The following is a 72,089-nucleotide window of genomic DNA, read 5'->3' on the forward strand; positions in this document are numbered from 1 at the left end:
AAAAGCATGAATTTAAAGGTACTCTCAGACGTACCAGTAGATCTCATAGAACATATTGTTGAGAGTACTGGATTAAAAAAATAATGAGCTTCATAGCAAGACCTCATTTCTGTAAATCAAAAATACATACAAAGACAAAGGAACATGATATATTTTAGAGGTGCGTATATCTAAGGACATACATCAAACACATTCAAAACCATATCTGTGTAAGGGAGGGATATATGACAGGGGAGTCTGGATAGAGGGGAAAGAAGAATAATTAAAACAAAGCAAATTATAATTGATGACTGATCATAGTGGGCAATAATCTGAAGAATCGGTCAATTTAAATGTACATATCTCAGCACAAGTAGATGAGGGAAAGACAGAAAGCAAGATATAAAAACTACTGTTACAGATTTTAAAATTGATAGCATATTTATATATTTAGTAATATGTGTTAAGGTTTTTTTAAATGCCTATCATTTACCCACCAATACATTTAGAGCTATTTATCATAAGAGAATAAGGCTCTGGACAAAGCTTGTGTTATGCGGCATTCATCAATGCACTATTCACAAAAGTGGAAGGATTAAGAAATCTAAAAATACATGAATATGGGATTAGTTAATTATTGGTGAAATAAAATATAGAATACTTGAAAGCAAAGGTTACAAATTACATTGTGGAAATACTGACACAGGGAAAAACATAGATTTTATTTTTATGTTAAAAATCAGATTACAAATTAGAATATGCAGAATATATATATATATGTATATAACATGCAAAGAGAATGACTGAATATATAGAAATAAAATTCTGATAGTTTTTTCCTCTGAGTTATGAAACGAAACAAACATGTATTAATGATTTAATAAAAAGAAAAAACAACTATTCTCTGAAAGAAAAAGGACAACTCTTTGATACATGTATTTCCCTTCAAAAACCAGTAATTACTCGAAGATATAATAGGTCTAGTTACCTAAATACTTTTATAACAAAGAGTTAATTTTATTTCTTCCAAGTTATTTTCATTACTGTGCAACTTCAGACATTCATCTTTTTAATAGTTTATTAAATACTCACTGCATTGTCTCTTACATCATGTGGATACTAAGGGATAAAGATATCTCTACCCTAGAGAAGCCCATGGTAGAGACATAACATATTTGTAAACAGACAAATTAGACAATACTACAAGACAAAGACTCAATATGCAAACGTGGCCCAAGTGTTTTTGAATCCTAGACACATATTATTGTGTCCTGTGTGTCCTTGCCTGTGAGGCAAAATAGTATGGAAATAAAATAATCTGAGGAAGATTAAGGCTGAATCTGAGATAAATCAACCTAGTTGTGGGATTGACTGGTTTCTTTTGGGAATGGTCTTCCAGATCAGAGCATCCAAAGGTATCACTTGGTGAAAGATATATAAAAGTATACAAGTCTTAAATATAGCAAAGGTAGTCACCTGTTGAAAAGTTTTAGAAAATGTGCTTTGGTAGAAGTAATACCCAACCAGTTCTTGAAGCTCTTTGGAAAATTTTGTGCTCTCAAGTGAGAGAGCTTGAAAAGGCAAACACAGGTGTAAAGACCCCATACATGTTGGCTGTGGGGTATAAATTAGAGGTCAAGAGAACCCCTTTGCTTTAGGGAATGAGCAGATACAGTGTGCTGAGTACAAAGGTTGGAGGCATTTGGGTCCACTCAGGGACATCAGACACCAGGTCTGTAGCAAAGGTTTGTGTTGATGTTTGTTTCATGATGAATAAAGTTTCAATTTGGATGCTATTAATACAAATCAAAGGACATCAATAAACATGTTTGAGAAAGGTGATTACTTAAATGATGCCCTACTATCTTCCACATCTTGAAAAAATCCCAAACCAATGAATGATGCAATCGGAGAACAGAAAATACACTATTTCATTTTTTCAACAGGTTGACAGTAAGAATCACATAACAAAGAGACTCTTCTAAAGGGAACATGTGTTAGAGTGACTTTTTTTTCTAACAAAAGGAAAGTGGTTTTTGCATTTTCTAAGTATAAGATCTTGGCAGTTGATTTGGGCTGTTTTTTGTGTGTGTGATTTCTTTTTTGACTATTTAAGAGGAAGCAATATTTTCTTTTTGTGGAGTATCTTGTTTTTAGCTAAAAGTCATGTTGATGTAGTACTGCAGAATAAGGTGTATGCATGTGTCTATCTCCAAATACAGTTCTAGCCATAATCTTTCAAGTCCCCCTAAAACTCAACCTCCTTCATTGAAACTCAACTCATTGAATTTAACCCTAAATGGTGTTATCAAATTAAAATATATGCTATTATATAGCATATAAATGCTATGTTAGTTAATTTTAGTATATGGTCTTCTGTGGGATTTCTAAAATTTTCACTTGATTAGCTTTTTTTAAAATAAAACCTTTCAGGGTTTCAAGATTATTTTTATGACTTATAATATACATAACACATCTTCAAAATATATTAACTCTTGAAATAATTTAAGATCCATGCATTACATTTATGTCAGTTTACAGATCACACTCAAGTATGCTGATTTCAGAGTTTTCTTTGGCACTTAATTTAAAGTTACAACATTGGTCTTCCAAATCTGACATTTGTATGATTGGTGGATTGCACTGCAATTTTATTGACCTTTATCTTGTTTTTGTGCTCACTGGCTCATCAGATGCCATTCTGTCAAAAAAAAAAAAAAAAAAAATTAACCATTTCTCTCCTTATCTGTCAATTAGTGTATCTTTTGCAAGAGGCTTGCTAATCATTCATCAATAGTTCTTAGCTTGGCTGTAGCTTTCAACTCTCTATAACCTTATAGCCTTCAGGGAGCTATTTGTCTTTGCATTTCCTAATCTTGTGGATTTATATACCAGTAGACCCAAGGGCGACTTCTCAGCCCCAAGGTGGGAACACATACTTTCTTATTTCTTTGCCAAAGCTGCCTTTTACTCCCTTTTAAAGCAACCATTACTTTCTATATTCTTTGAGGATCCTTTTCTCAAGAGTGGCTTAATTTTTCTTGCTGGCTCTAAAGAAAACCTATTGCTAACCCACTACTAAGTCCTGCTAGTATAAATTCTGATCACCATGAAGCAGTATTCAGGGAATGACACATTTATTTTTAAATGGAATGTTACAAATATTCTGGATTACTGAGAATCTCAGCCCTAGTGTCTACTTTCTGATTTCTACTTCACTTAAGAAGATTTTCATTTAAGAGAATTTAGCTTAGAAATATGACTTTTGCTTTCTGTATTTAAATGTGAATATAGTGTTTACATTTTTCTCAAGTCTTTTATTTACCCTCACCTTGAACTAAGATTTGTTTATCAACTTTTTCTATTTATCTCCTTTTTCTATGAAGGTTCTTTTACTCAGCAATTGCATGCTCCCCCCAAACAAACAAATCATCCCAGGACATTGAAGGTTTTCTAGGTTCTAACAGGTAACTTAGACTCCCAAGGATATTAAGACGGAGTTATCTCACGTTTTCGGCCCTTTGTCTTGCTTATGGCAGTCTTTCATGTCTCTTTCATGAAACTGTAAGCTATGTGACCACAGACATTATGTCTCAATTAGTGCTAAATAACCCAGTCTATGACATGTCACAGACTATATCTATATATAAGTATATAGATATAAAGAGATGTATTTTATATACATTTATTGAACAATTGGAAGACTGAACGAATGTACCATCCATTTTGTTGGCCAACAAAAATCCTATTAATCCTTTACTAAATTTGTTCCATCTTTCTAATTTTGCAGGTTTTAAATCTAAAGGGAAATCACCTTATATAATGAATTTGAGTAACATTTATTTTTAACACATTACTTAATCATAATAATGAAAAATGAAGTCATAGACAGGTTGAATTCTTATTTCATTAGCATCTACCAAACTGAGTATTATTCAAATATAACATTCTTACTAATTTTATGAAACCAAAATGGATAATGAAAAGATATCTTCAGCTGTTATTAATGTTCCAGTTACCGAAGTGTAAAATTTTAATGAAAGTCTTCTTAGGAAACTTTATGTAAAAAAAAAATAGGTATACTCAATGGAAAATGTGTGAAACATATTTAATGTGTTAAGTAGTTAAAACCAGTCTACTGTCAATAACATGTTTTAAAAAAAAAAAACTTTGAAGTACATTATGTATAATTGAAAAGTTTCAATTTCGTACCTGTGTGAGGAATTCTCAATTATTTTTCATATTTTTAACATAAAATTACTTTGTAAACTCCATTAAATTGAAACCTTTACATATTTATGTTCTTTATACTCTAAAGTTTTACATAAATATCCATCCTCTAAATAATGCCATTATTACCAGAAAACTTCTAATAAAACCTTCCACACAATTAATTATCCATCTACATTGGTCATGCCAACAATAGTTGGTAGGCATTGTAGACTCTTCCTTCCTTCTTTCCTCCATTCTTTGATCCTTTCCTTCCTTCGATCCTTCCTTCCTTCTTTTCATATTTATTGAGGCCCAAACTACTTGGGTTAAGGAACTGGGTAGAATTAGGGATACAGTATTGTACAAAACTGACACGGTCACTAACCCTTATGAATGTTCCAGTTTATAAAGGAATGTATTATGTTAATCAAAAAGCCATACAAAATTTTGAAATTTCCTTAACTGTGCTAAATATTATGAGCAGGGAGTTTCATGGACCAATCAGAGGACATAACAGAGAAATCTGACCTAAATAGAAGATGGGAGAATATTCTCCTGGGGAACTGAAAGTAGAGCTGAGATGGAAAGATTACAAGTAAACTAGGTGAAGGGAGAGGGAAGAGCACTCCATGAGCAGAAAGCAAAGGGGAAAAAGTAAGGTGACCGCAGAGCAGGTAATGTTTCATGGAGTTGGAAAAGGCCAAGATGACTGAGCTGAAGAGAATGAAGAGAGTGTGGTACAAATTAAAGTAGGAGAGAAAGGTAGGGTCATGTGTGAAACTTTCCACTGCATGCATGTTTAGTATGTTACACCTAATCCTCAATAAATGAAGAGAAATTGAACGGCTTTAAGCAAGAGAGTGAGGGACACACATGCGGCTACTAGCCCAAAGGGTGATTTTGTATAAATTAGGAAAAGGGGCCCTTTCTCAAGAACATTTTGCTGACATCTGCTGGAAAGTTGTCAAACAGTTATGTAAACCAGAATAATGAGTGAAGGATTCCCTGTAAAGTTGTTCAAAACACAACCTGCACAACTATCATTACCAGGTCTGACTGGAGAAGACATTGTGAAAACAGCATTATATCTAAGAGAGAAGAGTACAGTAGCTGAGGCTAGAATAGAAGCAACCAAATAACTGAAGGCTATTGCAATAGGGCATGAGCAAGAGTAACAGGTTTGGACATAATATTAGGGATGGGAAAAATGAATTCCACATACAATCAGAAGAAAACCTTAGCAGGACAGCGTTGCTTACAGACATGTGGAAAAGAAGGAAAAGTTGTCCTCACGGACAACCCTTTGCTTTCTGGCTCACATGAGAGCATCTGCCATCATTTATTATGACAGGATACACTGGAAGAGAAATGGCTCTGGGGGAGAAATGAGGACGATCATTATTTCAATTCTTGGCTTGTTAGTTTGGGGAGATTTTGAAGCATTAAAGTGGTGAGATCAAGAGAACAGTGGAAATACAAATGTTGAGCTCCCGGAAGAAATCTCAGCTGAAGATAAAATTGCAAATCTTTGACCTCTAGGTGAAAACCATAGTTGTGTGTTTTGAAGACACTCCCTTGTGAGAGAATCCAGGTTGATAAGGATCAACCTTAGAGGTTGTGGAGAAGACAATTATCCTTTGAATGTGGCAGCAAATAACCATAATAAAAGAAGTATCACCAAGTCCAAAGAAAGAATGAGTTTAAAGAAGGAAGGAGTAGCCAACTGTATTCAGTTCTACTGACACATCATAAAATGGAAAGTTTAGAAAAGCTGTCTCCTCTTACTTTTTCCAGGACTGTAATTAGAGTGAGGGAAATAAATTGATCTAGTTTGGAGTAACCCATTGAGTGTGCATATAAGAAGTGTATGGCAGCAGGTAAAGACCATTCCTGAGAAATGTGATTGAAAAGACATAAACAGAAATCAAGGAGGCATAAGAGTATAACAGTAATTAGTGCCTATATATTTCATTTGCCTGTTTTTGCTATTATGTGCATTGAATGTGAGATTTGCCAGCATATTTAAAAGAATATTTTCACAAGTTTCACTTGTTTCACAAGTTTTCACAATATTTCCACAATATTTTCAACCTTCCTGAGTCTTGTATTAAATATTTTATATATTGGATTACATTATACTCATTTTAGAATGGCAAATAAATGAAGGTTATCGAAATCAGAAGGAAATAATGAACAAATAGGATTACACTTTGACTGAAAAACTGTTAGAATGTCAGGAGCAAGAGGAGAAAAGGCAAAGTTTTTATAGAACATTTGGGGCATCATAGATTATTTTTCTCATAGCAGTTTCTTTTTCTGCAGTCATAAGATATAAGGTTGGAAAAACAAAATAAGCTTTACCAGTTCAAAGTTTCAAATGCCAAGCTTAAAGATGTATAGAAGAGTCAAGAGAAGAATGAGGCTAAAACATGAAAGGTGGGGTGATGAAGAGATTCCTGCAGTTCACACAGCTGTCAAAATCATCATAATGAACCCTCACAATCTTGGTGTAATTCTCAGGGATGCAAATGCTTAGAAGCTGCCAGATCTCCACTCACCTGATGGTGTCTCTGCTCTTGTAAAGGTCAATAAATACTTTTGTGAAGCTCTTGCTGCTACTCCTCACCCTTCTCTTGTGCCTGTGGTGCAGCCAAAATTATTTAAATAGCTCCTGAAAATTTAAACCTGTACAGAAGTTATCTTAGGCTGTGGCACGTGGTACTCATAAATTTAGTGACTCCTACACATTCTTCTACAAATGCAAATTTAAACATAAAATTTCAAATGTATCAGTTTTCTTTAAATATGTCTTAAAGTATTATATGCTCATTATGGAAAAATGTTTAAATAATAACATTGTAAAGGATCAAAAATTAAAAACCTGTATTTCTACCATTAAAGATACTCATAGTAGAGACCATACATGGGAAGATCTACTTTTTATTCTCAAGGCAATTATATTTATAATGTTTAGATAATAATAAATACAAAAATTGCATCCTAAAATTTTTATAGACATAATGAAATACATGCCCATCTTTCAACAATTATTATTTCTTCTCTCGATATAAGCGTGTTTAATATTTTGGTGTATTATAATAGAGTTCTCAGGGAAAAATTATAAACATTATAAAATTATAAAACATAGTGCTTAAGAACTTGGTTGTGTTATTAAAAGAACTTTGTTTCTACTTATTAATGTTTCTCCTTACTAAGTAGCCTAAGAAATGTTTCTTTAACACTCAGTGACTCATTTTCTTTTTTTCTTTTTTTTTAATTTTTTTTTTTTTTTAACGTTTATTTATTTTTGAGACAGAGAGAGAGACAGAGCATGAACGGGGTAGGGGCAGAGAGAGAGGGAGACACAGAATCGGAAGCAGGCTCCAGGCTCTGGGCCATCAGCCCAGAGCCCGATGCGGGGCTCGAACTCACAGACCGCGAGATCGTGACCTGAGCCGAAGTCGACGCTTAACCGACTGAGCCACCCAGGCGCCCCAGTGACTCATTTTCAATACAGTCGTAGTTCAGATATGAAGACAGCTTGGTTATATGTCAGTAATTACAAAGAATAATTTGATATCTTCTCATTAATGGTATAATTTCATTATCTTTGATTTTATCCTTTTGTATGAAAGAAATATCTCCCTTTAATTTATTACTTATTAGTTAAGTATTGTGCTTTCAGTGTAGACATTTGACAATTAAACCTAATTTTCTGAATCATTTATACATGTTACCTATCCATCTTTATTTTGAGGAGTTTGTCTTCTTCAAATTAAAAGAAATTCATATCCTTTAAAAATTAATCCTTTGTCAGGGCGCCTGGGTGGCTCAGTTGGTTGGGTGTCCGACTTCAGCTTAGGTGATGATCTCGCAGTTTGTGAGTTCAAGCCTGGCGTCAGGCTTTGTGCTGACAGCTCAGAGCCTGGAGCCTGCTTCTGATTCTGTGTCTCCCTCTCTCTCTGCCCCTCCCCAGCTCACACTCTGTGTATGTCTCTGTCTCTCAAAAACTAAACATTTTTTTAAATTAATCCTTTGTCATATGTATTTATATTGCTTACTGAGTGTCTTGTTTGCATATTATACATAACACTGACTCACAAATGTTCCAATAGTGAAATTAAAATATATTTGACTACAAATATATATTTATGTATATATAGTATGTGTGTACATAATTTTCTTTTAATGTTTTTATTTATTTTTGAGACAGAGAGAGGCAGAGCATGAGCAGGGGAGGGGCAGAGAGAGAGGGAGACACAGAATCTGAAGCAGGCTCCAGGCTCTGACCTGTCAGCACAGAGCCCGACGCGGGGCTTGAACTCAGGGACCATGAGATCATGACCTGAGCCGAAGCTGGACGCTTAACCGGCTGAGCCACCCGGGCGCCCCATAATTTCCTTTCTTGAGCACAGAAGGTTCTTCCCACCAACAAATCATATTAATAATCTCATTTGATTTACTGAATGATTGAGTCATTTCATATTTCACTCTCAGATCCATTCAGAATTTCCTTTAGTATTTGGTATAAGTAGGTATCCAACTACATTCATTTTCACTTAGGTGAACCATTAATCCAGGAACTTTTCACTAAAAATTTGCTAGAAATTTTAGTTTCCTTTGTCTATTATATACATGCATCTAATATGGTCTATTTATTTTTATTGTTTTTTCCAGTAGGTCACACTTTAATTATTATGTTTTTGTACTATATTTTATTCTCTGGCAAGCCTCTTGATGATACTTTTTTCTGATTATCTGATATAAATTCTTGTTCATTTATTTTTCACATTAACCTCAGAATCATTTGTCAAGTTTGGGGTGAAAATATCCCATGGTGAGCTTGAATTGATTTTGTCTTGATTTATTAAATAACTGGGAAAGAATTGAACTCTTTATAAAAAAAGTGTTTTCTCAATTAGTGGCATGCTGATTCTTTCCATTTATTCATATTTTTAAAAACTTTCCCTAGCTAAAGGTTCTCTATCACTTACAGTAATGTAGTACTCTATTACTAATTAACTTTTTTTTATTAATTAAGAATAGATGTTCAGTTTGTCCAATTTTGTTTGGGTTTATTCATTTATTTACGTGTTTTCTGAGGGCCAATATAGGCCAAGCCCTTAGCAGGTACCCAATATGCACTAGATTTAATTCACAATTAGTTCCTGCCTTCATGGAACTTACTGAAATTCGGTGAGACAGCCAAAATAAGGTAAGAAATCAAATCTAGAAACAAATGACCCCAAAATTTAAAGCATTGTGAAGGAATAAAAAAATATGCTGCAATAATGATTTTGGTAAAAGTTGAAGAAGAGTAAGTGGGGAGTGTACTCTAATATGATGCTCTGGGAAGTCATTATTTGATAGCACATCTAAGCTGAGACCTACAGTGATTTAACAACAATCACAACAACAAAAACAGCCAGAACGAGAAATGAAGACAAACATTTGAGAAATAGGGTAAAAACCCTCATTGGGGGAATAATGTAAGAGTACACCCTTGGAAGTGAAAAGTGAGTGAAGTTGGGTTGTTATATGCCGAGCCAGGAGAAGAGGAGCTGAGTTGGGCCAGGCAAGTGAGGTCTTAGATATTATTTTATAAAACAAGGAAAGCCATTTGCTGCTTATGTTTCTGACTCTCCATAGCCAATCATTCAAAGAAGAAAATTAGTTTTGTCTTCAAAATATATCAAGTACCCAACCACAATTTATGACTTCTACTGATACCATCTTGTTCCCAGACACTATGACTTCAATAGCTTCCTCATGCTCCACACACAACAACCTTGTACTCCTATTATCCTCCACATAGCAGCCAGGGGCATTTCCCTAATGGGAGGAGTATTCAAGCTGCAGTGGCCCCCCACTGCCCTGGCCTCAAAATCTGCAGACAAAAAAGACCAATGTATAGTTTCCGTCTTTTTTTTTGCTCTCCACTAATATTAGAATTTTAAACCTATCATAAAATTAACTTGCTTTTACAATATTTTCAAGCTATATATGGATGGAAATTATTTGTTCTTTAAGAGTTAGATCTAACTAAAAAGAAAGTCAGAAAGTTTTGAAGTTTATTTGATGAAAATATATTAAAATATTTTGAATTTTCCATGGCTACTAATCTACTCAGCTACACATACTGCTCAGTAACTTTTGGTGATTTATAATTAATTGTTCACTATAGGGGCATCTGGGTGCCTTGGTTGATTACGTGTCTGACTTTGGCTCAGGTCATGGTCTCACGGTTCATGAGTTCGAGCCCAGCATAGGGCTTGGTGCTGACAGCTGGAGCCTGGAGCCTGCTTCGGATTCTGTGTCTCCCTCTCTCTCTCTGTCCCCTCCCGTTTGTGCTCTTGTCTCTCTCTCTCTCAAAAATGAATAAACATTAAAAAATTTATAATTAAGTGTTCACTATTGAATACTAGTTTATTGCAATGCAACTCAAGAAATGTGGTATTTAAATACTGTTTCCATATTAATTTGGAATGTAATGGCAGTCTAATTTATTGATTTGTGGAAAAACTGTATCCTCTATTTATATCCAAAACTTTTTATAAAACATTTTATCTAGCTATGTAAGTCATTTTATATGTCTATATGTTACTTTACATATCTATTAATGTCAAAAGTTTAATGAATTATATAATTCTACGAGGTATATATATATATTTAGATTATTTTTTCTTTAAAGACAGAATAATTTATTCAAGTCTTCTTATTTTAATTTTTTTCTTGTACTCATTACATACTTTGTCCTATTTAATTCCATGCTTTGTTACTTGAGGAAAGATCATCATAACTCATGTATAATCACTGGGGCTACAAACTAAACATTTTGTGTCATGTGATTTTTTTTTTTTTTAAGGCATGTTGTCTTAAGTTTCTTGAAACTTCACAATAGGATTTTGTGTTCTGAACTTCTCTCTGAGGGAGTTTTACTTTTTATCATCGAGTATAAATCCAATTGTATAAACATTAATTTTGTTGTGGATATCATCCTTTCCTGGTTTCCATCCTTACAGTAGGCTTCATCTAGTTATTATATTGAAGTTCACATTTAATGAGAGTTTTTGACTATGATGTAGAAAAGGAATTTGCTGATGTTCTATTGTCACATTCCCTATTCTCCTTCCCATCCATGCAATCTGGTTTGGACAGTCATAATTTTGATTCAATAACATAACACCAAGTGTTTTTAAATGAGCCTAAATTATGAGTAAGAAAATCAGAGAAGATAAAGAGAGACCTATCAGTGGTAATCAGCCTTCCAGAGAGCACCATTCATCGTTTGCCATTGTTCTTTCTTTCTTTCTGTTGTCTCTTAATACAAAGCATATTTTACCATGCAAAATTTTAAAAAGTGATTTAGTAGCCAGTCAAACCGATTTATTATTCATCTTTAATTTAATAAGACACTCTAAATTCTGAAAAGTCTAATATTCTGAAAATGTGGTTTCGGCTTTTTTCCCCCTCTTTCACCATGGCAATTACATCAACATAAACAACAATTAGATGTTTCAACATGCAATAGATGAATTACTGATTCCCATTAAAGTCAGTTTATGACCCTCTTGAGCGAGGCTTCTTTGTTGCAAACTATTGTGAGGCACTATTTGAGACTTTGCATTTTCTGTTTCAATCGTACTTCAGATCCCCTAAGGTAATACTATCTGCGCTACTCACACAAATCAAGATAATTCTCTGATATGGGTTTTACATTATAGTTTCTTATGTGCTTATTACTTGGAGGCTGATGCTTCTGAAACTTTTTTTTCCACTGCAGTGTAAACTGACAGTTTGCCCTGAGGGGTTCTTTCTTTGAGGAGCAATGACTAGAGGCTGTATTTTATTTTTGTAGCCTCAGAACTGCATTTGTAAATTGATTAAACTGAAATGCATATATCTTATAACTAGAAAAGGAAAACAGATTCCTAATGGACTTGCTAGAATAGTTTTAGGCTTTTATTTGTAGAGTTTCATCTAATATATAAATAATAATTGGCGTATCAATTAGGATATCTTAAAAATAATGCCAAATAAATTATGGTCTAATCTCAGGCAACAGCTTCTAGGGAGATCAACCACAGTACATATATATATTTTAGGACTCTTCACTTTTTCATTTTAAACCTGAAAACGGATATTAACATTTTTGTTAACTAAGGGCTTCCCCTTTATTTGAACTGTCATTCTAGAATGGAGTCAATTAATTGAACACAAATATATATTTAAGTATTTTCTTGTGCTCTGCACTTGGTTTATACTCACCAACTATAAAATTAGTTATTACGTAAGCATATTTCACAAAATACAAGTATGCAAATACAAATAAAGAAGAGTATATAAGTTATATATTCTCCAGGAAAAGTAGGGAACATACGAATAATCAAAGAAACTGGAATACAATCAAAATTCATTATGCAACTGACAGAATAGAAAAATAGGGTAAAATGGTGGAAGTAAATAAAAATTATTTATATTAATGAAAATCGTAGGGTAAAATCTTTATCTCTGGCACAAGAGCATATTAGAATGAACATGGTCAGCCAATGATAGAGGTTCACGCTAGCTGTGCTGCAAATGTTAATGAAGAGAGCTAGAGGTATAAGAGAAATAATAGGTAAAGGAATAGGAAGGAATCAGAAGCCCTGAGAGAAATGTTATATGAAGAGCTGCTATAACCTAGCAAAACATACATTTAACAAGTTACATTACAGGAGTTAATTAGTAATAAGAGAAGTGTGGTGTAAAAAGTCAGCCTATGCACAGGGACTTTGGGAAGCAAGCACTTTCTAAAGTCAATATTCAAATTGGATGAGGATCCAAAAGTCTTTCAAGATATCATTACCACCATGTATTTACATTCAAGCTTTTGAACACACAGATAGGTTTGATAACACCTTTTTTCAAAGTATTTGTTATTTTTGTCCTATGGGATTTATTTTAATTTAATGAAGATTGTACATATTTCCTCTCAGTACTGAACAATTTGGAATGTTATTAAGCAGTGACAATATAGATACTATTAACACCTAATCAGGATGGTCAGTTTTATGCAATTAGTATATTTTAAATATTCTGATTTATATCTTTTTTTGAAACAATAAAATCATGTTTTAATGCATATACCTCACACTACATTAAATTATAAGACCGCAAATACTTACGGAATATACAGTAAATGCATACAACTCAAGTTAAAGGTTTTATACTTTTACAAAATCTCAAGTTCTACATTGTCAAAGGCAGCAGTTGTTGGGAAAAAGCACTTCTGAAACCAACAAAACCACCTTTTTTATCAAGTGATATGGTGCTAATAAACATTAGAAAATATTTTGTGTCAGTATGTCAAGTACTGAGAAATGATACTGTGCCCTCGAATATGTTCTTAATATTAGTTGACTGATAAAGTCACTGCAGGTGGCATTTATTGCCATGAACTATAGTGCTTCACTTTATCACTCAGACTAGATCACAATGTTCCAACAGCTACAATCTGTTAACTCTCATCCAAATAGCTAAAATGCCCTTAAAGGAAGGATTATTTGCCTCTGAAGGTTCCCTAGCAATTTTGAAGATTTCATAAAACTTGGTAGCTCAATATCAGCTATTGGATTGATACTCAATTAATTGCGAAACGTAAGAGAAAAATTTTCTTTCTTTTCCACAAGAAACTAAGCCTGTAGACTATAATATTTGTAAGCTGTGTGCATATTTCAGTCAAAATCCAGAATTATGCTCTACTGGATTGTCCTTTCAAGCTACAAAAGCATAAGATGCTCATTGGAATAGATGACACAAAGAAGTACATAATAAAATTCAGCACTCACTCTCATCTCTCCATTCCCCTTGCTCACTCCACAAGGAAAAATTATTACCTGTATAAAGCACATCTTTCCAAGTAATTTTGTTTGTCCATGTAAGCAGAGGGAAACCTACATACACAAACATAACTTTGCTTCTTGCTTCTTTAGTAGAACATTATATTTATACAGAGATTTATTTTTTCTTAATGACTGTATAATATCAAATATTTATAAATATGCCATAAGTTTTTTAGTCATTTCCCTATTGGTGGGTATTTAAGATGCTTTTATTTTTTTTTATCACTTCAAGGAATTCTGCAGGAAATCTTTGTATGATGGCGTTTTTCTTTCGTATTTTTATTTCAAAGTGAGAATGTTGAGTTTAATGGAATGTATATTTCAATTTTAAATTCTGCCAGGTTAGTTTCCCAAAAGGTTGCTGTTATTCCAATCAGCAATGTATGGGAGTGCCTGTTTTGATTACCCTCACCAGCTTGGATGTTATTAATCTTTAATTTATTTGCCAATATGACCAATGAAATTGTTATCACTGATTCGCTTTTCTCTGATTAATAAAGAGGTTGAACATATTTTTAAATAATTATTGAAATTTTGAATTGAAAATCTTTTCTGCTCTGCTCTTGTCATAGCCTTTACCATCTTTTCCATTGTAGATTCTATGCTACATATTTAGAGATTTTCAAAGAAAAATTATGAGTAAAGCCATTACACTTCTGTTAAAATCCATGTAAATAAGCGTAACAAAGGAAACTATCTTACAATTTTATGGATTATATTCAAGCCTTATGTTTTAGATAATGTGTGGGTAGCAATGATGTTTTGTATTGGTTTTGCTGTCGTAGCATACACTGCTGCATTTAGGATTTGGTCAAAGCTTATTCTGAGAGCACATTTCATGGATAACAATAATTCATAAACTCTTGCTTCCATAATATAACTAAATTGCATATTTATAATTTATCTGAATCTAATTACCATAATATTCACATAAAGAAAAAAAACAAAACCAATTTCATCCTTTTTGGAAGCATTCAGGAAAAGGACCTAAGCTGCTAATACATAATATTCAAGCTTAAATCCAAATATTGAGTACTCAACCTATGTCATAACAAGTGTTTGAATAAAAGTAGATTCCACATTATATAGAATATTTTGTACATTATTATCTACAAATATGTTCACATTTTGTTCATGTTTATTTACCAATGTATTTATGCATATGATCATCAAGAAAGCTCTACTGAAAGAATTCAAGGTTTTAAAATATTAAAACAGTCATTAATTTAGTGAATTGAAAGATATAAGGGAATAGTTTATAATTATACCACTATATTCAGAAAAAAAAAAACCTATTAAAATCCATTTGTAATCAAATAAAAACTTCTTATCTACATAATAGGCTAAAAATGTTTTTTAACTAATTAAGGGAATGGCCCATACACACAAATCTAAACCCGGCATCACATTTATACTTACTTTAGATATATTTTCAATAAAATCATGAATAGAATTATCCTCGCTATAATTTCTATTTAATTTCACAGACTGTGTATGTGGTTAGGAAGGATAACAGAACCTGGCCAATTTCAATAAATACAGGAATTGAAATAACTGATATAAAATTAGAAAAATAAAACAAAATTGTCATTAATTAAATAGGACAGATAAACCTTAGAGAATCTAGAAATCATTAGAAATAAAATAGTGAACAGCAAGGTTGTTTGGTATAAAATCAATATTCAAAAGTCAGAACAATTTACAATCATAATTTAAAAAATTAAAATATTTTAAATATCTCCTAAAAACCTAAAACGACAAGGTACAAACAAACCAAGCTACTAAATGATGTATAAGGCTTTTATAAATAAAATTATGCTAAAGCAAATAAAAGATTTTAAAAACTGGAAAAACATACCATGTTCATGAATGATATTATTTAAAATTATGAAGATTACAGTTATCCAAAATTATAAATTTATAGATTCTCACTCAGAATATCAAACAAATTTCATAGTACTAGACTAGATAATTTGAAACTATGCAGGCATCAGTACAAACTGTACAAATGCCAAGGACAGCCAACGAAATATGGAAGAAGTAAAGGTGATAACACTTATAAATGAGTGGATGTTGAAGAGACAGAGAAGATTTCTCCAGAGAAAGAGAAAGAGAAAGATGCCGATACAAGTTCTCATGGGGAAAGAGAGAGAGGAAGTGAAAGGGATGCTTTCTCTTATCTCAAGCTAGGTGAGGAGATTTCAAGCCAATCACTTAGAGAGCTAAACAAGTACTCTCTCAGGTTTGGGAACAATAGATTCTTATGTCTGGTTACCATTTAGGAAAGGGTAAAGAAGAAAGATGTGGTTGGAATAGTCTTCCTAACTGGCTGCATTCAAAACACTCTGTACTTTACAAATGGTTGTGTAATGATGCATTTTGGGTCACTCAAATTTTCAAAGGCAGTGGGATTCCAAGAAAAGAGTTGTATATGAAGAAAGGAGTGAAAAACAGCCTTCCAGATGACAGACATCATTTGCCAAGTAGCATCAGTCAGAGCTTGCCACAAGAGAATCTCTAAAAATACAAAAAAAAAAAAAAAAAAAAAAAAAAAAAAAAGCACACACCTAAAAAAGAGCAACTAGCAACTACGCATCTGCAACACCCAGAGGGAAGCAGAAGCCAGATTATATACTGCGCCACAAACAAAGCAGGGTCCTTTTGTCTGTTAAAGTTTGATTTTCAAAAAGTTTAAACATATAACTCAAATAAACACAAAAGGAACATGTATTAGGGAAAATGTAATTGAAGAGGAAACCATTATGATGATTCAAAGAGCATTTGAGAAGTTGAGGTTTATAGACAATGAATACTAAAATAAGATTGCTTGGTTACTTACAAAACTTGCTGATTTCTTATCAAACAACAAATCATAATTTCTAGGGTTATCTTTTTTAATAGAAAGAGTATCTGCATCTTTCTTGGACAAAAATACACAAGTAAACATGTAATGTCACTAAGTCTGGGACTTTGTTTAAAGTGAGTTAAAGTATATATTTCTCTGGATAATCCTTAGATAGGTCCATTAAACAATGTCCACATATGACCTTAAATGACATACAGCCCACCTTTTAGCCCTATTTCCAAGTTTAGAACAATTTTTCTTAACATATCTTTATCCTGAACTCCCATCACCATGCCAATCTCCAAGATTAAAAATCCACTTGTAATGACATCTCCTCACCATGCCCACGCTTCACAGCACACTTCCAAGTCTGAAGCTCACCCCAGATGGAGGAAAAGCTGTCTATTTAATTTGAATAATATTCAAGGATTTTATGATCATATTGTATCATACATTTTAGTTATTAAAGGGAGACTGGTAAGACTGTATGTATATTGGAAATTTTCTAAGAAGGTAGAACTTAAATGTTCATTAAAAAAAAGGAACATGTGAGGTGAGGTATATGTTAACTAACTCAGTGGGGGACTCCTTTCACAAGGTATATGTATATCAAATCATCTTGTACACTTTAAATATCTTATATTTGTATTGGTCAATTATACCTGAATAAAGATGGAAAAAAAGAAAAGGAAACTGGTGTTAAGACTAGGAATTAGACAAAATGCTATGGAGCAAGTCAGATTCTTTTTTTTCTATAGGACAGATTGAGAGACAATGGGAGAAAGAGTAGGGTTGCTTTATGAATACACATAATGGATTTTATCTTATTTCATAAAAAATAGTTATATTTGTAAGAGTGAAACTTGGAAATAATTGCCGTTTGTATAAGAATAAACAAATTGTAGCATAATCATACAATTAAATACACTACAAAATTAAAATGAATTAACTCTAAATGAAATGCAGCATCCTAGATTGGATCCTAGAATAATAAAAAAAGCATCCGTGGAAAAAATGGCAAGATTCAAATAAAGTGTGAAATTTAGTTAATAATAATATACCTATGTTAGTATGTTGGTTTTGAAAAATATGTAATAGTAATACATACACACACACACACACACACACACACACACACACACACCTCTTACTGCTTTTGTTTCTTTGGAGAACCCTAACATAGGAACTGTCTGTATTATCTTTGTAGCTTTCCTATAATACTAAAACTATTTAAAAATAGAAAGTTATTAAAAATATTAAGTAAAGCTACATGCATAAACAAAGATAAATTACAAAATATATCTTTGAAGAAAGTTATAAACATATTGCTTTCTCATCTGTAATCTACCCAACACATCCAGATTGTAGATTCACTAATATTTTAGACTTAAGAAATACAATGTCATATACACACGTATATCAATAAGATGTATTTTTTTTCCTTAAATACTCATTGGTATACCCTTGTTTGTAAAGGAGGAACAGGTTAAAATGTTAACAAAAATACTTATAACATTTTAGGAAAATTAATCATTACTATGTAACATTTTTATATTTTTCAAAGTTAATTGCATAATTTTATTTAATTCCTACAGTAGTCAAAGTAGGCAGAAAATTATACTAATCTAATGAAGATATTCAGAAATGTTAAATGGCATGACTAGTTAAAGTATAATAATAGTATAGTAACAGTTAAACCTGAATCCAGTTGTTTCAAAATTTTATGAACATAGGATGACTATGGAGTCTACTGGGAAGCTAATAAATTAACAACTTCAAAATATTTTAAGGGTCTTCAGGTAATCCTCTGCTATTTGAAAGGATCCCATGTGCTAACCAACTTGCTCAAAATCTGTCCTATAGATCTTACATTACCATATGCTGGAATATGTCAGTTTATTTCTTATTATATACACTTTCCTTTTCCTTTCACTAAAAAAAAAAAAAAAAAATCTGCATTAATGGTTGCACCTTCACACCTTGTTACATTCCACAATCATGACAGATCTACCAAACATGCAAAGTAGAGATGAGGAGATGAAGCAGGCCCACATCTCTTTCTCCAAAATAGCCAAATGACTGTCCCAGATAGGTTTTTTGCTCCTGAAAAACCTATTTCCAGGTCAGAGTCCCCTGAATTTTCATTAACTCTATTTGACTAAGTCAGGGAGTGTTAAAGAATCTATCAAATATTTTACGCTTAATACTTTCCTCTACAGGTAGAGAACCATGGATCGCTTCCTGCTAACTAACTGCCTTATTCAGTAGAACCCCACATTCAGTAAGAGATGGAGGAAGTTGCAAATCCAGTCGCTATCCATGCAAATCAATTTCACTCAGACATCTTTGCTTGCTATCCAAAAGGTTATCTATGTTTATAGTCTCACTTTTGTCTTAATTCTCTAGGATTCCCTTTCTTTTCAAGCACATTCCTACTTAGCCAAAACTCCCAAACTTCCTATTTGCAAACATTTGAATTACTTTTTAGTATTTTATTCCAGTGTCTTTAAAAGTCCCACACATATATAATAACATCTTTTATTTCATTTATGGGACTTTATCCTGTAATAGTTGCAGCTACTATTGCCAATCTTAACTTCAATGTGTCAGATGGTACCACTAATTACAAATGTTTGTTTTAGTTACTACATAGACAAATACAAGAAAATAAAGTATGCATTTAGGTAATAAGGCAATCAAGCTTATGTAAAATATTATCTCCTCTTCTGAACATATATCTATGAAAGACCAATGCTACTATCTTCTCCCAAGAAAAACCTTTTTTGGGGGCACCTGAGTGGCTCAGTTGGGCAAGCAATTGACTCTGGGTTTCAGCTCAGGTCATGATGTCACAGTTTCATGAGTTCAAACCCTGATTCTGCAGCACAGAGCCTGACTGAGATTCTCTTTCCCTCTGTCGCTCTGCCCCTCCCCTGCTCTTGCTATCTTGGTCTCTCTCAAAGTAGGTAAATAAACCTAAAAAAAATTTTAAGGGGCACCTGGGTGGTTTAGTAGGTTAAACATCTGATTTTGGCTTAGGTCATGTCTCACAGTTCATGGGTTTGAGCCCAGCGTTAGGCTCTGTGCTGACAGCTCAGAGCCTGAAGCCTGATTCAGATTCTGTGCCTCTCTCTCTCTGCCCCTCCCCGTTCATTTTCTCTCTCTCTCTCTCAAATAAATATTAAAAATTAAAAAAATAAACCTTTGCATGCTTTTATTTCCACATTTATTTCAATGTCTGCCACATTGTAATAATTAAATACTACACCTGTGTAACTAGATGCATTAATAATCTGTATAAATTCTGATTTGTGTCAATTCACACATACTGTCTAATAAAAACAAGATGACGTTTTGCTAGTCTGTATTTCATGTCTTACTTCTAGCCACGACCTACTAAGAAAAAAATACAATATCATCTTCTGGTCTGCTTCATAGTATATGCAGGTAAGTCTTCCCAAAGAGACCATCCTTCAGGCAAAATTCAAACTCCCTTGTATTGCCTTGGAGAATTTTTCTCTACTGCTCCCTCAACATGATTAATAGATTCTTTTTAAAAAACATCATATCAATTGTTGCAGAACCTACTTTTTGCTTCAAGAAGTGATATTGTTCCCCACTTCAGACTACTTTTGGCTAGAATTTTTTTCTTTTATTTTCCAATTATACTGAATGTTATTTATCTAAACACAGCAATTATGAATTCTTCCTTTCGTTTCTTTTTTTATCTCATTAATGCAAGTAGATGGAAAGAAAACAATTTACTCTTTTGATTGATTTTACTAAAGTGTAACTTATAATAAGAAAGGAAATAATTTAAAATAATGCTGACTACTTGAAGAACAATGCCAGAGGAAGCACAGGATAAAGATTAAACTTCAGGATGGAACGCTATACTACAAAATGAAAATTCAACTAATTGAAAACCTTGGGCATCTGGTGACTTTAAGTGAAAATTCAATATAACATTTTTGCCTTCAGTTCTTCCTATCCGTTTAAGAGACTAAACAAAATGTACAGTGCAATCTTGCATAAAGGAAAAAACATAAAAATCTTTGACTGAGTTACCCTGTGGATTTGATAAATTATACATCAGGATTCGATACTGGGAGCATTTTCTCCCTGTGCCCTTTCCTGGAAACAACTTACAGGGAAAGAAAAAGAGCATAAGGGAAGCCTTGATTGTTCCTTCTACTTGATTGCTGTCTTTAACCTCTCCATCTCAGCCCAATCCTAGGGTCCGTTAAACTTTTTTACTTTCAGGATTTGATAGATAATGTACCATTTCTTAAAAACATTTTAAAACTAGCTTATCTCTGATATGCTATTCCATCTAAAACTTTTTGGCATTTTCTGGCTATAGGAATAACAGTTCATGCAAAGTTCAGAACTAATCGTTTTTCTTTTTTCTTTTTTTAAATAGCCGTATACTTAACTCATGGCAACTACACTGTGTATAAACCTTCCTTCTTTCTTTCTTTCTTTCTTTCTTTCTTTCTTTCTTTCTTTCTTTCTCTTTCTTTCTTTCTTTCTTTCTTTCCTTCCTTCCTTTCTTCCTCCCTCCTTCCCTCTCTCTTTCTCTCTTTCTTAAATATAAATTCCAGTTAGTTAACATACAGTGTTAGTTTCAGGTGTACAAAGTAGTGATTCAAATCTTCCATACAACACTTGGTGCTCATCACAAGTGCACTCCTTAATCCCTGTTACCCATCTCACCCAATCCTCGCCACCACCAATTTCAGAACTAATCTTTAGGTATTCTTTACAATGAAAGAAATATCTTATTATTCCTTATTTTTTATGAATTTATCTTGGGGTGTTTTTCTTGATTAGCACCTCTACAGGTCAGGTAACAAATGTGTCACAAGTACAAGATTAATAGAAAATGGAAGGACATTAAGGTAGTCTCAGTATGGGAACTGGGGAGTTCCCAGCTTTGTTGATGTTCCCAGCTGAATCAATTCCACTCCAACTCCAACCTAATCCAACAAGAATCTAGACAATTGTCTTTTGTTTCAGGATTTCTATGCAAAAATAGGTACTATTTGAATTGACGACAATTTTCACTACATTTTAAAAACACAAAATCATGTAAAAAATACTTAGCTTGATAAATGTGCTCTGCGGCACCTGGGTGGCTTTGTCTAATTAAGCCTCAGACTTTTGATTTTGGCTCAGATCATGATTTCACAGGTCCTGAGGTTGAGTCCTGTGTTGGGCTCTGTGCTGACAGCATGGAGCCTGCTTGGGATTCCTTCTCTCCTTCTCTCTCTCTCTCTTTCTCTCTCTCTGCTCCACCCTCAACTCACACTTTCTCTCTCTCAAAATAAATAAAGTTTAAGAAGAAAAGAAAATAAATGTGCTCTCAATGGTGATTTTAGTCAAAATCTCCTTCAGAAAAACAAAAACAGGTTACTTGATGGATTTACACATTCTAATTTTTTTAATCATTGACTTATGACTTCCAGTCAACATCTTATCCACGTAGAGTCTTCCCTGTTTAGATAGAGCATAGGACTTTAGTATCAATGCGGTACGTTTTTACTGTGGCTTGTGGTATCCCCTCCTGGGCTAAACAGGCATGCCTTCCTTTTCACTGGAGTAAGCAAAATGCTCCCCAAGAGAAAGGTTTCTGCTCAGCATATCTCTAAAAAGGGAGAGAGAAAACAAAAACCAAAAGCAACAACTAGGAGCTGTCTTCTCTGAAATATTCTTTTTATCCAATGGCATACTTAGCAAATAGACCTAATTCTGCAGTTATATTTTCCTGTAGTGTTTTTTTTATACTGTAAAATGAATCCATCTTTTTCTTGTATCATGATCTATGCTTAGTAAATTCACTAAAATTAGCATCCTGTGGCATATTTATTTCCCCAAAACCAAATCATTAACACTAAAGATAAATTGATGTCCTTCGTCTATGACTTGATGAAAAATTTGGACATTTAAGGATTTCTGGAACTACTCTCCTTTCCCCCCCAATTTAAAATGCTTTATATAATATTATGCTGCATGGATCTGTGAATCTGGCATATCCCTTCATTATTCCAAGGCTGAGTTAAATTCTAAAATCGCTACAACAATAAAATATTTCATAAAATCCACAAATGTAATAAAATGTGAGAACTGACATAAAATGTTTGAAACAATCTTAGCTGGTTTTGTCCCTGTAATTACCCCAGTATTTCCCACGTCAATTTCATTTTCCTACTCCCACAAAAGAATCATGAGCTTGCAGGTGTTTCTTCCCATGTTCAGTTTCACAATTTAAGATTTCATATTTTCTCAATATCCTTATATCACTGTCAAAACTTCAGGGAATGATGTTGTCATTTTAATCCACAGATGACAGAATATCATTTTTTCTGTCACTTATGAGAATGCCCCTCCCACTTGTTTATTCACTAATTAGAATTTCTCTGTATATCCATGTGTATAATTCATGGATTTTTCTTTTGTTCAGAATCTGGAACACACCACACTTAAATGCAGCGGATTTCTTATATTCTAGTTTAAATAATAGGATATTATCAGTCCACTTAACATCAAGTTAACAAGTTTGGTAAATACCCCTTCTATTTGGTCCTAGAGGAAAAGTATGGCACAAAGAACATTCCATATTTGGCTCTTTGCCTCCAGTAGGTACCTCTTATTCTTTTAAAAAAAAACCACCGCTACTGATATAACAATTTTCTCACTTTGCTGTTTTCCTCTAAAAGCAGCTTCAATAAAAAATAAGTGTGTGTATCCCTGTAACACACACATCCATGAGGCCTTAAGTATCCCAGAGAAAGTCTGAATGAATGACAATTGTTTATATTCCCCACATTGTTATTTAAGAAGGGTGTTAAATTAAATACCTACTACTTGCATCATGAATCTTTCATGATTTTTCTTTGTTATTAATTATAATAAAACTTGACTCTGAGAATCTATGCAGTGTTCAAGGCTGTTATTTCAAAATGGTGTTGTGATCAGAAAAGTAATATTAATCAAAATGTTTATATCATGTTGAAATAAAGTATTTTGATGGCTACTGTTAAAATTCCATATAGTTTTGAATCTCAAAGCTATAGGTCTTCTACACTTCATGCTTTGATACTGGTTCTCAAATGTCAAATTCTATATTTGTCTTTGGTTTTCTCTTTAGCAATAAATTCCACACGGCAAATATGATTTGAGTAAATGACCTTCGATTAAGCTCTTTCTTTGCTTCTCTTACTGCAGTGCCAGTACACTGGCAGCAATATAAAGATTTTAGTAGCAATGCTTCCCTTGCATGTGATAAAACAGATAATAAAGATCAGCTTTCCCTAGGTACAGACTGGCCAATACTATCTTTAAAAGACACAAAATGTGCTCTTCACATAAGCTATCTACTAAATAATATACTCAAAAGATAAAATAGGACTCTTTACAACTGTTTCACCCATGTTCTAATGCTGAAATGCATGAACATTTAGAAAATCCAACAGTACAATAAATTTATTAAAAAAAAATCTAATGATGTTGATATTAATAGTAATTTTAGTAATACTATTGTGGTCAAAATTTATTGAAGGATATCTATGACCATTGTAGTGTGTTAAATATATTATACATATTATCTAACTTAAATTATTCCATAATACCTCTGAGGTAGATATTATTATTCCTCTCATTTTTTTTTAGATAAAAAACGTGTTATCTGAATTATCTAGTGAGAAATTGTCACAGCTGTGCTTCATGCCCTGGTGTGCCCATCATATCCAGTTTTCTAGTCACTCTTATACATTACTTTAAGAACGATAAATTCAGGAGTGCCTGGGTGGCTCAGTCAATTAAGCATCCAACGTTGGTTCACGTCATGATCTCACAGTTTACAAGTTTGAGCCCCTCATTGGGCTCTCTGCTGTCAGCATGGAGCCCACTTCAGATACACTTCCTCTTCTCTCTCTGCCCCTCCCCTGCTAGTGCTCTCTCTCAAAAATAAATAAACATTAAAAAAAAAGAAGAATGATAAGTTCATCTTTAGCCTCTATTACTAGGCTTTATTTTATTTGTGCTCTTCTCTTGAACATCCGATTTCAAACAAACATTAAGAGTCATCCCAATATTTATTAGAACTATACCTTCTTTATAATATGTATTAATATTTTTATTATAATTCTGTGCTAGATTTGAATATAATGCATATAAAATCCAATGGTATTTTCTACGGGATTTTTTTTTCTTTAGTCAGTGTTGTCAAGGCCACTCAACACATATTGAGTTTTACCAACAAACTTGAATGCAATGCTCTGACTTACTGATAATAAGGAATGTTGTTATGAAAACACTGTCAGGAAATTTTGTTAATAGTCGCAACATTCATAAGAAGTCTGTGCTAGATACCTTCCATTTATGCCTCCAGATTTATTTATTCTCCTTCCTTCTCCTCCTACCCTCTGAACTGATTGGCTGGACTGCATACACTGTATTAACAAGGTGCATGTACCCTAATTGCTTATGGTTGTTTGACCCCTAGGCAAGAAGTCAGAGTGATCAAGCAGAGTAAGATTAGTGTACATTTTAATGTTTTTTTAACATTTATTTTTGAGAGACAGAGCAAGACAGAACATGAGTAGGGAAGGGACAGAAAGAGAGAGGGGACACAGAATCCAAAGCAGGCTCCAGGCTCTGAGCTGTCAACACAGAGCCCAACGTGGAGCTTGAACTCATGGACTGAGAGACCATGACCTGAGCCGAAGTCAGACACCTAACCAACCTAGCCACCCAGGTGCCGCAGATTAGTGTACTTTTTAAAAGCAGATTGTATTTTTACAGCAATTTTAGGTTCACAACAAAACTAAGCAGAAAGTACAAGGGAGTTCCCATAAACCTCCTGCCCGCAAACGAGTAGCCTCCCCCACCATCAACACCCTGCACCACAGTAGTGCATTTGTTACAATCTATAAACTTACATTGACAGATTATTATCACCTAAAATTCACAGTTCATCTTAGGGGGTTGTACACTCTATGGCTTTGGACAGGTGTATAATGACATAGATCTACTATTATAGTATCATACACAATAGTTTCACTGCCCTAAAAATTCTCCAAGTGCTGCTTATTCATCGCTTCCTTTTCCCTGACCCTTGACAACCATGGATCTTTTTATTGTCACCCCAGTTTTGCCTTTTCCAGAACATCTTATAGTTGAAATCATAGGATTTAGCTTGTGCAGGTTGGCTTCTTTCACTTAGTAATTCGCATGTAAGTTTTCTTCATGTATTCTCATGGCTTAATAGCTAATCTTTTTAGCACTGAATAATACTCCATTTGTGGATGGGCTACGGTTTATTTATCCATCCACCTATTGAAAAACATCCTGATGGCTTCCAAATTTCATAATTATGAATTAAAACTGCTATAAAATTCCACGAACAGATTTTTGTGTGGACATAAATTTTCAACTCATTTGGGTAAATACCAACGAGAACCATAGCTGGATTGTATTGTAGACATTAGCGTACTTTAATTTTTCCTCCCTTCTACAAGCCAGCAATCTCTACAAGATGATGTCTCCAGTTAGGGTCCCTTCCCTCATTTCTTCAGGACTCTAGGTGCTAACAGCCACACTGCTTTTAGCCTCAGATTATGGCACTATCCTATGTGGTTTCTTTGTATGTAACATTCCTCTTTCTGGTGTGCCATCTATTTCTTATTTTGACACTAACTGATAGAAAATCCAAAGTAGACAAAGACCCAATGCCTATTTGTCTGCATTTTGCTATTATTCCCACATGTGGAATATTCAGAAGAAAAGTAAAGTAAAAAATAACATCTTACCAGCCTCTTTAGTAAATAGTCTACCATATGAGACTCTTCTTAGTACAATAGCCTACAGGAAAGAAAAAAAATAAAAAACAAGGTACATCCCTACCGCGGTAGTATCCAAGGTTATTCTCTCCACATCAAAACAATAATGGAGTCCCTGTCATAAGAGCCTTCTCTGTGCTTTATTAATGCCAAGCAGTTAATTATTATCACTTCATTTATTACCAACAGCCATGTGGAAAAATGTTATTATACACATTTTACAAATTAGTAAACTGAGGGTCTTTTGCCAATGAGGAATTTAAATGGAATTGAAAACTACATTCAAATGTTGTGCTTTTATATATTTCAGTCTGCCTTCCTTCTGTAAAATCAAAACATTTAGGGTTCTGTACAATATATAATGACCTGGTTTTAAATTCCAGATCCCGTAACTGCAGTGAAAACTATTAGTTCCCACACGCGTGAATCACCTCTCTGCATTCCGGTCGCCCAGACCCCTGATCTACAGTCAGCAGATTAGCAATGGGGGCGGGGGCAAGATGTTGCTCCCCCCGCCCCCGCTCCTGCCCCCTCGTGCAGTCATCCTGAGACAGTCACAAATCTCAGGCCCCTGCCTAACCCCCCAGCAGATGTTCTACCACTGCACATTCCTCTTGCAGGAAGCCATCTCTCTCTTGCACTGGATTAATAAACTAATTCTGAAAACTGTAGATGGAAGACAGATCGCTTTAGAAAAGCAATATATCTGATGTTTTAGCAGCCTTGACCAAAATGAAGTGAAGAGTGTTGGGAATATTGTAAAGGCACACAAAGCTGCTATGGTTATAAAATAGCGATATTGATAAATTCCTGAAAACAAATTTACCAAAGAGTATTGAAGCCTTAAACAAATATAAGGATATCATAAAAATGATAATATCAGAACTATTAAATCAATAAAAATATAAGAAAAGCTACTTGTCTTCTGGACTCTTTCAAATATTAGAGTTTCATCTTTCCTGCTGAATATTTGGACTTCTTCAGCAATTGATTTCTCACTTAGTCTCCAACCACAGGCGTGTCCTAGACAGACAGATATAGATTCTGATACTTAAAACACATTTGTAGAAGAAACAGAGGTAGAGAAACAATTACTTTGCCCAATTGTTACAATACAAAAGCAACATATTTGCTGTATTTCCTTCAGTATATGCTCTCTAGAATGACTCTAGATTATGCTTTTAAGTACATCCATGAAAAACATGAGAAGCATAATTATGTAGGTTTTCTAGTGATGCTTATAAGCAAAACTCACAAAAAATCATAAGGGGTAAAAGAAAATTAATAAAGACAAAAAATAAATCACAAGAAAATAATACTAATAAAGAATTTAAAAGACTAGAAGTCAACAGGTTACATATAATTAGTAATCACTGCATGCATCCAAAAAAAAAAAAGAAAGTCCTAATGAGCAAACAGAATAAGATAAAGTAACATGCAATTAAATCAAATAGTAGACTTGCAAATTAGAGAAAGCTAAGACTTTACCCAGATGTTTGGATCAAATTGTTGAACCATGGATTTATTTTACCTTATGTAATGGAGGGTTTTAGTTATTAGCCTTGGACGAAGAAGAAACATATTCTGCATTCTGAGATCATAGGATGGGTTCTTTTAAGATGTCTTGTTTCATAAGCAAACATTGCCAAATATTAGCTCATAAAAAAATGGTCACTCTTCTTTGACTTATGGCATCTCTCAAAAATTTTAGTTTAACCATGATAGTTGCCTATAATGTTTTTTATGTACAAAGAGCTAAAAATATGTTCCCTCCAACTAATGACACATGTAGATCTGAGTTAAAAAATGATTTATATTGCAAAGATTTCTTAGCTCTATTTCCAAAACAGATTTTTAAAAAAATTGTTAACGTTTATTTGTTATCTTTGAGAGAGACAGAGAGACAGAGCATGAATGGGGAGGGGCAGAGAGGGAGGGAGACACAGAATCTGAAGCAGGCTCCAGGCTCCGAGCTGTCAGCATAGAGCCCAAGGCGGGGCTTGAACCTATGGACCGTGAGATCATGACCTGAGCCGAAGTTGAATGCTTAACCAACTGAGCCACCAAGGCACCCCAAAACAGATTTTCATATATAGAAGAAAGTGTTGTAACTAGATCTGGGTTATGAAGCACTACACTATTTCATAAATTAAATCCACCCAATCTCTGTATTTGAAGGTTTTAGGATTGCCTCGCTTTTTAGAAGACAATATAAGCATGTTTACATCACAGAAAAAATTCCAGGAAAACCAATTCTAATAATGCCTATGTTTAAAAAAATAAAAATGTTTAAGTTAACCTCAAATTAGGATCCTTACCACTTTCAAGGTTTGTGTTATACTGGATTGCAGTAAATGAAGGAAGCAACTGAGGAGTTACTTATTGATGGCTATGTATTCTGGATTCATTTCTAATTCCAGTCCCTTAAAAAGATACAATCCACACAAACATAACACTGCTCTATAGATACTCAATGGCACTTGAAATTAACATGGTTTTAACCCCAGGAATCTTGCAGGAGCAGGTTTTTTTTGGTTTAGATTCTCTAATAACTATAAATTATGTTTTTATACATACTCATAAAAAAACTTAAGAAGTTTTATACATACTCATAAAAAATGTAAGAAATAATTATTCATGTTTTCTTTTGATACTTCTAAATAAAACCAAGAATATTAAAGCTTAAGTGTCTCAAATGTGCCCTAAGCCTAACCCAAAGTCAACATAACACTTTAACAGGTTAATAGTTAACTATTATAAGCTAGACTTTTAAAATACAAATGTTTTCATATATATACCAGAAACTCCTCTTCAGCAAGTGTTGAACAATATAGCATTCTGATATGGGATAAAAGGATATAACATTTGTCAGACACAATTCCTATACCCATAGTAATGTATTATGAGAATTCCTTACGAAAAGATCCCTTTCCTCAAGTGCTATGAGATTTCACAGAGAAATAAATTATATTCCATTTGTTGAAAGATTTCCTTTTATAAACAATTGGTTAATTGGCGCTTTAGGGAAAGGACAGTGGCATTTCAAGAAAGCCCCATTAGTTTGGTGCTTTGAAAGTATAATGGGACTTCAAAGGAAACAGGAAGAGTAAAACCAATAAACTAGAAGTAAAATATGTTTAGATATGATGAAAAATATCAAGTAGACAAGGGAGATGATACATAGAGTTTTTCATCTATTTATTCAGGTGTTTCTGAATATGTACCATGTTGTGCCATGTACCATGTTAGCTTCCAGGCCTAGACTTCCAGGATGACCAACTATATGTTCTCAGGGAGCTTACATGGAGTAGGGAAATAGAAAAGCAAATAAATACATAAATATATTAAATAATTACAAACTGTGATAAAAGGTGCCAAGGGAACCAACTGGCATCTAAAATAGATACTAAGAAAAGGTTGACTATCTTATTTACCTTTTCAGGAAAGATTTCTCTGATAATGAGATATTTATGATATGAGCTGAACGAAGAGAAGGACTTATTTTAGAATGGGTAAAATGGAACACTATGCACAGGCAAATATATGCAAATGTTTCGCCAGATCTGGGATCTGGTGAAAGAGGGGATTAGGACAGTAGGTGAGAACAGCATGAGATGAGGCCAAAGAGGTAAGCAGGACCGAGATCACGCAGGGCTAAAAATTATGTTGAGAAATTTGATTTTTACTCCATGCATAATAGAAGCTATTAATGGATTATAAATAGAGGTTGACACTATCCAAATATGATTCCTCTGGATGCCTTGTGAAGAATGTGGAAGGTGACAAGAATGAAAACATAGAGTTAGAAGGATGTCATATTTCAAGCAAGAACAGGTGATGATCTAAAGTGAATGATGACAGAAGATACGAATATAAATCTGCTGATGAGTTGCATTTGGGGATGAAATCGAAGAATAAAACAAATAATAAATATGGATTTCTGATGTCAGCAAGTGGGAAAGTGGTGTTATTTATTATGATAAGAAATACCTGGGGAGGAACACAGATTTCAGAGGTAAAAAAAAATGCTCTCTTTGGAGAAGTTAGTTCTGAAATGTTGGTAAGACATTGAAATAAAAATAACAAGTAGGCAGTTAAATGTGTGCTTTCTAGAGGAATCAGGCTGGAGATATACATTTGGAACTCTTAGCATATGGATAACTTAAATGTCATGAGAATAATGGGGATAATCTGGAAAGAGTGTGTGAAGAAAATAAAAAGAGAATGTGTACACATTCAGTAGAAAAAAAACAAGAATATGTGGCATCACAGGGCTCAAAAAAAGAAAAGTGTTTCAATATGCATCATGAAAAAGATGTTTAAACACAACACTTATAGGAATAAATTTAATTTAATTTTACAGTCTATGAGGAGTCTTTAAATTCTTTTAAATATGAGAGTCATGCAATCTGCATTGTGGTGTGGTAAGACCAGTCTAACAATACCATCTGGGAGGATCTGGAGGATAAGTGATCATGGACAAATTGATAGGCTAAGACCAGAGTGCACACAAGAGGAAAGGAGTACATTAGAGGCAGGGCAATGTTGGATTATACAATGCTGGTGTTAGGGAGAAAGGAAGACAGAGGAATATGCAATATACTGTAGTGAGGGGAAACAAATTTGGTTGTTATCAAAGATTTATTAAAGAAACCCTTTATGAAACATATAGAAGCAAGGAGAAATTGGATTTCTTTTTTAACAGGTTGATAGGGACATGCCTTATGAATATCCTATTGGACACATACGTAAAATGTTTAAAAGTAAGGGCTGGGGGGCGGTGCCTGGGTGGTTCAGTAGATTAAGACATCTGACTCTTGATTTTGGCTCAGGTCATGATTTCACAGTGGTGGGATGGAGCCCCATGCACCCCACGTTGGGCTCCATGCTGGGTGTGGAGCCTGCTTCAGATTCTCTCTCCCTCTCCCTCTACCCCTCACTTGCTCATGTGCATGTGTGTATGGTATATGCATGCACACATGCTCATGTATGAGCACACTCTCTTTCCTCTCTTAAAAAAAAAAAAAAAAAAAAAAAAAAAAAAGTAAGGGGTTGGTCTATTTCCCAGGTAGGAGGTAGGAAGCAACTGGTAGATTCCAAAGTCATAAAGATAGTATTTAAAAGGATGGGTATAGATACTATCATCAGACTATGATACTATATTTAATGACAGGCATGGAAAAGTAGTCTCAGCAAGAGCCAACAAAGAAAGTGAATGATAGAACAGGCATTTCAAGAAGAGTTATCTAGGAAAAGGCAACATTTTTACAGTTTGGAGGAAAGGGCTTCACAAAGTCAAAGGTTGGAAAAGACTGCAGAATTTGAGGACACCTTTTTGTTTGGTGATAAGAGATGAGACATCTTGGGGTGCCTGGTGTTTCAGTTGGTTAAGCATCCAACACTTGATTTCGGCTCAGGTCATGATCTCATGGTTCATTACTTCAAGCCCCACATCAGGCTCTTTGCTGACAGTTCAGGGTCTGCTTGGGATTCTCTCTCTCTCCCTCTTTATGCCCCTCCCCCACTTGTGCTCTTTCTCTCTCTCTCTCAAAATAAGTAAGTTAAAAAAAAAACTTTAAAAAAGAGATGAGATGTCTCTTACTTAAACTTTTGAATACTTTTCTTCTACATTTTTAGCTTAATTCTTCCCTTGCCTTTTAAAACTACTTTCTATTTCAGTATTAAAAATTTATATGGATTGTATCAAAGATTTTTTGGGGTTCAACCTTGCCAAATGAAGTAATTTAAGAAACTGCCTTTGAGTCTTAGCTTTTCTTGAGCTAGAATTGTTACAGAGCAGGTCATGGAATTCTCCATTGGGTCCCCTATACTTACTCCTTTAAAAAAATTTTTTTGAGGGGGGGGCAAAGATATGGAGAAAGAGAATCTTAAACAAGATCCACACTCAGTGTGAAACTGCAATGCTGAGATCATGATCTGAAGCAAAATAAAGAGTCAGACACTCAACTCACTGAGCCATCCAGATGCCCTGTTCTCTATACTTATTCCTAAAATGGATCTTCTTTAGGTATGTATATTTCTACTAAGGCTTCTGTTACATGTTGTGATCCTTATATATTTACATACATGTAGACTGTAAATTCACTGATGTAAGAGCCATTGCTAATTCTTATTGTATTCCTAGAAACAGATAAAGTGCATAGGACATCTTGGGGTGCCATAAATGTCTGTCTGCTAAATTAACAAATGAGGAAGGAATTCAACTGAAAAAAAAACTTAAAAAATGAGCATTTACAAAAGCAAAGTGGACAGTGCTGATACTTTGGGCAATATCACATTTTGCAAAGAATTTCTCATGAACAAAGTCAATTGGCTACAGGCACTGGATATGGATGTTCAATTTCGTTTTTCTTAAAGTAAAGGGCACATTTCTATCTTTCAAACAAATTGGTGCAATTACTGGAACCAGATAGAATTACACTGCTTGCTATTGTATGTGCTCAGTTTCCCAGAATATGGAATATACCTTCAGGGATTTATTAACAACTTTCTATAGTCAGACTATTTTAATGTTATGAATGCCCTGGACACTGAATCCTCAAGGTATAAAAAGAGTTTTATTTCCAGAAGTTTTGCATAGCACTCTTATAATTGTGAGAGGAATAAATGCAAAATTTAACTCCTAAATGTTCACTGGCCTTTTTTTCCTTTCTGCAAATCCTCTGAAGTATATGCTAACACTGTCAGATTTGCTTTCTGATGCTTACCCTGGCATTTGGTATAGTAAATTATAGGCCGGGGGAGGGGTAGCACCAAGGGGGAAATGGTTGAATTAGAGAAGTGGAGATATAGAAAGATTTTATATTTGTATGGGCAGAGCATAACTGGCAGGAGAGAGAAAAATAGAAAAGTAGACAGAGGGAGAAGTAGAAGGTGAATACAGATAAATTACAGATGGAGGGGGCGCCTGGGTGGCTCAGTCAGTTGGGCGTCCGACTTCAGCTCAAGTCACGATCTCGCGGTCCGTGAGTTCGAGCCCTGCATCAGGCTCTGGGCTGATGGCTCAGAGCCTGGAGCCTGCTTCTGATTCTGTGTCTCCCTCTCTCTCTGACCCTCCCCCGTTCATGCTCTGTCTCTCTCTGTCTCAAAAATAAATAAACTTAAAAAAAATTAAAAAAAAAAATTACAGATGGAGCTGTAGAGTTCGGGAGGGGGATTATAAAGAGACCAAGAGACAGATCATCTGCAAACTGTAGGAGGAACTTAAGAGGAAGCAGTCAGCAATGGGAAAGGTGATTAAAAAATGTTACTGAACACAATAAATATGTTCCTCTCTTAGCAGCATTTCAGAATGTACATTTCAGCAATGTCAATTGTGTAATTGCTTATAGAATACAAAGAATAACAGTCATCCTCAACTTTTACAAAATTGAAAAAAAAAACACTTAGTGTTATGAAATACACTTTTACTGATCTCCCTCCCTCCATTCCTCCCTCCTTCCTTTCCTCCCTTTCCTCCTTCCTTCCTACTTTCTTTCCTTCTATGTTTCTCCATTAAGTGAGTGAATACACATGAAGTCATTTAAACAGGACCTGCAACATAATAAGCATTCAGTAAATGGTATACATTATCACGTGTTTAAAATACAATGTAATTAAGATTTCAAGATCCTGATTAAATTAGAATAAAGGAAACATAACAGTTTTGCCTTTAGAAATCTTTGATGATGGTAAATATCATGCTAAATCTTAAACCTAAACCCATCACATCTATTAAATAATTTACTTTTTAACCTATACACTTGATAAAATATGGAAATCTGGATACTTAGAGATGGAATGTATGTATTAATTAGAATAACAGTATTTTCTTTAACTTTATCAAACTATTCAAAACAAAAGCTGATGGATTAAAAAATGGGCAATTATCTATGACAAATTAAATATAAATTTTCAAATTGGAACTTTTGGAATAGCTAATATTAACCACTAATAACACAGCTAGCCTCTCTTTCCCATCTATTCTCTTTTCTATATTAATATGATTCATCATTTTAGGAATAGCTTAAGTTGAACATTCTTTATGAATTCTCCTCCTATAATGAGTTTCTCTGCTGAAAGCTTATAACCTTTCTAGACTATTTTGACTCTTGTAATTAAACAGATACTGCCTTAATTTTTTTCTTTTTTTTTTTTTTTTTTTTTTTTAATATATGAAAATTACTGTCAAATTGGTTTCCATACAACACCCAGTGCTCATCCCAAAAGGTGCCCTCCTCAATACCCATCACCCACCCTGCCCTCCCTCCCACCCCCCATCAACCCTCAGTTTGTTCTCAGTTTTTAACAGTCTCTTATGCTTTGGCTCTCTCCCACTCTAACCTCTTTTTTTTTTTTTTTTCCTTCCCCTCCTCCATGGGTTTCTGTTACGTTTCTCAGGATCCACATAAGAGTGAAACCATATGGTATCTGTCTTTCTCTGTATGGCTTATTTCACTTAGCATCACACTCTCCAGTTCCATCCATGTTGCTACAAAAGGCCATATTTCATTTTTTCTCATTGCCACGTAGTATTCCATTGTGTATATAAACCACAATTTCTTTATCCATTCATCAGTTGATGGACATTTAGGCTCTTTCCATAATTTGGCTATTGTTGAGAGTGCTGCTATAAACATTGGGGTACAGGTGCCCCTATGCATCAGTACTCCTGTATCCCTTGGATAAATTCCTAGCAGTGCTATTGCTGGGTCATAGGGTAGGTCTATTTTTAATTTTCTGAGGAACCTCCACACTGCTTTCCAGAGCGGCTGCACCAATTTGCATTCCCACCAACAGTGCAAGAGGGTTCCTGTTTCTCCACATCCTCTCCAGCATCTATAGTCTCCTGATTTCTTCATTTTGGCCACTCTGACTGGCGTGAGGTGGTATCTGAGTGTGGTTTTGATTTGTATTTCCCTGATAAGGAGTGACGTTGAACATCTTTTCATGTGCCTGTTGGCCATCCGGATGTCTTCTTTAGAGAAGTGTCTATTCATGTTTTCTGCCCATTTCTTCACTGGGTTATTTGTTTTTCGGGTGTGGAGTTTGATGAGCTCTTTATAGATTTTGGATACTAGCCCTTTGTCCGATGTGTCATTTGCAAATATCTTTTCCCATTCCGTTGGTTGCCTTTTAGTTTTGTTGGTTGTTTCCTTTGCTGTGCAGAAGCTTTTTATCTTCATAAGGTCCCAGTAATTCACTTTTGCTTTTAATTCCCTTGCCTTTGGGGATGTGCCGAGTAAGAGATTGCTACGGCTGAGGTCAGAGAGGTCTTTTCCTGCTTTCTCCTCTAAGGTTTTGATGGTTTCCTGTCTCACATTCAGGTCCTTTATCCATTTTGAGTTTATTTTTGTGAATGGTGTGAGAAAGTGGTCTAGTTTCAACCTTCTGCATGTTGCTGTCCAGTTCTCCCAGCACCATTTGTTAAAGAGACTGTCTTTTTTCCATTGGATGTTCTTTCCTGCTTTGTCAAAGATGAGTTGGCCATACGTTTGTGGGTCTAGTTCTGGGGTTTCTATTCTATTCCATTGGTCTATGTGTCTGTTTTTATGCCAATACCATGCTGTCTTGATGATGACAGCTCTGTAGTAGAGGCTAAAGTCTGGGATTGTGATGCCTCCTGCTTTGGTCTTCTTCTTCAAAATTACTTTGGCTATTCGGGGCCTTTTGTGGTTCCATATGAATTTTAGGATTGCTTGTTCTAGTTTCGAGAAGAAAGCTGGTGCAATTTTGATAGGGATTGCATTGAATGTGTAGATAGCTTTGGGTAGTATTGACATTTTGACAATATTTATTCTTCCAATCCATGAGCAGGGAATGTCTTTCCATTTCTTTATATCTTCTTCAATTACCTGCATAAGCTTTCTATAGTTTTCAGCATACAGATCTTTTACATCTTTGGTTAGATTTATTCCTAGGTATTTTATGCTTCTTGGTGCAATTGTGAATGGGATCAGTTTCTTCATTTGTCTTTCTGTTGCTTCATTGTTAGTGTATAAGAATGCAACTGATTTCTGCACATTGATTTTGTATCCTGCAACTTTGCTGAATTCATGTATCAGTTCTAGCAGACTTTTGGTGGAGTCTATCGGATTTTCCATGTATAATATCATGTCATCTGCAAAAAGCGAAAGCTTGACTTCATCTTTGCCAATTTTGATGCCTTTGATTTCCTTTTGTTGTCTGATTGCTGAGGCTAGAACTTCCAGCACTATGTTAAACAGCAGCGGTGACAGTGGGCATCCCTGTCGTGTTCCTGATCTCAGGGAAAAAGCTCTCAGTTTTTCCCCGTTGAGGATGATGTTAGCTGTGGGCTTTTCATAAATGGCCTTTATGATCTTTAAGTATGTTCCTTCTATCCCGACTTTCTCAAGGGTTTTTATTAAGAAAGGGTGCTGGATTTTGTCAAAGGCCTTTTCTGCATCGATTGACAGGATCATATGGTTCTTCTCTTTTTTTTTGTTAATGTGATGTATCACGTTGATCGATTTGCGAATGTTGAACCAGCCCTGCATCCCAGGAATGAATCCCACTTGATCATGGTGAATAATTCTTTTTATATGCTGTTGAATTCGATTAGCTAGTATCTTATTAAGAATTTTTGCATCCATATTCATCAGGGATATTGGCCTGTAGTTCTCTTTTTTTACTGGGTCTCTGTCTGGTTTAGGAATCAAAGTAATACTGGCTTCATAGAATGAGTCTGGAAGTTTTCCTTCCCTTTCTATTTCTTGGAATAGCTTGAGAAGGATAGGTATTATCTCTGCTTTAAATGTCTGGTAGAACTCCCCTGGGAAGCCATCTGGTCCTGGACTCTTATTTGTTGGGAGATTTTTGATAACCGATTCAATTTCTTCGCTGGTTATGGGTCTGTTCAAGCTTTCTATTTCCTCCTGATTGAGTTTTGGAAGAGTGTGGGTGTTTAGAAATTTGTCCATTTCTTCCAGGTTGTCCAATTTGCTGGCATATAATTTTTCATAGTATTCCCTGATAATTGTTTGTATCTCTGAGGGATTGGTTGTAATCATTCCATTTTCATTCATGATTTTATCTATTTGGGTCATCTCCCTTTTCTTTTTGAGGAGCCTGGCTAGAGGTTTGTCAATTTTGTTTATTTTTTCAAAAAACCAACTCTTGGTTTCGTTGATCTGCTCTACAGTTTTTTTAGATTCTATATTGTTTATTTCTGCTCTGATCTTTATTATTTCTCTTCTTCTGCTGGGTTTAGGCTGCCTTTGCTGTTCTGCTTCTATTTCCTTTAGGTGTGCTGTTAGATTTTGTATTTGGGATTTTTCTTGTTTCTTGAGATAGGCCTGGATTGCAATGTATTTTCCTCTCAGGACTGCCTTCGCTGCATCCCAAAGCGTTTGGATTGTTGTATTTTCATTTTCGTTTGTTTCCATATATGTTTTAATTTCTTCTCTAATTGCCTGGTTGACCCACTCATTCGTTAGTAGGGTGTTCTTTAACCTCCATGCTTTTGGAGGTTTTCCAGACTTTTTCCTGTGGTTGATTTCAAGCTTCATAGCATTGTGGTCTGAAAGTATGCATGGTATAATTTCAATTCTTGTAAACTTATGAAGGGCTGTTTTGTGACCCAGTATATGATCTATCTTGGAGAATGTTCCATGTGCACTCGAGAAGAAAGTATATTCTGTTGCTTTGGGATGCAGAGTTCTAAATATATCTGTCAAGTCCATCTGATCCAATGTATCATTCAGGGCCCTTGTTTCTTTATTGACTGTGTGTCTAGATGATCTATCCATTTCTGTAAGTGGGGTGTTAAAGTCCCCTGCAATGACCACATTCTTATCAATGAGGTTGCTTATGTTTATGAGTATTGTTTTATATATCTGGGGGCTCGGGTATTTGGCGCATAGACATTTATAATAGTTAGCTCTTCCTGGTGGATAGACCCTGTGATTATTATATAATGCCCTTCTTCATCTCTTGTTACAGCCTTTAATTGAAAGTCTAGTTTGTCTGATATAAGTATGGCTACTCCAGCTTTCTTTTGGCTTCCAGGAGCATGATAAATAGTTCTCCATCCCCTCACTCTCAATCTAAAGGTGTCCTCAGATCTGAAATGTGTCTCTTGTAGACAGCAAATAGATGGGTCTTGTTTTTTTATCCATTCTGATACCCTATGTCTTTTAGTTGGCGCATTTAATCCATTTACATTCAGTGTTATTATAGAAAGATATGGGTTTAGAGTCATTGTGATGTCTGTATGTTTTATGCTTGTAGTGATGTCTCTGGTACTTTGTCTCACAGGATCCCCCTTAGGATCTCTTGTAGGGCTGGTTTCGTGGTGACAAATTCCTTCAGTTTTTGTTTGTTTGGGAAGACCTTTATCTCTCCTTCTATTCTAAATGACAGACTTGCTGGATAAAGGATTCTCGGCTGCATATTTTTTCTGTTTAGCACACTGTAGATATCGTGCCAAGCCTTTCTGGCCTGCCAAGTTTCAAAGGAGAGATCAGTCACGAGTCTTATAGGTCTCCCTTTATATGTGAGGGCACGTTTATCCCTTGCTGCTTTCAGAATTTTCTCTTTATCCTTGTATTTTGCCAGTTTCACTATGATAGGTCGTGCAGAAGATCGATTCAAGTTACGTCTGAAGGGAGTTCTCTGTGCCTCTTGGATTTCAATGCCTTTTTCCTTCCCCAGTTCAGGGAAGTTCTCAGCTATAATTTGTTCAAGTACCCCTTCAGCACCCTTCCCTCTCTCTTCCTCCTCTGGGATACCAATTATGCGTATATTATTTTTTTTTAGTGTATCACTTAGTTCTCTAATTTTCCCCTCATACTCCTGGATTTTTTTATCTCTCTTTCTTTCAGCTTCCTCTTTCTCCATAACTTTATCTTCTAGTTCACCTATTCTCTCCTCTGCCTCTTCAAGCCGAGCCATCGTGGATTCCATTTTGTTTTGCAATTCGTTTAAAGCGTTTTTCAACTCCTCGTGACTGTTCCTTAGTCCCTCGATCTTTGTGGCAAGAGATTCTCTGCTGTCCTGTATACTGTTTTCAAGCCCAGCGATTAATTTTATGACTATTATTCTAAATTCACTTTCTGTTATATTATTTAAATCCTTTTTGATCAGTTCATTAGCTGTTGTTATTTCCTGGAGATTCTTCTGAGGGGAATTCTTCCGTTTGGTCATTTTGGAGAGTCCCTGGCGTGGTGAGGACCTGCAGTGCACTTCCCCTGTGCTGTGGTGTATAACTGGAGTTAGTGGGCGGGGCCGCAGACCTACCCGATGTCTGCCCCCAGCCCACTGCTGGGGCCACAGTCAGACTGGTGTGTGCCTTCTCTTCCCCTCTCCTAGGGGCGGGATTCACTGTGGGGTGGCGTGTCCCGTCTGGGCTACTTGCACACTGCCAGGCTTGTGTTGCTGGGGATCTGGCGTATTAGCTGGGGTGGGTAGGCAAGGTGCACGGGGGCTGGAGGGGCAGGCTTAGCTCGCTTCTCCTTAGGTGATCCACTTCAGGAGGAGCCCTGTGGCAGCGGGAGGGAGTCAGATCCGCTGCCGGAGGTTTGGCTCTGCAGAAGCACAGAGTTGGGTGTTTGTGCGGAGCGAGCAAGTTCCCTGGCAGGAACTGGTTCCCTTTGGGATTTTGGCTGGGGGATGGGCGGGGGAGATGGCGCTGGCGCCTTTGTTCCCCGCCAAGCTGAGCTCTGCCGTCCGGGGGCTCAGCAGCTCTCCCTCCCTTTGTCCTCCAGCCTTCCCGCTTTCCGAGCAGAGCTGTTAACTTATGACCTCCCAGACGCTAAGTCGCGCTTGCTGTCGGAACACAGTCTGTCCGGCCCCTCCGCTTTTGCCAGCCAGACTTGGGGACTCTGCTTGGCCGGCGAGCCGCCCCTCCGCCCCGGCTCCCTCCCGCCAGTCCGTGGAGCGCGCACCGCCTCGCCGCCCTTCCTACCCTCTTCCGTGGGCCTCTAGTCTGCGCTTGACTCCGGAGACTCCCTTCTGCTAATCCTCTGGTGGTTTTCTGGGTTCTTTAGGCAGGTGTAGGTGGAATCTAAGTGATCGGCAGGACGCGCTGTACGCCGCCATCTTCCGGACCATCCCCCCTGCCTTAATTTTTTTCATGTGTATATGTGTTTGTTCTTATCTTGTAAACAAAATTATGAATGTCTTCAATGAAGCTTTTTACATTTATTTTTATTTTTTTATTATTTATTTATTTATTTATTTTTGCACACAGAAAAAAACCAAGTGTCTGGCATATGGTAGGCATTTACTGAAAATTTTTGAACTCATCTAAAACTTACTCTAATCTCTCAACTTCCATCTTTAATTAGTTAAAAATGTCTGGTCACTTTTACTTCTCCAATATCTGTCAAAGCACTCTCTTCATCTTCATTGCTGTTGTCATTGTGTTATATTTTTATACCATCATTTCTCACAAGGGCTATTTCTAGACATCTAATTGGATTCTCTATCTCTTTCCAGTCTGTCATCCAGTCCACAGCCAGCGGTAGCATCTTAAACTGTAAATCTCATATTTATCATCTCTGGGATTAGTAAAAGAGGCTACTGTTAAGAAGATCTGAAATCACAGCAATTTGGATAAGATAAAAATTCACTGTTCTCTCAAGAAACAGGGTAGTACAGAGTAATCTAGCCAGTCAGGACCTTTCTATGTGATGTTCACCATCCATTAGAAGGTCATTTCATTCACACCACTGTGTATATTTCTGATTTCAGGAAGGGAGAAAAAGAGAATAAGAGTAAGCAGCTTCCTTTTCAGACATGACCTATAGTGGGTACACATACCTTCCCTTCACCTGCCATTGACCAGAATGTACGCACATGGCCACACCTGAATGCAATCTCTAGTTGACGAGTATTTTATTTCAAAAGGAAAATTCTCCCTCAGCCAATTCCTATAAACATAAAAGCACCTTTCTTCTCATATATTAAGCATATCCTCAACAAACACACACACATACACATACACACACATTCCAGGAAGACATCCCAACATCCTATCCATGTTTGCCATTCAGCTCAAGGTCCATCCACGATCTCTAGATGAGGAATAGTCCACTCCATCAGGCCTAGATGTGGCTCCTTAAAATTATGGCATCCCTTACTTCAACAAATGGGTTTATCTACTTCCTATTATGCCTAATTTACAATGGTGGAGTATGAGCAGAGTAATTGCATTAAATCCTTTACTCAGAAAACTGAAAGAATGAGGAACACATAACAGTCACTGTTCTCTAGTAGTTATCAAATTCTGCTTGGCAGACATTGTGAGGAATCATTCTCTGGCAGCTCCTAAGACCATCTGCAACCTGAGTTGTTGCTGCTTGGACAGTGAGTTGTCACTCCATCTCTATAGTTGCCATTGGAGAATATGCCCTGCCCAGGCCTGCCCAACTTTGTCCTGGTACAGATTTGGTGTCCCCAACTTTTTTTGGGTGGGAGGGGTTGAAAAGACATAGACTTTTTCAGGCCAGAATTATAGTTTCTTTGGCAACATACTTCCATCTTTTAGGCTTCTAGATGTATGCTTCCAGTTAGTTCTATATGCAAGTGCCCTTAGCCAAATACTTCATCTACACATATTTCCTAAGCCTTATACCTCTGTGTTCAGAACATCCCACTCTCTTTCAGGCTATTTAGGATTCCCTTGATGCCCCTTGAAACAAGATGCTCTGTAAAACTGGAACTTCCTGAATCTTATATTTACTACAGAGTTAATTCCTATTGCGTAGCAAGGGACATTTAAATAGAAGATGTGAGACAAGCTTGAGGTCACATTGATAAACCCCGGTGTTTGCAGTTGAAAAGTAGTTGATCATCCCAACACCGCAAAACCTCTAATGATTAAATTCCCAGTCACTTTACAGTGCAGGCCATGGCAGAATCTTCCATTGAAGAACTATATCCATTGCCATTTCTGCTTTAGTCTGATTATTTTATGATGATATCTTGCTAATCATTGTAAGACTAAAACAAAACAAAACAAACAAAAAACCCAAGAATATTTTAACATTTTCTAACCACTTCCAGAGCTGTAGATTATATAGAAATATGATCTGCTTTCCAAATTGTTATAGAATGCTTTAGTGTTTTTCACTACTAACCAGAATTAAAACCTTCTAGACTGTGGCATCTATATCCTTGCTGTTCAGCTTAAGATTATTAAACTGATGCCATATACTTTAGGATTTTATTATAAAATCACCTAATTACCAGGTACCATTTTTCTTCCTATTGCACAGGATGGAAACTAAATTTCTACAACTAATAGACTACCAAATACAGTAATTTAAAGAAAAAATATATTAAGATCTTTCTCACCATAACAGTTCAGGGGTTGGTGAATGGTCCAGAAAGAATTAGGCTGCTTCTCCAAAAATTTTCCACAGATGCAGAGTCCCTCTGTCTTCTTGCTCTACTTTTCTCTCATGTGTAGCCCTCATACACGATTATAGCTGGCTGATCGTGACCAGAGTAACATTCAGGTCCTCAGGAAGGAAGAAAGGGAGTAGAGGTTAACAACTGGTTTTTTTAGGCCATGATTTAGAACTTGCACACGTCACTTTTTTGCTCATATTCCATTGTCAAGAATTTAATTTTACAGGTATATCTGTGTGAAGGAAGAAGGAAATATTGTCCTCTATAGTCTTTTCAGCTGTTAGCCCAGATAAAAGGACAGGGAAATTCTATTAATAAAGGAAATAAGGGGAAAACAGATAGTTGAGAGACAATTAGAGCATAAACTCAAATCCTAACCCTTTCCATTGCACTTGCTCCTGACAAGACGAAAGGATAAGATACAAACTCCTTAGCATGGTATACCAACATCTTCATGGACATTCTTTTCAAATAATGAAGCTGGGAGGGTGAGTTTGTCATATATTTGATATAATAAAATCATTATTACCATTACCATACATTATGAATTGTCATTAATTTGTCTGTTTCTTCTGCTATAATAACAACTCAGTAACAACAACAACTTGCAGTTCTCTAAAGTCCACATACAATCCTAAAATATAAGTGTCTTAACTGGTAATAATTGCTAATTAAATGGAAATTACTCTAGCTGAGTTTATGGAAGTATTATGCTGGAGAAAAAAAAATAGCAAAAACCATTGTCCTAGGTAGGGTGGCTTCTATGAAATCTATTTATCTGAGTTATTTATTAAAGCAATTGCCATTCAGAACTATCTTTTGTCTCTGTCACACACTTGAATAAACCAGCCATCATTCTAAAGTAATGTTGAGATACAAGAAGCCACTTATTATAGTATTAAATACTTTACTCAGTGAGCAAAGAGTAATGGGTTGGAGGGTTCAATCAGGACAGAGTACATAGGTTCAACTTGTTCTTTGATAATACAAATTAATGCAATGGAGGAAGTCCAAAATACCTTTGGTTTGAGTGAATTTGCCTTAACCTATTAGATTTTGTTACATTCCAATTTCAAACACGGAATCATCCTGAAATGTATGTGGTATAATTCTATCACAGGATGGTTATTTTCTGTGAAAGAAGGGATCCTTGTGCCTTACTACAAATGCACAAATGCCCTTCAAGGAGCTGAAGAGGACAAAGAGGTAAATTTTATATAATTTGCCTTGGTTTAGAACACATAACTGGTTTTCCTAGTTTAAAGTGTTGTTTACATCTTTAAATTCTCTCCATTGTACTCTGCTCTGGATTAACAGAAATATCCCAGAATTTTAACCAAGATAAGTTATGTAAAAATGAGACTTCTGAATATAAGCCTGTCTTAAGTCATTAGAATTAGTGTGAAAGCTTCAGATTTTTATGTACCATTAACAGATGAAAATTCAAGATTTAGTTTGGCTATGTTTAAAATCCATTCAATACGTGTTTTCAAATTTGAATCAGATTTAAATCTTCCAGAATTCAAGGGAATCTCTGTATCAAAAGTACATTATTCGATTCAAAGGAGATTTTATTAGTAAGTTAAAGAAGGCTTATAAACTTTACCAGCCAATAACTACATCACAGTTAAAAGCATTCTGGCAAATTTAATTTTTATTATTTGTTAATATGCTGTTTTTTCAAGGCATGGAGTACTTGGGACTCCAATTACATGCATAGATTTGTGGTTTTCTTAGAAGACATTCTATCATTCAATCACGTCTGCCTCCTTTGAAAACACAATGGAAAATAACAAGGATATTTTGTTTATAATTAATTTTTATATTTTACTTTATATTTATTAATAATTGCACATATTATAAGCACAAATTTATAACACAACACAGCATTAGCCCAGCTATCCATTTCTCTTGTTCCATATACACACAAAAATTAGTTTTGTCCTGTGAGCCTACTGTTTTCAACTCTTATAAAAACTATTTGGAGAGGGGCTGGCTTTTATTTCCCTATTTATTAATATTTTCAATGTGCTGATAAACATTCATAATATTTTATATTATCTGTTGATTTATTATTATAGTTTTACACTCTTTTGTGTTATTTTGGAACTCCCTTGCATTTCTATTTACTGGTTTGTCTCCATGCTTTGGTCAAGCACATCTTCTAATAGCTTCCCAAGAAAGGGAGTGTGAGGAATAAAATTTTGATGTTTTGTTGTCTGAAATTACTTTTATTTTACTCTTTTCCTTGGCTTATGATTTTTGTAATTTGAATGTTTTAAGATAGAAATGATTTCATCTTAGACTTTTGAAGCCAGTGCTCCAAACTTGATTCCCAATGTTTTTGAGTAATTTAATGCTATGCTTGAATATTTACCATGACCTTATTTTTACCCTGCAAAATTCTAGAATTGACTATCGAATGTTGGTGATCTAAAATTTCAAAATTATGCTAATGATGCATCTACTTTTCAGTCCATTGTATTTGGACTTGGTAGGCCATTTCCATCCAGAATTTTATACTCTTGAGTTCTAATAAAGGTCCTCATACTATTTCACTAGAAATCTCCTCCCTTCTGGGCTCTTTGGAACTCATTAATCAGATGTAGCAATTTTTTCTTCAATCTTCTAACTTTCCCTCCTTATTTCTCAACTTTTTCTTTTCTTTTATCCTTTGAAAGATCAACTTTAACTTCTAATCTCTCTAATGAATTTTTGTAAAATTGCAGCTTCCATAATTATAATTACCAATTGAAATTTCTTATTTTATTTCTTTTAATAGCATATCCTTGTTTCACATTGCAGTGTCTTATCTCTCTGATAGGTGATCAAATTTTCTTTGAAATTTATCTCTGCTGAATGCCTCTCATGGCTTCTTTTGCTTTATTCCCCCTTTATTTTAGAAGGTTGTTTAAAGAAAGTCATATGTAAGATTAAATACCTGAAAAACTGCCTGCAAATATTCCCCATGGGTGGACCAAGTTTGTCAAGTGGTGAAATCATTTGTACTGTCTGTTTTTACCTTGGGGCTCACTCCCCACACTGTAGTTTCTGCAAGACAATCTTTTAAAGCCATTCTCTTTCCCCAGAGAGGGATCCTCTACTCTGTTGTGACAAGGTTGAGGGAGTGTGGAGAAAAGCAAGAAAATAAGGAGAGCAGGAAAGAACCCTACATGCATTTTGGGTACTTGTGAGAGTTGCGGCCACATAATTCATTGTGATTTCAGTTCTTCTATCTTGTCCTATTATTTACCTCTGCTCTGAAACTTTTCGGGTTCAGGTTCTTAAACCCATTGCCTAAGGCTGGTGGCAGATGAAGGGCAAGTATACAGGTCACATTAAGGGTCATTGGGGACCTGGCCCCCAATCCACTCCATTAAAAAGCATTCAAACAATCCTCCTCTTTTCAGCATCTCCCTCCACCTCCCCCTTGTCTTTCACCAAAGTTGTCCCTTCCAATTTCTAAGATTTTAATTTCTACAATGTGAAACAATTTGTTTCTCATCTGTGTTATCCTCTGCAGGCCTCACTAATCTGCTTTTGCACTTCACATAGGTCTAAATTACCAATATCTCCTAGCTTCATCAGATTTGAGCATTATGCTGTAATTATGTCTCTGCTTATTTTATTACTTGTGAATGATTTTTGAGCCTAGGAATGATGTTCAATATAAACAAGGACAGTTGAGTCATTTGTAAGAAGTGTAATCAATAAAGTGATACTTATTTGCTCTTAGATTGTCTTGTAGAACTAAAAATTAAAAATCACATTCCCATTCAAGGGTTTTCCTCTCCCTGTAAAATAAGCAAACCAAAATTATGTGAGTTTACTCATCCATTCTATGACAATTTTTTTTTTTTTTTTTTTTACTATTGTGCTAGGCATTGTGATGTTAACTGGGGATTCAAGGGTGAACAAGGTGTTCTACCATCTGGTGTGGGGTACAGACAATTAAACAGGCAATGACACACTAGTGTGGACATAGAACAGTGTTTTATGGGAGCTCATAAGAACAACATCTGTCTCAGAATTATGGGGTCAAGCAAGGGTTAGCACCTAGTGTAGAAAATTATGTCTAAGCTGACATTTGAGTGATGAGTACAAGTTAGCCAGGTTAATTTTGGAGGGAAAGAATGTCATAGCAGAAGTATGGAAAAACCTGAAGGAGAGAGATAACAGAGCACATGTAAAGAAATGAAGGAATTTTTTAAGGCTTGTGGGAACTGGCACTCAGAGATGAGGTCAGGAGAGAAGCTTGAAGAGGTGAGCTGAGGTCAGACTCTCAGTACCTTAAAAGTAAAGTGAATTTGTTTGAACAGTTACTAAGGGAAATGGGGCATTCCTCTGAGGTGAAGTAAACGATACTGAATAGAAGAAAGTGTTAATGAAGGTAAAAGATGTTGGGATGCCCAGGTGGCTCAGTCAGTTAAGCATCTGACTCTTGATTTCAGTTCAGGTCATGATCTCATCGTTTGTGAGTTCAAGCCCTACATTGGGTTCCATGCTGAAAGTGCAGAGCCTGCTTGGGATTCTCTCTCTCTCTCCCTCTCTCTGCCCCTCCCACACCTGTGCTGTCTCTCTCTCTCTCTCTCTCTCTCTCTCTCAAGATAAATAAATAAACTTTAATAATGGTAAAAGATGTTTGCACATAACTGATGTAATCCAACTTAGACACATTGGATACCTCAAATAGAATTATAACAAAGATGACAGAATTATACAGAGCAACACCATCATTTTCATAATGCACAATTAATTAATTAAAATAATAATTATTTCCTCAATTTTACTCATCTTCGTGTTTAAAATTCAATTATTTTTTTTTTCAAACTGTCAGCAGCAATTTAAAAATAAGTTTGCTTAGCTAATGGAATTTTCAAGGATCCATGGCTTAATCTATTAATTCTCTTGATCTGACTATTAGAAGACCAATCCTGAATGGATGATACTGATGGGACCTCTGGAACTCACTTCCTGGTGGGTACAATTTTCTAAGTATGTGTGTAGGAGATTATGCTTCATTGACTATAGATCTTCTATGGAACAAGCAGTTAATGAACTATACTGTCAATGAGTTGTGAAACTCAAAATCAGTAGACTTTAATGATTCTAGTTAATCAAAAATTACCTGTACCACTTAAAACACCAAACATCATCTTGATAAGTAAAATGTGAGTTAGGTTGAATAAATAGATTTAGTTAATATCTCATTATTATGGAAATGAACAAATTAATCCAGAAATTCTTATTTTTACTAGGTTCCAAATCTGTTTAAGCATCATTTCTTCCCATTAAGTCATCCCCATGATGAGGACTTACAGAGCAGTAAGTAAACATGTAGAAAAAAATACTTGCTTTTATTTACCATCTACTATATGCTCACACACAGTCAATGGGTTTTGAGAGAGAAATTTAATTCATATTTTTGTTACCAAGTTCCCAGTGGGGGGAAAAAATGAGACTATGCTAGTAGTCTATATATCATACCAGTAAGAGAATTAATAATTACCCAAAAGAGTAATTACCCTATTATTACACAATCAGCAAGCAACAAAACCAGGGTTTGTGGAGTCATATCTGCCTCCATTATCATGCTCTTTCTACCTTCCCCTTTGCTCAAATTCTTTAACATGATACCTTCATAGAGCATAAGTTGAAAGAACAGTATTAATGGCTTTTTTGTTTTGATTTTTGATTAACTTCCTTATTTTTGTGTGCTTTTACTTCAGTATCATTTGAATATTCCCTAGTTATTCCTTTATCAAGATTATTTATTGACTAAATTAACATAATACATTGCCCCTGCCTTAAGAAAATTTTAAATCTAACTTGAAAAGTTAATTAACATTGTGAGAGGAGAGTAAAGTGCCAGCACAGGAGAGCATATGATCAACAGCTAATGACACTGTACACATAGGAATGTTTTTGGAGTTTAGGAAAGGACAAGATAATTGTGCCTAATCAGGCATAAGAAAATAACTTTTAAAAAGTAGAAACTTTATAAAAATAAATATTCCCCAACCCCTTCTAGGAACACTCTTGTAGAATTGGTCTGCTTAATGATTCCAAAATGCTTTTACCTTTCATCATTGATCTCCCTCTGGAATTTAACTCGTATTGTATGTGTTACAGGTTGGATTCTGACACTGTGTGTTGAAATAAGTAGTTAATCTCATGTAATCTGCAATATGCTTCCACAAATTCACTGCCATCTTCAGTACAAGTATGCAGAATCACATGCTCCAATAAAACACAAACCTCTTCACTTTATCAGACACTGTGGAAGAGAGGAGTACAACAAAACAGAACACAGTAAGATGGTACACACCTTAAAGAGAAACATGATAAAGCAAATATTGTACATGGAAGTCTAACTTTGTCAACATTTGCATTTATTTCATACAGATTTTGTAATGCCATCACAAACTTCTTATCTTTCCCATTTCCTTTGGTTATCTGTAACTTGCATAGTTAATTTGATATAAAGAATTATATGTGTCAAATCATATTTATCACACACACAAAAACAAATTTTATAGCAATTCAGATTTTCATGAAATGAACCAAAATGAGGATAAGAGATAAAACTACTTTTAGTCAGATAATGGAAGAAGGGTAACTGATATGGGTGCTGGGTGAGAATCCTTCTAACCTTTCCTTTTTACTTGACAGAGTTTATGGCTTACTTTCCTCCTATAAAACAACAGTATCTCAGAAAAGAGAAGTGCTAAATGGAAAGCAAAGATTAAGGGATGCAGCTGACAACATTGGGTAGGTTTCTGAAACCTTGAAGTTGCAAGAATTGGCCAAATAAATGAATATCACCAATACAAAGTGTGACTAAGTTTTTGGAGATGAACTTCATGGGTTCCTCAGGCAATGGCAGACATCAAGAGACTTTGGTGGAGCCTGGGTGCAAGTGGGGGACCTGAGGATCACTAAGAAAATGTTTCCTCCTTGTTGGGATATTTAAAAGAGGGGCTAAGAAGGTTGTGAGATTACACTGGAATGCGGCTGGCGTTACTCATTCATGAAATCATAATGATCATACTTTTCATTTTAATGTTTATTCCATGCATAGTGGGATACTAGATTGTTACATTCACTACCTAATTTAATACAATCTTCAAAACACTCTTATGATTAGGCATTTGACAACATTTTAGAAACAGGGAACCCTATCTCGGAGGAAGGAAATAATTTTTCAAACTTAACCTAGAAAGTAACTAATAGAATTGGCATTCGAACCCAGCTCTGTCTTATTCCAAACCATGTATTTGCCTTTCTGCATTATGATGCTAAATCATCACTGAAATGTTGGCCTAGGCATTCTTTCCTAATCAATAGAAAGTCTTCATATAATATTAAGATATATAGGGTGCCTGGCTCGCTCAGTCGATGAAGCCTATGACTCTTGACCTCGAGGTCATGAGGTCGAGCCCTACATTGGGTGTAGAGATTACTTAAAAAATAAAATCTTTGAAAAAGCGACATTAAGACATAAAAACATATTTGATACATATATAATACTGATTTCCTATTTGATTCAACTAATGATTTTTATTAGTTATAATTTTGGATTTTCCTTCTTGAAAATACATACTAGTGCTTATTTTTATTCCTGATATAAACACCAAATGGAACACAGTAGAAATGCTACAAACCTGAGAAATTTTCATTATCCTATTAAGCTTATATTTCTAATAATTTAATAGTGCATATTTTTAGGGAGACAGATTTCACTTAGTAAAACTCTCATTTTAGTGACAAAATTGATATCATGGGTTCAAAGTTCTATATTAGAGTGAACTCACAAACTCTTTTTGATCAAAAATTAAGTGAATGTCTAATGTCAAAATTTTGTTATCTATTTATTTACATTCCCATTTTGTTTTTTGCAGACATATGCTGACAGTTTAGCATAAGCTCAGCTACCTCAGGCATGAGTATTATTTGTTTCCTTTAATTTGAATTTGTGCCAGAGCCTTGGGTGAAGTCACCCATTACTTTGTTAAACGTCTTCAGTTCTTGGTCTCCTCAAACACCTTCAGTCAGCAAAAGGATTACTTATAATTCAGTGTAAATTGTTAATTATCCTCATTTAGCATACCCTGCAATTTTGCTAAGAACTCCATCTGATATCAGAGACTTTACTGGATTGTTAAACATTTACCTGCCAGAATTTAGAAATTACTGCCTGGGATTAAGGAACAACTAGTGAAAATTATTCTCAAAACTACCATAAGAAACAAGGTGGAAATTTATTTTAATGTGTTCAAGAGTTTAGCACCTTTATTTGCCCACTTTCTGGCCCTTCATTGAAATAATGGGGGTTTATTTTTTCACTCTTCTGTTTCAGTGGATTCTCTTTTAAACTCTATGTCAATTTATTGCTTCCCCTATCTATATTTGCATGTCTCACCTGACATCTTCTTTACTTTTTTGTTATATCTTTACCCTTTATTTCCCCTTCTTTCGCAAAATCTCTTTTCTCTTTCCTATTACCTATGACAAATTCATTTTTAACTTGCTACAGAATCTTCCCTACAATCTCACAAAACACTCACTTTAATATTAATTCCCTTCTCTTTTCACAAAATATGTAGATTATTTAGAGGTCTAAACTGCTCTTGTCATTATTTTTCTGGCAAGGACAGATTCTGATACTTCAGACTCTGCTGACAACTTTCAGTGCCTAATCCTAATGAAACTCCTCCACCTCTTATTGTTTGGCTTTTTTCCATATTTATTTTGAGGACTCCAACAAAGCAGAAAAAATACTTAAATAGCCTGCTTCCCTCCAGAGTCTTCAGGACTATTCCATTTTTCATAGATACATTAATCTTAATTCTTTCAAATCCATCAGAAAGCTCCTGATTTCAAATCATGATTTTAAAGTCCAAATCTAATTTAATCAGGGAAATTTGATGAAGTCTTTCCCAAATGTATTCTTAAAGAAATTATTCCAAAGCTCTCCCATCCAATAAGGTCTTATTAATTTTGAAAGAAACAAACTTGATTTCACCCCTCAGTATATTTCAGGACTTCATCACAGATCAATTTAGATTAATTATATTCTACAAGATATTACAATTAATAATGAATTCTGTATTGCACTCTTTCTTTAGGCTGTTCACAATCATGATTATGAAGATAAGAATTTAAAATCTGACAGCATACCCTACAGAGCCTATATCCAGAGAATTACCGTCTATTTTCTCTTCTTTAGAGCGAAGATTCTAGATTTTTTTTTTCCTTTTCTATCAAGCTGTTTATTTTCCGTCGACCTTATGTCCACTTTGCGTTTAGAGTCTGTGGAAGAAGAGCTTCAGACCGGTCAGTAGTTCGCCCCCAACTCCGGCCTGGTAGTGGAAGCTACAGACCAGGCCTCAGCATGGAACTGCCGGCTGGCTGCAGGCACCACGTGCACCTTCAGACCCCACCACCACCTCCCGCTGAGTCATAGCGATCGCTGCAGCTGGGGTTGTGCCTTCAGCCTGAAATTCCCCGTTGCTCACACCCTCTCCAGCAACAACCTGCTCTTCCTCGTCAGGCTCTTCAGGATTTCTTTGGAGGTAGAGATCACGCGAGACTTCCCGTAAGCTTTCACGGGAGCCAGGACCGCACATGCGCAGAACTTCCTGGCCGCCACGGCCTCCTCAGGCTCGCCCGGTGAGCTCTCTGTGTTTGCTCTGGATGGCTGGGTCCACACGGGTGGGGGAGAGTATGTTATACGGAGCGATGGTAGGCCCAAGATGCCTCTGGAGAGGCTGATTGGTCACTGCTGGGAGCAGTAAACACCAGAAGCCTCGGCCCTTTTGTAGATGTACTGATGTGTTTGGAAGTCAGGGTTGGTGCCATCTAAGAGGGTTCCAGCTGCAAGAAATTTCAGGACTTCCTCCTCCTTCATCTGTAGGACATCAAGGGCTCTGGACATTGTCAAAGTTTCCCTGAAAGCTATGAGGGAAACAGAACAAGAGGGTGTGGACCCCTCTCTCGGTAGTAGGAAAAAAGCCAGTATCTCTTCATTAAATTTCAAAAAGAACATATTAGGTATCATAAAAAATATATAATTCTTGCTTATTTTAAAATAACATGTAGAACTGGAAGTTTGGCAATGGAAAGGGCATTAAATATGATTTTATATGATTCTTTATACATAATGAAACTAAGGCACAGAGACTAAGTGATGAAAGCATAGATCTTTTTGTTTGCTCCAAAAATCTAGGTTACAGTTTACATACAAAATTTAATACAATGATATTTCTTTTTGTACTTTAGTCTATTTAAAACTAAAATTAAGTGTTTTCATAATTGTAAAGTATGAAGTGACTCATTAGATATCACCATATATGGGGAGCATTGCAGTAATTTCTTAACAAAGAATGGTAAAGTATTAGCATGATTATAGATTAATGCCTTTCAGATATTGGTTTTTTAAATGATTGCCCCATGTGCTTTAAGTTATAAATAACATTGTATTCCCTAGATAATTCCTTACTTCTAAAGCATACCCTTGAATGATAGTTACCTTCTCTTCCATATTCTTTTTTCCTATTTTCCTCTTTTAAATTATTTAACGGCTGATATTCATTTATTGACATATAAATACAGCCAGTAAATACTTGTCATTTACCCTTTGAAGATACTCTGAGAGTCTCTTGAGTATGCTAGCCCATATAAATGCTAGCACAAATAAACTAATGGGTGTGCTGTAATAGATACTCTTTATGAAGGATACTGAAAAAGACAGCGGAGGAAAAATAAACTAAAATACAGTGCAGACTGAGAAATATCTGTACTTACATTTGTGTTGATATGCACATTTATGTGTATTTATTTGCTTTTGTTAGTGGGAGAAAAAGTGAGTTATAAATGCCTCTTGTTTCATTATGGGATACACAGGCCTGGACCTTTAAGTTCTCTACAAGTATTTATATGTGTAAGGAAAAATGGGAAATTCTGATACTTACTGATTTTTTTTAATGTTTATTTTTGAGAGAGACCACAAGCAGAGGAGGGGCAGAGAGAGAGGGAGACACAGAATGGGAAACAGTCTTCAGACTCTGAGCTGTCACCAACTGAGCAACCCAGGTGCCCCAATACTTACTGACTTTTGCTTTAACTTAGATGTATATCTGTAGATATTTAATTACTACCATATTTATCAATAAGCCTAAATAATGTAGTGTATTTTTTTCACTTCCATGTGAAAAAAATTAAAATGACATCATAAAATTATCACAAAACGTTATGCAATTAAAAAGTAATTTGATTTTAATAATAATGGTATTAGTAACACTCGCTGGGTTTTATGGTATGTCAGGGAGTGCAGTACTCATTCTCAAAATAACATTGTTATTTATGCACTGTTACCAACTCCATTTTATTGATGAGCAAACTGAGGCTAGGGGTGGAGTTGAGATTATAATCCAGGCAGTCTGGCTCTGGGTCCATGATCTGGCCTCTGTGAAATGGGAATTAATATAAATATTATTTTGCTCTTTTTACTGTTACAAAAGTCATGGTTTCTTCAGTTAAGATGTATTATTTTGAAATTGAATGGAAAAGATCAACATTGATACGAACAAAATTTTTTCCAAAGAATAAAAAGAAACTTTGTTCAATTGTTTACAGAAAGCCAGATATTTAGATTCAAACTGAACATGTGTATTAAACAGATGGCACTGTAAAACTATTCTTATTTCTCTTTGCTGAACTGCCCTGGGTTTGAAGAAATAATAGATTTTTAAAAATTACACAGCTCTTGCCAGAAAATGAATTCTCAATTTCAAAAGTGGTTAGTGATTATAAAATGTGCTTTATTTTGTGTGGCTATGTTTTGAAGTGCAAATCTCAAGAAGTATCTCAATTATAAAGTATCTGCATCTTCAGTGTTAGTTTCTTAAGCAGCTGAAAATAAACCGTGTCCCCTAAAAACTCCCTATAAAACAGGAATTTCAGGAACAAGTGAATGTGTTCCTGAGACCATAAGAAATATATAAAATCTGTAATTCATGTTTGAGTTATAGTCATGGTTCTGCAAAGTTCTCCATGAAATTGGCTTTCTTTTATATAATTTCTGAAAATGAAGCTGAATACTCCTAGCAACAAGGTAAAACTGGAAATAAAAGTGAGATTTAGATCTGAATTCACTGCTCAGCTCTTGAGACTATTTCAGAAGATGAGGATACTTGTTGACTTGATCAGAAATGATCAGTGACCCAGTGCTCTGCAAATACTCTGAACTCAAAGAACAAAGCCGGTGAAACGTTCATAAAAACACAATGACGTAAAAATAATAAATGGCACACAAATATTAGACATGTTTACAATATTAACTTTGCAATTAAGTGAAAGTTATAAATGAAATATCCAGTAATGGTGATCTGATTGTTTTTAATCTTACCACACACCCATACACATATGCTTCATATAATAAATAACTAAAAATAAAATGACAAATATATTTTGATGAAATATTTGTGCTTAAAGTATAATTCAGATTGATAGAGACACTGAATTTTTAAGTGTTAAGGAACTATAGTATATGATGATCATTTTAAATGTGTTGAATTAATAATAATAATAAAAAAGATACTAGTGTTGTTAGGATAGACAGAAATGTACAGTGTTGGATAGTGTTGAAGTATACACTAAAAGACTTTGGGAAAAAGGAATACAAATGGAGGCTGGAAGGGAAATAGAGAACTAAAGAGGAAAGAGAGAAAATGAAGGGCTCAGGCATGAAGGTGTCCATGCATGTTTGAAAAAGGAAGGGCAGTAGGTAGAACCACATTCCTGCGTTTCTCCATACCAGTCTGTTGTTCATTCACAAAGCTTTCTCCTGCCCAATTTATATTCTCTATGAAAATAAATCTTGTTAGCATGTTATGAATGTTAACAAGTGCTCCAGGCACCTTCCAGAAAATACCACCAAATTAAACTTTCAGGAAGGAAACCCATTTCCTACCCTCACATAACTTTACCAACTCTTGTCAACATTCCAAACTGGCAGTTCACATTTTAGTTTTAATATGTATAAAACTTTGCTTTTTCCAACATCCCCAGAGATTATTAAAGAGAAGCAAAGTTTAAATTACATGCATTTTATAAGAACTCAGGCCCAGCATGTTTGGAGGCAGAATGGCAAGATTAAAGAGGGCAGAACAGAAAAGGCAAGAAAGCAGAGAAGATATTTAGATAACATTTAATGACCTAGTGAGAGGTCTTTATTAAATTAGCATACTTACTTGAAAGTAAAGAAATTCCTAACGAGTAGGTGCTTATGTTTCACTCATATTGCTATTGTGGTTTTTAAGTAGACCTTACACTCAGTGCAGAGCCCAACATGGTGATTGAAGTCATGACACTGAGATCAAGACCTGAGCTGAGATCAAGACTCAGGCACTAAACTGACCAAGCCATCGAGGTGCCCCACTCATGTTAGTTTAACAGAAAATTGTATATAGTAGCTCACGTTTCTCAACAATAAAATGTTTGGTTTTCTCAACTTTCTTCATGGGAGATGCTGAGGCATCATAAGTGCCAGATTAAAAATACAAATAAGATATATATGTTATTAAAATATAATAATAAAAATATAAAATGGTAGCCATAAAGAAGCAAACTGGTATTTCATGAGTCCTTGCTTTTGAAAAAGAATCATTCCTAATTGTAGGAAAACACATCCTATTCCAATCTTTTTAAACAATAAACCAAATAGTAAGCGTGGAGCGAGAATTCTTTAAATTAATTAAAACTGCACGTTCTGGTTTTGTTCTATGACCTAAAAAAAAAAAAAAAAATGTACTTCAGCTTTGTGTACTTTGTAGGAGGAAGTCCTTGTAAAAGCAGAATACAGTCTCCTCTTATGGTTTCGGATGTACAGTGATTGTTGTGTTTGGGTTATAGCATTAAAGAGACCTGAACAAATCTACAAGCACTGCTAGTTATCCTAGAATTTGAAGATTGAATCTAATGTTGGTGGAGGAAGGTTAAATGCATTTAACTCTGTATTTAAGGATGCAGTATTCTGTCAGTTTTAGGAGGATCATCTACCAGAGCAATCAGACATACCTCCCTGAGGTCTCTGGGACACTTTCCCAAAGTTCAGGGATAATGGATAGTTGTGTCTACTTAGGAAATCGGCCTATTGGCTCCAAGAGAAACTGTTCAGACTACTTTGAAAATTTTTGTTAACATTTATTCATTTTTGAGAGTGAGAATGACAGAGTATGAGCAAGGAAGGGTCAGAGAGAGAGGGAGATACAGAATCTGAAGCAGTCTCCAGGCTCTGAGCCGTCAGCACAGAGCCTGACGTGGGGCTTGAACTCACGGACTGCAAGATCATGACCTGAGCTGAAGTTGGGTGCTTAACTAACTGAACCACCCAGGAACTCCATATTCAGACTACTTTAAAGAGGTCATTAAATCAGGAACCCCATATAGGAGGTGACACAGAGTTAAACTTCAGCCCTTTTTTGGTTCTTGTACCATACATGCCTTCATGGATTTCTATTTCAGACTCACAATCTTCTTGCTTAAATGAGAGCATTGACTTCTCAGAGTACAACCTTTAAATTCTAGACTCCTACAACCAAGACACATTTTAGAAAAAATAAGTATTAAAAATGCATGCAGTATTTCCACTCAGTCCTAAAGAAATTAGGGTAAACCCCTGTGTTAGTTTTCTGTTGCTGCATAACAAATGACCGTGAATGTGTTTTGTATATCACAGTCTTCATAGGTCAGGACTATAGGCATAGCATAGCTGGGTGTTCTGCTCAGGGTGTCACAGCCTGCCTTCTCCTTAAGAAGCTATACTGGAGTAGATTCTCCTTCCAAGCTCAGTCAAGTTGTTGATAGAATTCATTTCCTCATAGCTATATTTCTAGGACACTGTTTTGTTTTGTTTTATTTTTCTTTTTTTTCCCCCCGTTCTTAGAGGCTGTCCATGGTTCTCTGCCACATGTGATTCTCCAACATGGCCACTTAGTTTACTGAGCCACAAGAAGAGTCTCTTGTTTCAGTCTGTTAAAACCAAGTCTTATACAGTGTAAATCCATCCCATCACCTTTGGCAAATACTGTTAGTTAGAAGCAAGTCACAGATTCCCCCCTCCCCCCCCCCCCCCCCCCCGCCTGGCCCCAAAGGCAGAGGATTACCCAAAGACATAAACGCAAGAGCTAAAAATCCTTAGTTATTGCATTGGGTTGGTCCTCCATAACTATTTAGGGTCATAGAGCAAGTTAAAGGGAAAACTTGAATAGGAGCACAGTTCTCTTGTAAACCACACCACCTTCTCCAATTTACTGCCTGTCTTCACAATCTCTCTTGTTCCCATGGCTCCGTTAGTCATTACAATGAATTTTAATTAAAAACTCTCTCAGATGTTCTTTGTAATCAAAAACATCCCATTACAATACATCTTACTCTTTATGACTGAGGTAACTTTTTGCAATTTTTTTCCCTATCTCTGCACTAAGGTAAGAGTATGAGATGAGGTAGGGATAGGAGGAAAATTCAAACAAAATACATTATTTTCTTTTCTTTTATGATATGTATAAATATATATCATTTATTTCTATTATATTTTTTAATCTACTGCAATAAACATCCCCCTGTACAGGCTCTGAAAATTACTGAAAATGTATCAGGAGAGTTTAACCTTGCACCCACTACATTTTCTCATATTGCTGTGGTATTGAGAATGAAATGATCCATTATAATGTTTGAATTTGAAATGCATTGACATCTGGCTGAGAGACCCATGGAAAATTTTTTAAACACTTTGAACATTATATTTTTGACAATAGGGTAATAATATAAATTCCATAATGTTCCTTTAAAGGTTAAATAAGTTCCACTATTGAAATGTTTCTTTTTCTTCCGAGTATTAGTTTTCTTATATTGTAAACTGAAATGGCTGAACTGCATTCGTACTAAAATTTCTTTCATCTTCACATTTCTACAGGAATAATTCTGTAATAGGAATAATTCAGTAATTCTATAGGAAGAAGGGTTGATACCTCCACTGGGATTGATAGAGGTCTGCTAGAAAGTCCTTTGACCATAGCAAGTGGTCTAAATCTGTGTTCTTGCAGAATCTAGACAATGTCAAAATAGAGATTAGGACTTTCAAGAGAAGTATGTGATAGCCTTTTATTTTTTCTCTGCAGAAAATTATTTGGCCAGTTACATCTCTGGAAGGATACAAATCACATGATCTCTTGTGTCCAGAAATACACTAAACTTTTGTTACATAACAGAAATTCCTACATTTTTATTTGTAAAACCCAAAACCTTACTTTGTTTTATCCAAACTTAATGTCTTTTTCTTTAATGTGTATCAAGCATTTCTATATATTCATGACTTTTTTTCTGCTCTGCTCACTTTCTTTTTATTTATTTATTTATTTATTTATAAATTTTTTTTTTTAACGTTTATTTATTTTTGAGACAGAGAGAGACAGAGCATGAACGGGGGAGGGTCAGAGAGAGAGAGGGAGACACAGAATCTGAAACAGGCTCCAGGCTCTGAGCTGTCAGCACAGAGCCCGACGCGGGGCTTGAACTCATGAACCGCGAGATCATGACCTGAGCTGAAGTTGGACGCCTAACCGACTGAGCCACCCAGGCGCCCCTCTGCTCACTTTCATTTTTTTTTGCTCACTTTCAAATTCTTTGAGTCTCTGTAGACTATTCACAGAACCCCAATCTCAAGAATTTGAGTGATTTGTCTTCCTTCTAACTTAACCTTTTATAGCCCAATCATATCTTAAGTATTTGAAAAGGTTCCAGAAAATAAAATGTCAAAAGGTTATGATTTAAAGTAATGAAAATTTTCTTTGCATATGATACTTCATTCCTGTTAAATCCCCTAAAAATAGTTTGCTGTTTTCTGTCAACTGTATTTTGCCTGAAAGGGAGGAAGTAATTACTAAGAACAGGATTAGGCTGGTTTGGGAAATACTTTCATGGCACCCTGTAAGCATTTTAGTCGACTTTGAAACTATGGCTAAAACAAAGTAATTTTATTTCCCTTCCTGATTTTGTAGCTTTCTTGCTCCCTGAGAATTATAACATAGTGCTTTGGTGTTGCTTGCAAGAATATTGGATTTCACTGGGTGCCAGATCATACTGTCTTTTTAAATCATGTTCCTTTCATAGATAATTTGCCCCACTGTAAAATCATTAAGGATATTCATTAAGTATGCCACTCTTTTGTAGAGGATCAATATATCTAAAATAAAAGGCACAGTTGTTTGCATTTAGTTTCAGTCATGTTTTCTTTTAGGCTTTCAGTATTTTGTTTTTAATACGCCAGAGTAGCTCCTCATGTAATGAGATGGCACCTTGTGTAATGAGCTACTGTTTATTGTTATTCCTGGCAACAGACCGTACGAGGGCAAGGCCTGTTAAATACAAGTGCGCACAGGAGATGCTCCTTCAACCTTCAGTGAGGGCCTATATGAGCAGAGGAAGGACAATATTTTTCCTTCTGTTTAGTCTCCAGGCAGATTACAGATGTCTCCAGCCTCTCTGTCTAGAGGCCTGGATCTGCTATGCTTGGTGAGTCTTTCCCCTACAAGTTCACTGATATTTTCCAATCCTTACAAAGTTAAAAGCACAAAGCAGAAAACATTTACTTCTCATTATGTTAAGTCAAATTTAAAAAGTAGGACCAGACTTAAGGCAGCTTAACCCAATCCACCATGAACTCAACTTACAGTATGCTAAAGCAACCCAGGTTTCAGCTGAACAATTTATGCTTAGGCCACAAACCAATTCTTTGCTTTCACTTCAGTTACTTTTCCCAAGAATTAGAAATAGTCTGTCATTAATTTGGACTATCTAGGGTATGAGTACTTTGTAGAAAATGTTCATTTTTATTGAATACAGTTTCAGTTAAAACCTCAAATATATTGAAAATACTCAAATTATTTTAAGTAAAATATTAGTAATTGGCCAGCCACCAATTACCTAAGCTGAATGAGATGCGATTATTTGGCCAATTAAAATGAACAGATCAGAGGAGACGAGGGCCTATGAAGAAACAACTCAAAATGAATTTGGACAGAAAATAAAGTTGCATATACAAAATTAAATCATTTGAATTGAGAAGGAAGAAAATCCATCGAAAAACCACTGTTGATGGCATTTATAAGTTTTAAAAATGCTATTCTGTATTTAGAATATTTGACAAAAGTATAAAAAGTAAAATCTGATTACATTTGTTTTTGGCTCAGTGAAAAATAGGAACAGGGAGGAAAATGGATTACTTTTTTGTTCCAATAAATTTGATATTATACAGATTCCATGCATTTTAAATATACATACTATTTAGTGAAAAGCCTGCTCTACTGATATTCTGTTGTGGAGCATGAAATGTGAGTATACAGTAGGGTCTTACATAACATTTAACACCCCCAACTCTATGTCTCTCTCAAGTGAAGACTTGGAATAGTTTGTATGATTCATTACAGATATGTAATTCTATGACCATAATTATACTATTATCTGTAAACAAATACCCAAACAAAAATAACAAAATTGGATTCTTAATTCAATGCCATCAGGACTGCTTTCTGCATTGTAGAATGATTACAAAGCCTAAAAATTCCAGTGAAAGCTTGAATGAATACAACTTTACTTTGTTTAGTTCTTTAACAAGCAAAACACATGCAATGGTTGCAACTGTGATAACTTTTTTCCTAGACTTTTCTAAACTAAGGCAAAAATAGCTTATTGACTAATTTTAAACTATTGACTTTCATTCTGTACATTTTAATGTTGTTACTAACAAATGAGTCAACATAAAATTTAAGATCTCTTTACACATGCTTAAATCAGAACTTTCTATTAGCTTCATCCAGCATCTTCCTGGGTTTAAAAATGTGTCAGAAATACTGCATGGTATAATATCTATCCTCTAGAAATGTAACAGATATATATGTAACAAATATACATATATATGTAACAAATATATATATTACTATATATTTGAATTATAAGCTATGCACAGAGATAAAACTCAGGATCTTAGAAGCTCCTATCCAATATGTGTTGAGCTTGTTACTGAAAGGTATGATATAGACAGTGGCAAACATAAAGTATGTGGGATTTGGCAAAGAGGATAGGAGTCTCAATGCCATTAGTTGAAAATGAGCAATATAATTTTCCCTGTTCTTTGAAATATAACATTTCACAATATGAAATTATTCATTTTCATTATATAGATTGAATCATGTATAAAGTTTATCATTCCACTTGAAAGAGTTTTTTTGTTTGTTTTAATGTTTATTTTACTTTTGAGAGAAAGACTACAAATGGGGAGGGACAGAGAGAGAGGGAGACAGAGGACCCCAAGCTGGCTCTACACTGATAGCTGAAAGCCTGATGTGGGGCTTGAACTCATGAACAGTGAAATCATGCCCTCAGCCAAAGTCAGATGCTTAACTGACTGAGCTACCCAGGTGCCCCTATCATTCCACTTTAAAATCATATTTCTTTACATTTTGAAAAATGTTACCAGGATTAGTTTTCATATACAAGAATTTCAAATATTTGTAAGAAGATATTTCTTTGAAGATAACAAGGGTTTGTAGGGATTGAATAAGTAAAGTGAAGGTAGCTGATACTTTTTTTTTTTAAGTTTACTTACTTATTTGGGGTGGGGAGAGTAGAGAGACAGGGAGAGACAGAATCCCAAGAAGTCCCTGCTCTGTCAGTGCAGAGCCCTATGGGGGCTCGATCCCACAAACTGTGAGAACATGACCTGAACCAAAATCAAGAGTTGGATGCTTAACCAACTGAGCCATGCTATCTCCAAGGTAGATGATATCCTGATGTTAATAATGGGGAAACTGCAGGGCACCCGGGTGGTTCAGTCAATTGAGCATCCGACTTCAACTCACGTCATGATCTCACATGTGGTTCATGAGTTGAAGCCCTGTATTGCGCTCCAGCAGTCAAGTCTGTCAACGAAGATCCCACTTTGGATCTTTTGTCCCCATCACTCTGCCCCTCCTCCACTTGCACTCTTCGCCCAAAATAAATAAATAAATATTTTTTAAAAAGTTAAAAAATTTGGGAAACTGGAAATTGTGTACTATTTTTGCAACTTTTCTATAAATCTAAAATTAATTCCAAAATGGAAATTTATATTTTTATTTATTTATATTATTATTATTATTATTATTATTTTTTCATTTTAGAGTGTAAGAGTGCAAGTGGGGGAGTGGTAGAGGGAGAGGGACAGAGAATCTCAAGCAGGCTCTATGCCCAGTGCAGAGTCTGACAAGGGGCTGGATCCCACAACTCTGAGATCATGACCTGAGCTAAAATCAAGAGCTGGACACTCAACTGACTGAGCCACCCAGGCACCCCAAAAATTTCTTTTCAAATAACCAAATAAATAAAATGAAAGTAGATGGAAGAGAAATTTACCTACTACTACAGTGCATCAAGAATTGTGCTCGCCATCTTAAATTTTTTTTTTTTAACGTTTTATTTATTTTTGAGACAGGGAGAGACAGAGCATGAACGGAGGAGGGTCAGAGAGAGAGGGAGACACAGAATCTGAAACAGGCTCCAGGCTCTGAGCAGTCAGCACAGAGCCCGATGCAGGGCTGGAACTCATGAACAGTGAGATCATGACCTGAGCCAAAGTCGGACGCTCAACCGACTGAGCCACCCAGGCACCCCCGTGCTCTCCATCTTAAATGTATTATTTCATTTATAATGTACTAACAATACCCTTATTGAAATATAAAAAAGGCATACCAAAACTAGAGATTAAAAAGAAATTGACAGCACTGCAATAGCCTTGCATAATAGCAGCCAACAAAAAGAAGCCCTTCATGTTAACAAATTAAACCATCATGCCTTAACATTTTGCATGCAAAACTTCTTCCCCCAAATTCACTAATATATATTACTTTAATGTTTCTGTTAAATTTGGAATAAGTGTAATGCATCCTTATGGCAGGTATTTTGGAGTATGCAGAAAAGAAAGAAGAACCTAGAAATCATCATAATTCTGCCGCTCATAAATAGTATATGTGTTCTTTTTTAGCTTTCGTTCTTTGTGATATGCCTATGTGTACATAAAAAGAAAACCAAAATTTTATACTATGTATTATGTGCTACTTTTGTGCGTTTATTTCCTAATTACACAAATTTTACATAAATGCATTTCATAATAGTTTTGTGCATTTTTTTCATTTCATTTTGTGTAGATTTATAATATGCACACAGCACATTTTAACACAAATTTGACCACATAATTGTGTTTTTGGGATTGTAATTTTTCATTCATTAGTACAGTGGTTTATATTAATGTCTCTCTCACCCATAAATTCTAAACTCTATATGTTTACATACCAAGTCCCTTGTTATCTTTGCATACCCAGGCCTGACTGTCAATCCCAACATGGCTGTAATATCTACCTCTCCATAGGTCTTGAAGTTAATTTCAATTCTTCCCAGACATGTCAATAGATTTTATATTTATACATATATATAAATATATTTATATCAACATATTTTGTATGTTTCGTATTTGTTTTTGTGATTACTTTTAGCTTTTCTGATCCTTTTTAAAACTGTATTTTAGTATTATAATTTAGAAGTTACACTGTGAGCTACTAGATGCCATGTAAGCTCATATAGATAATTTCTTAACCTGAAATGAATATTCTTTTGAGACTATTCTGTGTTCTGTGTTCTCAGCATTTTGTTACAAGTAGAATTACTGGAAGAATAAATTTTAGCAGTTGTGACGACTATAGCAAAATATTGCTTTTCTATTTAATGTCCTAAAAGAGTAATCAAGAGATATTGCTCCTGAAAATGAAACCAGTTATCTCTATAAAAATTTTCTTCCCATTGTCCTCTTGTTGTCAAGTTTCCTGTAGGAAAGCATTTGAGGCTGATCGGATTCTCCCACTGCACATTGTAATTCTTCCTTCATAACACTCATCACACTAGTAGTTACTTATTTATCATCCGTGTTCCCCACTAGACTTTAATCACAAAAGAACAGAGACAATGTTACATTCTCTCACCTCTGTAAGCATTGCACCTAAAAAAATCTGCTTGACACATAGTTATTTGTCAAGCTGAATTGAAAGGAACAGTGCCATCCTTGGGTACAATGCTTAATCTTGATCAGTACTTCCTAGCCAAGAAAAGTAATCATGTAAAGTTGTAGAATCAGGAGGTGCAGATTGATCAGCTTAAAGAATTACCAAAATATATTTCATAACCTAACATGACAGTGCCTACTGGCACACAATTGATGCTTAATAAGCATTTATTGAATGGTATATGATTTATTGAATGAGGATCAAACAAATAAACAAATACTTGCATGTGTTAGTGAATGAGACAAGATGTCAATTATGAGACATCATCCCTGATTGAACCTTTTGGTCACTTGCTGGTTATGTCCTACCTCAAATATTTAAACGGGGCTTTCTCACACAGAAAATACAAATACTTGTCACTGGGTTGTTATGAAGCTTTAATAAGACTATACTTGTGAAATCCCCCAGCACCATGTCTAGTATGTAATGAATATACAGTACATATTCTAAAGATTCTGGACATCATTAGAAACTCCATCCTGGTGTGGATTATAAAATCCAAGGTTTTTTTTTTTTCACTTATCTTTGAGAGGGAGCACATTGGACTTTTTTGAAGAGTATGTAATACTTGAATAATCTCCATAAATATTATAAAATAATATCATTCTTATTAAAGCATTTAGAAAATGCTTTGTTATATCTTACAGAATTATTTTTAAAACACTTTCTGAAATTTACCTTGAAAACTCCTCTAATTATATAATTTTATAATAGAACATATGTCAAAGTTAAGATATATTCTTGATAGCCTTTTTACTTGTAACTACATTTTCTACTAGCTTCTTTTTTCAATCAATAATTCCTGAAGCCTACTCATTGATTTAGTTATAATGGTTTGACTAACTGAAATATTGAACATCAAGGTAGGAGGCAGTATGCAGAGGTAGTATTTGACTTTAAATGCATTGTTTTATAATTAAAACATTTATTTTTTTCAATTTCTTTTAAGGATATTTCATGTTATCAATCAAAGAAAAATAGGAATTATTGCTATTTCACAATTAAACAGGATATTTAAAAAAAAAGCCTTGGAATTATCTGTCTTCCTTTATCATTAAATGTCTACAAAGAGGTATGTGTTTATTTTTTCTGCTCCTCATTCACCCTTTTTTTATTGCAATATTCTGATTCTCTTCCTAAATTTCCAGTTGCTCCCTTTTTCTTCTTCATTTGGAGTTCAAATTCTGTCATCACATCCATCGATCAAAATCCTTAGTCTCTCCTGAACACAGTGTCTTCATGTAGGAAGGGGTCTTCAAGATACTAGATCCAGGAGTTTATGTATCTATTTTTTTAAGGACCTTATTTCTTCTATCACCTAAATATACATATTTACCAGAGTTTATTCCTTGGCTTTTCTCTCCTCTGCCCTACGCAAGTAGGCAGTATTAACAATCTCTGCTTCAAACTTTACCTCTATGGTAACTCCTAAATTGATATCTCTAGGCCTAATGTTTAAACTTAACCAAAGCTCTTCAACTTGGCTGTGTCTCTGAAACTCTTCAGGAAACAGAGTTGAATAAGCCACACGAGACTTCTCCATGTTCTGAACGTATCTGGTGTATTTTCTCTGCTCATTTACATCATTCCATCCACTAGATGGAATAAACCTATGTGAATAAAACTTAATCTGGCTTTCAGTACCAGAATAAATCCACCTTTCCCACGAAGCTCTTGTTCTTTCACTATTCAGCTAGAATTTTACCCAACCCTTTGTAAAGAACTTGGAATAGAGTGCAAATAAAATCGAGAACACATGTTTGTTCTTACAGAGCACATTGTTCAGCTCTCACTCTCAAACCCAGTTGGGAGAAATTTCTTCTGTCTGTTCTCAAATTAGTATGGGCATCTCTCTTCTGACACTTATCCATCCCTATATTCCTTACAGGCATTGTATCTACTATACATTCATGTGGCATACGGTCAATGAAAGAAATGTCTAATGTTAGATAGTGTGTAAAAGAGACTACAAATTGTTTAACCTGTCTAATCGTGTACACTGCATAAAGCAAATTAGAAAAAAAAAAAAAAAAAACTGTCACAGGTACAGACCTAGATAAGCATAAAAGGATGAAAAAGTGAGATAGGAGAAAGATGGACAACTAAGTTCATGTGTGGCTTTGTAGGAAGGTAGAGAAAAGAACCAGAAAGGGGAGTCTCCGTTACTCTTAGCTTGTTTTAAAAAAATAAAAATGGGGCACCTGTGTGGCTCAGTCGGTTGAGCGTCTGATCTCAGCTCAGGTCATGATCTCATGGTTCATGAGTTTGAGCCCTGCATTGGGCTTGCTGCTATCAGTGCATACATAGCCCACTTCAGATCTTCTGTCCCCTCTCTGTCTGTCCTTCCCCCACTCATGCTCTCTCTCTCAAAAATAAATAAAACATTAAACAAATTTAAGAGAATATGAAGAAGGTTTAGAATCATATTTGTCAGGGTCTCACATCAGCAAGTATGTTCCCAAGAGCTGACAAGTAGTCCCAGGGTACAAAAAGACAAATCAATTTAGCTTCCAAGTAGCAAGTAACATTGAGGGAGATGTGTCAGGAGTAAGTCCTCAGGCTCATGACCGATAATCAGTAACAGATTTTAGTTCTTAGGAGATTCCTGAGAACTAAGTAGAGCACCAAGTTTTAAGACCAGGATGCCACTGAGTAGCCAGAGAGCTAGACATTGTGAACTAAGGCAAAAAATAACTTACCAAATGCTAGTTCAAAGGTAAACATGTTTTCAGAATAAACAAAGTCTAGTTATGGGGACATTGGGTGGTGTATGGGCTCTAATGTTAGCAGGAAAGGTTTGATGTTGAGTTTATGAAAGCCGGGTTATAGTTATGTAAGTCCTTCCTGTCAGATGTCAGGGTTAGCCTATCAATCTGAGACTGCTGGTTGAGGTCAAGGTTTGTTTTTAGAGCAGAATGAAGTAAAAGGAATGCACAGGTTGCAAACGTGGGGGGTGGGGAGGGAAGTCATTGATGTGTATTTAATCAAAACAGGCAAATGTTCAAGCTAATAATTTTCAGAAAGTGAAGCATTTTGTAAGTTCAAAATAAAAGTTATTATCGAGTGTAACATAGAACTATTTATATATACTAATTAAAATTAAATAAATTAACAAGAAAAATAATTGTTTTGTACAAAATATAAAGTTTCAGTTTGGAGTATACACATTTAAGGTAGAATAAAATATTTTTATTTGAGAAAATGGAGCAAAATGGTCTTCTACCTTAACATGTTTTCGTATGTTTTCAGTGATATATATTATATTAGAAAATGAATAATTTGGGTTTTTATTCATATCTACCACTGCACTAAAAGAATTTTTAAATAATATTGTCATTTTCACACATTATGTGTTAGCATCTATGCTAAGAATTTTACCTACACTATTTGACTTAATCCCTCTTATAGTCATATATATTCACATATGCCAAATATTATTTTCCTTTTAAAAAGAGAACTTTGAAGCTCAAAGAGATTAAATAATTTGTTCAGAGTCTCACCGTTGGTGAGCAAAGTTAGGTTTTTACTAAGTATCTGGTGGATTTCCAAAGTCCTGGGATTTAAAGAACACATTGCTAAAACCAGGTCAATGTGCATACTCACAGCATCTTAGAATGGGGATGCTTTAAAATTCATCAGACAGAATGAGAGATTTTGAAAATATACCTATAAGAACAGCTTTCAAGATAACACAGGTTCACTCATTAATGAAATGGTGAGGTAAAATTGTAAAATATCCTCAGGATCGAACTATTTCAGCTCATTTATCCAGAAGCTTGAAGGATTCTCCTCTATTTGCGTGGATCAACAGATAGTGGTGAGAGAATGTGTGGATAGAGGGTAACACTATTTTATTAACCTCCATCGCAGGCCCCAGTAACATTCCTTATACCTCTATAACTTTTCTTCATTACCATTGCTTAATGGAGGTTTACCTTACCTACTGTCATAAAATAATTTGATCTTGTTAACTAGTATAAAATATATATATTTTGAGCAACATGTTGAAATAAGAAAGCACAAAATATTACCTGCAAAGTAACAAACAGTGAAGACCTTGCAAAAAATATAGGGATTATATAATTTGGTGAGAGACGTTTTATAATTCATTTAATAATCTATCCTATGGTTTGTAAAGCAGTTTTGCACAATGAGGTTCAAAATTTTGGAGGCAACAATATATCCTTAAGTAGTAGAAAAACAAAATGCAAAAATGAACTTGCTTGAGTTTTAATTAACTTGTGAATACAGAAGATGGATAATTTTCTAATAAAATGTTAGGTTCTATCCATCAAAGGAAAAAGTGTTTATCCTAGTTGCAATGCTGGGAATTATAGGAAGAAAGGCATTTCATAAATACAAATAATGCTTATTCTAAAACATTATGCAATTTTATGAAATTTAAGTTCTTCTTCCACGTGCATCTCTGATTTCACAAAAATAGGCCATATATTTATTGGCTTACATAAATTTCTAATTCCTCTATTGTTTTTAAACTTCCAAGTCAAAAGATTACTTAGAATGGAAGACATATGAGAAGTATGTATATATTTAAAATTACAAATGCAGATAATTGTCCTTTTCCTCAGTACTCTGAACAAGAACCAAAAATTGCTAAACAAATAAACAAAAATCCCCTCTTGCTGTTGAACTTAATTAGATTTGAGCAGCAGGTCTTCTTAGCACTGATAACACTCCTAATCATTCCTGACTCAAAATAAAAAGAATTGTTAGAGGTTTATTAATTGAATAAACTATCATTGTTTTTTTTCTTTTGTCCTCATTTAACTTTATGCTCATGTTGTCCAAAAAACACAAAACTTTAGTTACAAATACCAGAATATAACAAAGTTTCCCAGTTAGCAGCCAAGTGGTTTGTTTCTGTGTTGGTTATCACACAAGCCCAAGGAAAGTGAAAGTATTAAATTATGAATATGCATTTATTGGAAAAAGCAATTATGATGAAGTATGCATAACACTGTCTTCGGAGTCAGAAAGAACAGGTTTGGAGGCCAGAATCTGCATTTCCTAACAGTATGGCCTCTGATAAGTGCCTTCATTTTTCTAAACCTCAGTTTCCTTAAATGAAACGTGACATAATCACACCTCAGGGTTGTCTTGAGTATTAAAAGATACAACACATGTAAATCACTCTGCACCTCTGCACAATGTCTGGCTTAGAGTAGGCACTCAAATTGTTAGCTCTCTTTTCCTATGATAAATTAAAAGGGTTGGGGATTATACCCTAAAGATAAAACTTGATCTCATTTTGGTTTTGCAAATTGGTGGTTCGTATTATGAGTAACTGATGGGAAAACCTCACCAACTTTAAAGATGCTTCCAGCGAATAACATCAACCCAGCACTATTCTTCTATATACCCACATGCTTTGCTTTCACTCCTAGATAGATTAACCCTCAGAATAATTATCTAAAGCCAGATGTCAAACCCTTTTACCTACTGAAAGTCACCCTCTAAATCTTCCTTATCGTTCTTAGACCATCAGTTTTTCTCTTACATACTGGATCGTTTCCATTGGCAAACATCCTAAAGTACATTTTAAAAGTCTCTTGGTGTACCAAGGGCTGTAATGGAAGCAGTTTCTCAGCAGGTAGGCAATATTAAGAGATGATCATATAATGTTATATATGTTATATAATACGTGTGTGTGGTTAAAATTAGCACATTTATTGCTTATCCTTTCTCAAACATTATTTTTACATTGACGTTAATTTCTAAAACTCCAGGTGTACCATCGTCTTCACCGGACTCACGAGGACAGAGGTACACACATTCATTTTGGGGATTAATCAGTAAGAGGCTGGAATTATTTGAGCTTGCTTCAGATGAAATTTGTATCTCTAACCCCAGTACATTTAGATAAAAAAAAAAGAGAAAAAGTAATAGATTAATGCATTTAAATTACTACAATGAAATGTCTAAGAAAAGGCAAGAAGTAAGTGAAGAAAAGCCTCTGTAAAGTTTAGAAAATGATTTGCACATCGATGACAGAATTAAAGTAACTCAGTTCTGTTTTTCATGTTTATAAGATCTGTTCTACCAGTGCTCACTTTGAATCTTCTGTCTAAACACAGGAATATGTCAGAGCACTGGGGTGCTCCAGTCATACTGAGAACAGCCACCAAAATTGACAGGTACTTATTTACCTAAGGAAGCAATTAAATAGAAACATGATCTCATATATGAGATTTAAAAATATGGTTAAGCAAGAAGAAACTATTCACTAGTTCTTTACAACTCTATGGATGATCTTTCTGTTCTCTTTTTAGCTAAGCAAAGTGTTTCAAACTTCACAAAGAAAGAGAAGAGCTTATCTTGTTAAACCGTCTTTGAGAACTGTACTTGTCAGTGATGTGAGTGGATGAGTGTGAATCTTCTGAAATTGTTTTGTGAGATCTGCATACAGAAAATCTCTCTTGGGAGCCTACTGATGATATCAAACTACACACTTAAGCCCTTTCAGCTCTAGAAGAGTTCATTTACTTTTAGGTTTGTTAATTGATGCATTTTTGCAAGATTGTCAGACTGTCCCAACTATTCCAAAGAAAATCTCTTTTTTACTCATGAGAGTCTTAAGAATGAATTCAATATCTCATCCATAAAATGACTATTTTATTCTTATCCATATTTATTATCTGCCCTTTGTACATTTTATCACTCTAAAACATTTTGCTAGCATGATCTCATTTATCATTTATTGCCTCTCTTATCTTTTGCTACTGGCAGGACACTCAGTGAATTGTGTACCTTTTCAAAGTAACACATGCTCCATGAGGCAAAG

The 72,089-nt window shown here is 35.0% G+C and overlaps 1 long non-coding RNA gene across 2 annotated transcripts; it reads right to left on the bottom strand.

The window, feature by feature from the left end:
• Positions 1 to 1,043: 1,043 nt before the first annotated feature.
• Positions 1,044 to 52,681, bottom strand: LOC132682012 (uncharacterized). Of its 2 annotated transcripts, none has more exons than XR_009611402.3 (4): positions 52,345 to 52,681; positions 49,217 to 49,413; positions 43,080 to 43,246; positions 1,044 to 2,680 (listed from the first exon to the last, which is right to left on the bottom strand). It is a non-coding gene; the product is annotated as an uncharacterized LOC132682012 (long non-coding RNA). The 2 variants fall into 2 exon arrangements; XR_009611401.3 differs by having other exon boundaries at positions 52,317 to 52,681.
• Between the last annotated feature and the right edge of the window lie 19,408 nt (positions 52,682 to 72,089).

Source organism: Panthera onca, chromosome A1, assembly GCF_046562875.1.
Source record: "Panthera onca isolate mPanOnc1 chromosome A1, mPanOnc1 haplotype 2, whole genome shotgun sequence".
Taxonomy (NCBI): domain Eukaryota; kingdom Metazoa; phylum Chordata; class Mammalia; order Carnivora; family Felidae; genus Panthera; species Panthera onca.